Here is a 70,169-nt window from a genome sequence, read left to right as displayed (position 1 = left end):
CCTTCCCACAAAGAAACGAGACATTTCAAGGCGGGCAGTGTTAGAGCATTATTCTTCCGAATCTCACCCTCGCCATTTCCTATCCCTGCTATCTCTCGGACGGAAGGCAGCCCGGTGTACCGGACGGAACGGCAGCCTTGGAATTGGGAGGCCCGGGCCGAAGTCCTCCCCTTCTCCATCCCAGAGTCCTCCCCTTCCCCGCCCGGAGTCCTCCCCTTCCCCATCCCGGCATTCACTAGGTGGGGGGCCCTGGGCTGAGGTGCCCGTGAATCACCAGTCTTCACTGGTGGGGCGGCTTCTCTGCTTCCCAGCTGCCCCCGGGAGCTCCCTATGCCAATGAGATCACAGGGCTGGACCAAGAAACTCCCTCCCAGCCTAAGTGGTCAGAGAGTCGGAGGATTTCTCAGCTTGGCCCCTGTCCAGCCTGCTCTGCTCCCTTTGCAAACACTGCCCGCTCTGGGAGGACTGGCTAGTGCTCTGGAGCCCCCTCAGGATCTGGCAGGAGCTCAGTGCAGGCCACAGGAGGGGCCGACACGGGAGGGCGGCTCAGGGGAGGTTGGAAAAGATTGGAGGAGGAGGAGAACGAGGGCAGGAGACATATAGAGCTTGGTGGCCCTTGGATGGCATGGGAAGGCACAGCTCCAAGGCAGTGGGGGAGGTGGTGGGGACTTTTGGACCCAGGGCTGGAAGATGGGGTTCTCTGCAGAGGCAAGTGGGGAGTGGGCCACTGGGTGACAGTGCCGAGATGGAGAGAGGGGCTCGAATGAAGGAGGGATGGCACAACCTCGAGGGCCTTCCAATATCTTGGCAGCGGCCCCCTGGGAGCTTGGACCGGCCCAAGCTCTCGCCTCCTTTTGGCGGCCACTTCTCCTCAGCTCAAATCCTAGACGTCGCGTCATAGGGTTTAAAGCTGGAGGAGACCCCGGACGTCCTTATCGGACGGAGGAGGGAAGTGAGGGCCACGGTCACCGCCAGGACCCAAAGCCCGGGCCTCTGCACATTCTGCCACACTGCCTCCCTCAGAGTTAGGTGATTGAAAGGGCCCGGGGGCTGGCTGGACTTGATCTTTGGTAAGGTCCTCAGTGCTTGAATCCCTACAAGGGGGGTCAGGTTCCCTCCTAGCCGTTTTGAACGGGACCCCGTTGCTTGATCGCCCCCTTCCTCCACTAGAAGTAAGCTCTTTAAGGACCGGGCAGGGAGCGAGAATTCATTGGAATCCCTAAGACCGGAGGGAGGTAAGAGCATCGTTCCTTTGCTGACTTTGCCACTGTACTCCCGGCACCCCCGGCGCCTCCCGGGCACCTCCCGTAGCTCCCCGATGGGCGCTAGGCCAGGTCCCACGGCCCCCCCCTTTTTTCCTTGGGCCTTCCCCCCCCCGGGGGGGGGAAAAGGAATTTCCCCGGGTTTTTAAAAAACCCCCTCTTGGGCCCCTCCCTTGGGGTTTGGTTTCTTTTTAAAGGTTCCCCCCCAAAAAAATTTTTTAAAAAGGGGAACAAAAAATTGGGAAGGGGGGCCCCCTGGCCGGGCGGAACAAACCGAAAGAAACCCAAGGGGCCCCCAAAAGGAAACCGTAAACCCCCAAAAAAAAACTTTTTGGGTTTCCAAAATTTTAAAATTAATTTAACCCTTTAAAATTTTTTTTTTAAAAAAAAAATTTGGAACCCCTTTTAAAAATTTTTAAAAAAAAATTTGGAAAAAATTTCCCGGGACCTTAAAACCCCGGAAAAGGGAAAAAAGGGGAAAAAAAAAACCCCTTTTAACCCCCCCCCTTTTTTTTAAAGAAAAAAAATTTTTAAAAAAAAATTTTTAAACCCCAAAGGGGGTTTTTTCCCCAAAATCCCCAACCCCCCAAAACCCCCTGCCCAAACGCCCCCCAAAAAAACCCCCAAAACCCAAAGGGGCCCCCTCCCGGGGTTTGCCCAAAAAACCCCCGGGTTTTCCCAAACCCGGGGAACCTTTTTCCCCAAAGGGGGGGAAAAAAACCCCTTACTTTCCCCCAAAAAAAAAAGGGGGGGCCTTTCTTCCCTTTTTTCCCCCCAAAATTCCCTTTTTCTTCCGGCTGGGGAAAAAAAAAAACCCCCAAAAAGGTTTTTAACCCCCCCCCCCCCAAAACCCCCGGCCCCAAACCCCAAAATTCCCACCCTTTCCCGGGTTTCCCCTTACCCCAAAACCCCTTTCCCTTCCCCCCCTTCCCCCTTTTTTGGGGGCCCCGGGAAAACCCCCCCTTTCCCCCTTCCCCCCCCCCAAACTGCCCCTTTTCCCCCCCCCCCCCAAACCCAAAAAAAAAAAAAAAATTTTCCCCCCACCCCTTTTTTTTGGGGGGGAAAAAAAATTAAATTTTGGGGAAACAAATTAAACCCCCCCAAGCCCAAAACCCCCCCAAATTCCCCTTTCCACCCCCTTTCCCAAATTTTAAAAAAAATAAGGGCCCCCAAAAAAATTTAAAAAAACAAAAAGGGCCCCCCCCGGCCCCCCCGGAACCCCCAGGGCCCTTTAAAAATTTTTAAAACCCAAAAACCCCCAAAAGGCCCCCCCCCCAAAAAACCCCCAAAACCCCCCCCAAAAACCCCCCCCCCCCCTCCCTTTAAAACCCGGCAACCTTTTTTGGGGGGGGGGCCCCCCCCCCAAAACCCCCCTTTTCCCAAGGCCCCCCCTTAAACCGGGGGGGCCCCCCCCCCGGAAAAATTTGCCCCCAAAAAAAAAAAAAAAAAAAAAACCCCCCAAAAAAAAAAAAAAGAAAAAAAAAAAGGGGGGGGGGAAAAAAAAGAAAAAGGGGGGAAAAAAAAAAAGGGAAACCCCTTTTCCCCCCCCCCCCCCCCCCCCCCCCCCCCCAAAAAAACAAAAAAAAAAAAAAAAAAACCCCCAAAAAACCCAAAAAAAAAAAAAAAAAAAAAAAGGAAAGGGGGGAAAAAAAAAAAAAGCCTTTAAATTTTTCCGAAAAAAAAAAAAAAAGGGAAAAAAAAAACCCAAAAAAAAAAAAAAACCGGGGGTTTCCCAAAAAAAAACCCAAAAAAAACCCCCCCCCAAAAAACCCAAAATCCCGCCCAAACCCAAAACCCTTTAAAAAACCCCCCTTCCCAAAAAAAACCCCCAAAAAAAAAACCCCCCCAAAAAGAAACCCCCCAAACCCCAAAACCCAAAAACCCAAAAAAAACCCCCCAAAAACCCCAAACCCCCCCCCTAAAGGGGGGGGGAAAAAAAAAAAACCTTGGCCCCAAAAACCCCTTAAAAAACCCCAAAAAATTTCCCCCCCCCCGGGGGGCCGGCTTTTAAAAAACCAAACCCCCCACCCCAAACCCCCCCCCCCCCCCCCCCTTTTCCCCCCTTTTTAAAACCCCAAACCCCAAAAAAACCCCCCGGCCCCCAAAAACCCCCCCAAAAAAAAAAAAAAAAAGGGGGGAAAAAAAAAAAAAAAAAACAAAAAAACCCAAAAAAAAAGGGGGAAAAAAAACCCCCAAAGGGAAAAAAACCCCAAAAACCCCCAAAAAAAAAAAAAAACCCCTTTTTTTTGTTCAAAAAAAAAAAAAAAAAAAAAAAAAAAATCCGGTAAAAAAAAAAAAAAAAAAAATTTCCCCCAAAAAAAACCCTTTTTTTTTTTTCCCCTTTAAAAAACCCCAAACCCGCTCAAAAAAAAAAAAATCAAATTTTTAAAAAAAAAAAAAAAATTTTAAAAAAAAAAATTTCCAAAAAAAAAAAAAAAAAAAAAAAAAAAAAAAAAAAATTTTCAAAAAAAAAAAAAAAAAAAAAAAAAAAAAAAAAAAAAAAAAAAAAAAAACCCAAAAAAAACCCAAAAAAAAAAAAATAAAAAAAAAAAACCCCAAAAAAAACAAAAAAAAAAAAAAAAAAAAAAAAAAAAAAAATTTTAAAAAAAAAAAAGGGAAAAAAAAAAAATTTTTTTTGGGGGAAAAAACCCGGGGGGAAAAAAAAAAAAAATTAAATTTTTCCCCCAAAAAAATTTTTTAAAAGGAAAAAAAAAGGCCGGGCCAAAACCCCCAAGGCCCGGGCCCAAAAAACCCCGGTTCCCTGGGAAGGGGCCCCCCCCAAAAAAAGGGAAGGGGGCCCCCTTTTCCCCCCCCGGGCCCGGGGGGCCCCCCCAGGGGGGCCCGGGGGGGACCCCCCCCGGGGGGGGGGAAAAAAAATTCAAACCTTAAAAACCCCCAAAACCCCCCAAATCCCCCTTTAAAAAAAAACCCCCTTTTGGGTCCCCCCGGGGAAAAAAACCCCCCCTTGGCCCCCAAAAAAAGGGCCTTTTCCCCTTTGAAAAAAAGGAAAATTACCCGGGGCTTGGGAAAAAAAGGTTTTAAAAAAAAACCCGGGGGGAAAAAGGGGGAAGGGGGGGGGAAAAAGGGGGGGCCAAAAAAACCCCAGGGAAAAGGGGGGGGGTTTTTTGGGCCCCGGGGGCCCGGGGGTTTGGGGGGGGCCCGGGAGGGGCCCCCCCCCGGGGGGCCCCCCCGGGGGGGGGCCCGGGGCCCCGGGGCCCCCCGGGGCTGGAGGCCTTGCCCGGGGGGGGGGGGTTTTTGTTTCCCCCCCGGGGGGGGGGGGGGCCCCCCCGGGGGCCCCTAAAGTGGGGGGGGGTTTTGGGCCAAAGGGGGGGGGGGGCCCCCCCCGGGGCCCCCCAAAGGGGGGGGCCCCCTTTGGGGAAAGGGGAAGGGGGGGGGGGTTTGGGGGCCCTTCCAGGGAAAAATTTTTTTTGGGAAACAAAAAATTTTTGGGGGGGCTTGGTTTCCCCAAACCTTCCCCCCCGGGCCCCCAAAAACCTTTGGGAAAAAGGGGAAGGAAAAGGTTTTTAAAGGGCCCCGGGGGTTGGGTTTTTTTTAAAAAAAAAAGGGGGCCCCCCCCAGGTTTTTTTTAAAAAGGGGGGGAAAGGGCCCCCCCCAGTGGGGGGGCCCCCCCCAAAAAGGGGGAAGGGGCCCCGGGAAAATTCCCCCCCTTTCCCCCTTCTCCCCTTCCCCCTGCCTTTTTTTAAAAGGGGGGGTTTGGGGTTTTTCCCCTTTTTAAAATTTTTTGGGGGTTCGGTGGCAAAAACCCCCCCCCCCCCCCCCAAACTTTCCCCCCCAAAGGGGGGCCCCCCGGGGTTTGGGGTTTTTTTGGGGGGGGCCCCCAAATTTAAAGGGGCCCCGGGGGCCGGGCCCCCGGGGGGAAGGGGGGGGCAGGGGGGTTTTGGGGGGAAAAAAAATAAAAAGGGCCCCAAAAATTAAAGGGGGCCCAGAAAAGGGGGAGAAAGGGGCCGGACCCCAAAAAAAAAAAAACCCCCCCCAAAGGCAATTAAAATTCTTGGGGGGGCCCCTTTTAATTTTTCCCTTTCCCTTCCCCAAAGGGGTTTTTCCCCCCCCCCCCCCCGGGGGGGGGGCCGGAAATTGTTTTTTTCCCAAACCCCAAAAGGGGGGGGAGGGGAAAACTTGGTTCCTTTTGGGGAAAACCCCAAGGCCCCTTTGGGAAGGGGAAACCTTTCCCCCCCCCCCAACCTTCCCGGGGGGTTTTTTTTCCTTTTTCCTTTTTTAAACCCCCCCCGGGGGGGTTTTTTCCTTGGGGTTTCCCCCCAAATTTTTCCCCCCCCCCCCGGCCCCCCCCGGGGTTTTTTTGGGGGTTCTTTGGGGAACCCCGGGGGGGTTTTTAATTTTTCCCCCCCCCGGGTTGGGGCCTAATTTAAAACCCTTTCCCCCTTTTTTTTTTTCCCCCCTTTGGGGGGGTTTTTGGGTTTTTTTTTTTTCCCTTTTTTTTTTGGGGGGGGCCCCCCTTTTTTTCCGGAAAAAATTTTTAAAGGAAAAAGGGGGGGGGGGGGTTTTTCCCCCCTTTTTAAAATTAAAAAATTTTTTGGGTTTTTTTTAAAAGGGGGTTTTTCCCCCTCCCGGGGAAATTTTGGGCCCCGGGGGGGGGCCCCCCCCTTCCCAAAACCCCTTTTAAACCCCCTTTTCCCCTTAAGGAAAGGGGGGGGAAAAAGGGGGGGGTTTCCCCCAAATTTTAAACCAAAAAAAAAGCCCAAACCTTTGAGCCCCCCCGCCCTTTTCCCAAAACCCCCCAAAAGGGCCCCCGGCCTTTCCCCCCCTTTTTCCCCCAAACCCCCCAAACCCCCAGGTTTGGGGGCCCCCCTTTTTTCCCCCCGGGGGGGGGGGGGGGGCCCCGGGGAAGGGGCCCTTTGGGCCCGGCCCCGGGCCTTGGGCCCCGGGGGGCCCCCCCCCCCCCGGGGGGGCCCCCCCCCCCACTTTTTTGGGAATTAAAAAAAATTTTTTTTCCCCTTTTTTTTTTCCCCCCCCCCCCCTTTTTCCCAAAATTTCCCTTTTTCCCCTTCCCCCCCTTTAAAAAACTTGGCAGGGGGCCCCTTTTTTTCCCCCCTAAGGGGGCCCCCCCTGGTTGCTGTATCACACGTGGCTGATCGAGGTCCCCTCAGACCTTCACTTCTTTTTCATTAGAGCTGTTGTCTCCTCGCACCTTTCCCATGTTCCATTTGTGAAAGTGATGCTTTGGATTTAAATGTAGCCTGCTGGGGGTGGGGGGTGGGAAATGGGCTGCTAACCTCCACGATTTCTAGAAAGTAGATTGGGAAACCTCTGAATTGAGTTCCGGCTCCTTGCCCGCCCTGGGTCTCTGGGAAGCAGCTGGCCCTTGCCGTGGGCGGTCATAGGGAATGCTGCTTTGGACTGGGGGGGGGGTTATTGAGCAGGGCGGTAACCTTCCTCTACTGTACTCCATAGTAGCACTTTTGGAAATTCTGTCAGGCCAGACTGGAGAGGAAGCTGGAGGCAGGGAGGGCCAGGAGGGAAGGAGAGGGGGGAGGCTCTGGCCTTGGAGCACCTCGGAAACCAGAGACTCAGAGCCGAAAGGAACCTTAGAGATCACTGAGGCCAGGCCTCGCATTTTTCAGAGGGAGAAACAGAGGCACGGAAGAGTCCCTATAGAGCTGAAGACAGCGTCAGCTTCTCTGACTCCAAAATGGCCCTGCCTGTCTCATTTTCATCAGTCAGGATACAGGGAGGATCCCTCCCTTGTTCATTCTTCTGGGGGGCCCCCGGGGAGTGTTGGATGGCAGGGCCTGGAAGGAAACCTTGGGCCTGCAGGAACAGACCATGCCGGTCCTTGCCGGTTCCGGGGAGCCCAAGGCAGCCACCCCCTCCCCCACCCCGTTTACCAACCCAGCATTCAGGGCCACTCGACTGCCCTGTCCTAGCCTTTAGAAAAATGGCAGTGTCCTTGGAGTTGCTCTGGGCCCCTTCCCTCTCCCTGGCCCCAGGTTCAGGTACTGAGTAATCGCTCAGCAAGTTCCCTCCGGCCCTCCCCCCAATCCCCCCTCTCTTGAAAAAAAATAACTTCTCGTTCCAAGGACGGGCTCTTCTGGGGGCCCCTCCCTCTCGACATGAGGCGGTGTCAGCGTTGGCCCAGTCTCGCCAGTTCCGGGGCATGGAGGGCTTAAGCCAGAGCTTTCCCTTGGGGAGAGAGGCCCCGGCTCTGTGGAAGGGCACCGCCGCTGGTGGCCAGCAGCCGGGGAGGTTGGGGGAAGAGCGCGGGGGGGGGCCTTCTTGGAGCCTCCAGACTTTCCCGTGGGCAAGGCCGGCCCCGGCGGGGCGTCGGCATCTTAACCATGGAAAGAGATGGTCACCGAATCCCTGCCCGGCTCTTGCCGGGCACACCTGGGGCCCAGGAGCTGCCAAACATAGCACCTTGCTCGGCGGGGGGGTCCCGGTGTCCGCTGGCCCTCGGCATCTCCCTCTGCCAGGGGCCCCCGGTGCCGCCCCCGTGCCCGAACGTGCCATTATCTAGCATTAGGGGCCCCGTGACGAAAAAAGGGGAGCTGTCGGCCAGAAATCTGGAAAGCAAGTTTTATTTTTGGAAAATGACATTACACGCACCTTGCCAATGTACACGAAAATGAGAAAATGAGGAAGAACAGACATTGTGAGCAAAAGCTCGCATCCCAGCAGCCACTCTTCCGGGGGGAGCGTGACACGTCGGTGGGCCCTCACGGCCACCTTTTGGCCGCTGGAGGGGTCTGTACGCGGGGAGCTGCTCTAGACCTCCAGGTCCTCCGGTGCAACCGAGTCCCCAAAAGAGGCCGGCTCCAGTGGTCTGCTGTAGAGAGAAGGGGCGGCCCGGAGGGAGAACTGGCCCCTCCTAATGGCTATCAGGTTGCAGGACTGTTTGGGAAAGGCCCCCTCTGCACCCCCCCACCAAGGTCTTTGCTGTTGTCAGCATTCATCGGCTTTCCTAATACTGGGTGGTGAAGGACCCGGGGCCAGGCCGATCCTCTGAAGCTCCGATGGCCCCCCCCCCCTGCAGCCCGGCCGGCCCGAGAGGGACGGCATCCAGGGACGAGGCACAGTCCTCCAATCTTATCAGAAGGTGAAAGATGGCTTGGCTCGCCCAAGGTTTTAGCATCAAGGGGAACGGGGCCTTCAGTCCCAGGGTTCCCGGGAAGAGGCCAGAGGCAGCGAGGACCGGTCCGTTGCACAATGGTTTTTGGTTTTTTGCCCACGTAAATTGGTCTCAGATCTGTAATTTATGGCCAGAGACAGCCTGGGGCTAGGGAAGGGGGAGACGGGGAGAGGGACTCGAGAAAAGACGAAATCTTCCCTTTCGGAAGTCACCGACAAGGTCACCGAGGGACGGGATGTCTGGTACCATGCACTGACTCTCCAAAGCTACGTACAGTCTCTAACACTAAATTTACAGCCCCGGCGTCCCTAATGGTGCTGGGGCTCCCTACTGCCCTTAACTGCGCCCACTCCCCCCCTTTAAAATGGCCACAGAAATGGTTTCTGGATGCGCCAAGTGGGGCGAGGAGGTGACCATAAGGCTTCAGAGAACCACCCCATGTGACAGCCAGCAAGCGGCTCTGGGCCCTGCCGTATGCTGCTTCCGGGGAAGCTGGGGCAGGGGTCACTGTCTTTAAGCTGCAGTCTGTGCCGGGGCAAGAGCGTGCCATCCTAGTACCGTCTCTTGCTCTCCCGCCTCCCTTGATGAAAACGGAGGAGTCGGGGGAGGCAGGCCCCGGACTTGCCCCTGCACCGGCCCCGCTGGGTGCGGGCCTGGGGGGCACCCGGAAGTGCCAGGTCTGAGCGCCCCCCTGCGGGGTGCCCAGGCGGGCCACTCTCAGAGGGCGTGCGCCCAAACGTCCCGTGAAGAAAGAACGTCTGTTAAAATGAACGGCTTTATACAAAGTGGACTTTGTTAAATACTTTTTGCATTTCCACCGACCCCCCCCCCATCCTAGCGAATCCTAAATACAACTTAATTCTTACGCTTGGCGTGCCCCCCACCCCCCACCCCCAACGTGGCTCTGTACAGATGGCTTAAAGTATGCCAGCTAAACTTTAAACCTCCTCCCCCAACCCAACCCCTCCCTCCATTCCCTGCCCCCCCTCCTCCCCCCCTCCCAACACCAAATGACAATCAAATACATACTATGGGCTCTCAGGTATAGCGGATTGCAGCTTTGTTAACTATGAGCAAATCGAAAAAAGACCGAGGGGCTGTGAGAAGATGGCACGGGGTTGCGATCGGCTGTCCGCCCGCTTCTCGGCTCCGCAAGATGGCGGCCCGGCCCGGTCAGCCGGGCCCGGGGCTGCCGGGGGGAGCCGGGCAGGTCGGATGAGGATGAAGATGAGGAAATCGAGTTGTGGAGGTGGCCAGGGGGCAGATGGCTCTGCTCACCTGTAAGATTGTGTGTGTGTGTGTGTGTGTGTGTGTGTGTGTGCACATGCACGTGCAAGGTGGCTGAGAAGGAGACAGGGAAAATCCTTCAAGAGGTCCAAGAAGTGGGGCGTGCTGGGTGGGCATCAGAGGCCTCAAGTGGTGGAGAAGCCACAGGCCTCCAACTAGTGACTTGGGACACATCAGGGGGATGAGCTGTTTTACTTGGAGGGGGCGGGGATTCTGCTCCCACCAGCCTCTCTGGCAGCGGGCTGCCCCTTGGATGGCAAATGGCACGGGGCCATGGGGACAACGCTCTACTGTCCAGGCCCTGGGTTCTCCGAGTAGAGAGCCGGTCTCCGAAGGGCCTGGATGACGGAGGTGGGTGGCCGGGCAGCCCTGGCAGGGCCAAGCCCCAGGGGGAGGAGGGTCCCCGGTCACATTTGCCTTTTCTGGGCTCTGGCTTGGACTGTTCCCGGTTGAGCTGGGAACAGGAAGAGATAGGGGCAGTAACAGTAACAATCTTTAGATAGTTTCTTTGCAAAGGGGATACAAGTCCTGCATGGGGATCTGCCACAGGAAGCCTGGAGGGAACGCTTAGGTGAACTGTTTCTTGTCGCTCTCTCCAGCTCCGGACCCTTCCCGGCCATCCCGAAAGGCACTCCGGGGGCGAGTTGGGGGAGGCCGAGGCCTGCGGCTTTGGCTGGAGAGGTCCCGGCCGGCAGGCCGGTGTTGCGGGTCCTCAAGTAAAAGGACCAAGAGGAAGTAGCAGTGAGACAGGGCCGTACAGAACCGAACCCGTACCACGTCCCTTGGTAAGGAAGGCCAGCAGGAGGGGGCGCCTTCACTGGGACCCGAGAGAGAGCAGAAGGGCTCCTGGGTGGCCCAGAGGGAGGAGTCCAGGGCCAGCCTTCAAGGCTTCCAAAGCCCAAGAAAAGACATAGGAAGGAGAACGGGCTCCTCTCGAAGGGGAACACAGAGAGGATCATGAAAATGTGGGCAATGCAGAGAGAACGGGGCAGAGGAGATGAGAAAGGGCCACATGTGGAGCAGGGATCTGGAGAGAGTGGGCGTGTGAGCCAAAGTGGGCCATGAAGGGACGGCGGGACAGCAAGTAGTGGGGACAGAGAGTGACGGCCCAGAGAAAAAGTGGGGGCTCAGAAAGAGTGCTAGTCGCAGAGAGGCCCCCAGAGAAGCCAGAAGGTACCGAGGGCTGATGGGAAGTTCAAAAGAATCTGAAGAAAGGCACAGAGAAAATTGGGGCCACGGAGAGAAAAAGGAGCTTGCAGAAGCTACCGAGAGAGCAGGGCCATAGCAAGGAGAGTAGAGGTAGAGAAGAATCCGGGGGCCCCCAGAATGGGGGCAGTCCCAGAAAGAAGAGTGGCTGGAAGACAGTGGTACAGAGAGAACATGGAGGAAGGGAGCGGACATTGTGTACATTGCAGGTACAGGGAGAAGGCCAGAGGCACAAAGAGGAAGAGATGGGTGCAGATACAAGAGTCAACACCTGGCTACTCAAGACTCTGAGGGGGAGCAAGGGGCTCATTGTCAAAGCGTTGGGGACATTTCTAAGACTTGATGACCTTCCTGACCCCTTGGGCCCAAAGGGAGCACGGGACTGGTCGGAGAGGCCGCCTGGGTCTCTGAGCAGCGTTAAGGTCAGCCACAGGCAGATGGCCAGGGTGGGAGTTTAACTCCTTCCCCGGTGCCTTCTGGGAGCAGTCTCCGGCCACAGGGCCTGAGAGAGTCAAGCCCAAGCTAAGTGGGCGCAGGAGAAGCACCCAAAGATAGGCACCAAAGGAAGGGCTCCAGCTGATGATGGCCACACCAAATCTTGCAAAGAAAGTATTTGAAAGCTCTAAGAGGAAAGCTGCTGGGCCAGCGGGGTGCATTTGCTCAGGAGATAACGGGTAGTCTAGCAGCTGAGCACGAATGTTCCCCCAAGGGAGGGCTGGGTCTCGTGCTCCTTCGACCTCTCGTCCTACTCTAGGCCACTGGGGCTCCTTGGGCCCTTTCTTGCCTTCCTAGAGGGCCCACTCTATCCTCTTGCCCCTGTGCTTCCCCTCAAGGTTTGCATCTTACTTCCTCTGGGGTGGGGAGGTTGGACCTTGTACCCTCTGCTTGATGAGATTGGGGGGGGGGCGGGTCCAAGACATGGCTTCTCTCAGAAAGCCAGGGGAGGAAAGGCTGAGCGTACCAGAAGGGGTTCCAGTGGGAGCCAGGACCCCTTGACTTCCGGCCCTGGGCCTGTGCCATCTTGGGCAAATCCTTTCTTCTTTTTGACTCTCCCTTTTATTCTGTACCCCCCGAGTGCGGTAGAGGAGATAATTTCAACAAGCCCTCCCGGTACCCACGTTCTCTATCTCAAGGTCCCTCCCGGGCTGGCGCTGACATGTCATTCATCATATTCTCTCATGTTACGCCACGTATAGCTCAAGGTCCCTCTCAACTCTGAGCTTCTACGTGCCTAAGGGCCTTTCCAACTGTAACATTCTGTGTCCACAGGGGCCCCAAAGGTCCCAGGGTGCCAACGGCCAGCCTCGCTTTGCTTTGCTGACGCGCGTTCTCTCCGAGATGGCTCTTGCCCTTATCTTTCAGCTCGTGCCCCCCTCTTGACCTCATTTAGGAAAACGGTCTTCCCTTCTCCATCTACCCCCTACTCTACCTTGTGTGCCCTTTTCTTTTACTTAGTCTCTGTTTCTATTTCTGCAGGAAATGGGAACGAGTGACGGCCGTGCTGTTCGATACATCTATTTTATCTGTGGGGAGGTGGCTCGGAGGGCGGGGGAGGCAGCAGATGCTTGCCGGGCCACTCGAAATCCGCTGACTCTGCTGGAAAGAATCCAAGGGACCCTTGAGGGAAGGAGGCTCAGGCCGGCACTGGCCCAGCTGGGCACCAAGGGCCCCACAAAGGGGGTTCACACAGCTCAGTTTCCAAGAGGCTGTCTCCTGAAGGTTTTTGGGATCTTGTGACGGTGCTCATGAGTGTGTGTGGGGGGGGGAGGCGAGCACGGGGACAAATCGCTTCTAGCCTCGATCCGAAAAGGGAAATTCCCAAGCCGGGATCGGGACCCAAGGCTGCGGTCGGCCCCAGATGACACTGACTTGCCAGTCAACTTCCCCTCTGTGGGCCTCCTTTCCTCAACTATAAATGAAGGAGTTGGAGCAGCTGACCTCTTGTATTCCCTCCAGATAGGAAAAAAAGCCCATATATGGCTGCATTCTCCCAGCATCTCTATTCATTAGAATTGGTCTCCATTCTCAATTTCATTGTTATGGTCGCCAGATTTTAAGACAAACGCCATCTTTGCCTCAGAAAGGGAAGGATACCGTCTCGATCTGTAATTACGAACAATCTAAACAAAAGAGGGATGATTTATTCTTGGAAAGGGTGAAAGAGCTGAGCAGCTCTGACGTCTGGGCTGAGGAAAGCTCACCAACTGCTAAGGCGGCCGAATCTAGGGGCACGAGTGGGCCCCGGAAAAGCAGAGGGGACTGGGAATTCATTCATTACACCCATTAGGGGACTGATAATATTGGTTAATGAATAAGCTGGGAAAAGGCCCATGAGCAGGTCCTTTTTGGGCCTACGCTGGGTAAATACACAGGGAACTCAGCTGGGGATGCAGGGAGGGCTCCGAAATGCCATTCCCTTTCTTTTATTGCATGAATGGAGGGGCTGGCCCGCCCCTGACACGTAAGAGAGTGGGCATCCCAAGGAACGTGAGCCTGTTCTGCCCCGCAGAGGGTCCAAGGAGGCCTGTTCTTTCCTAATGGTGATGGCAGGAAGTGCCCCACAAGCAAAGCTTGTCTGCCTGGATGTCATATCACGGGCTCCGTGGAGCTAGTTAGGGAAAGGTGCTCCTTCGGAAGCTAAAGAATCGCAGGAGATGAGCCAGCGCCCATGGTTTGGGAGCCTTGGGCTTCGATCCGGTCAAAAGAGATAGCAGGACTCTGGTGGGAGCCCACCAGAGCTGAGAAGGAGATGACTAGTGGTAAATGGCTTACTATGCTCAAGCAAAAGCAAGGATCGAGACCGTGGGGGACTGGGGCTGAGGCTTTAGGCCTTTGAGGGGTGACCAGTAGAGCCCTTCTTCCTCTGTTCCCCACCAAATGGATTACACGGGTACTCGAGTGCAGCCCGCTTCTTCTTCCAATGAATTGACAATGAGCTCCCGGGAAGAAGGGAAGGGAAGTGGCCAGGGTATCCTTTCAACTTCCCAGGAAAAAAAAGAGAAGAGGAGGAGGAAGGGAAGAGACCCTTGGCCTTCATCCTGCCCTTAAGGATCAAAAGAATGAAAGTAGAAGGTCTATTCATCATGCATTGCCTTGGCTCTAGTGGCCAGTCTTGAGCTTAACTTGGGTAATCTGGGGTTCGAGTCTCGACTTTGCCGCCTACTGCCTGTGTGATATCGGACGAATGTTTTCCTCCCTCAGTTTCCTCCTCTGCAAACGAGAAGGTTGGACTAAAAGAATCTAAGGTCCCTTTGGGCTCTGCTGTTCCACGATCCCAAGATCGGAGCCACACTTCTGCCCCAGTGCCCTCCATTGCCAGCATCGTGTGACCACATCAGTGGGCAGTGGCTCAGGCTGAGGTAGCCTGCAGAGGACACTTGATGTTGACACAGTCACACACACGCTCATGCGCGCGCACACACACACACACACACACACACACAGCTCGCTCAGGGTAGGGTGGTGAAATGACCCCAGATCATTGAGTAGCCAAGCCAAGCCAAGGCAAGCCATCCTAGCCCATCCCATCCTAGCCTTCCCTGGCCTTTCTAACACACGGGGAAATGGTGGCGGCATCAGGAACTTTTCCCATCTGTTGCCGTCTCCACTGGCTGGTATGACTCCCGATCTCAGGTGAGGTCTCAGGACTTTGTGGAGGAGCTCCTGACTCAAAGGCCACGGCCAAGCCAAATCGGGCACCCAAGGAACAACAGCATCTCCAAGCTGGTGGTGACAGGAAGGGCTGAGGATGCGGAGGGAATGGCGGGACCCGCTGGCGCGTAACCGTTACAAAGCTCATCTGAAGGCTGGTCCCACCACGCGGGCCATGGCTGTTCTTGGCATCCCCAGAAGGCAGTTTGGCAGCGATGGCATTGTCGCTTAACTCGGTCATCCTCTGACAGTCTGGAAGGTCGTCGTCGGTGGTGTCGGAAGGTTTCGTTCTCTGCACGTGGTTTTTCAACAAAAGACAAAGCCCCGGCTTCGAAAAAAGGAGCGGGGAGAGTTTACTCCTGGAGCACAGACATGAGGTTTTTGTTTTTGCTTTTTTATAAAAAGGAGATTGAGTTCTTGCTATAAAACGCGACTAAAAGATGGCGGCCCTGAAAACAATTTCTCACAGTGTTTTCAGCGTGGATGATTCACAAGGCATTCGACAGAAGACGGAGAGCTAGGCCGTCACCATCGCTGCCAAGAGGGTGAATGTGGCCTTCCAGAGTGGCTGCTTCGAGTCCCTCGGGCCCAGCTGAGCGGGCTGGCTCCCGGGCTCCCACTTGGCTTGTGGAGGAGGTGAAGGAGTTGGCTGTGCTCTCCGGGGCCTACCGGACACGCGGGCCTGTCTCGGAATCCCTCTGGCGTGGTCAACTTCACTCAGGACGGTGCAGTCACCCTACCGTCACCAGTGCTGGCTTCCCTGCGCGTCCCACCCCCTTGGCATCCCAAAGCGGTGTCAGCTGTCAGGCTGGCGCTTTGTCAGGGGTGCGAGCCGAGAGACGACCAGCATCAGCTCCCACCCCCTGGCAGCCTTCTTCGGACAAGGAGATCGGGGGCACTTTTTGCCCAGTTGAGGATTCACCGAGGATTTTTTTTGCTCCAGATTCCCTTTCCCCCCACCCCTTCCCCCCCAGCCATATTCTCGGTGTGATTTGAATGAGCTACCCTCCATGGAAGGCAACCTATAGAATGAGACAAGAATGAGCCCTGTGGGGGCTCAGAAATTTCCCAGAAGGTCCGTGGAACGGCACATATCACATCCCCATCAAATGACTCAAAAGAATGGTATCGATCTAACCTGATTTGATAACTGTGGATTTGTGGCCCAGAGGAGGAATCACAGAAAAAAAAAACCCATGTTAACTCTGCGTCCTTTTTCTTTTTTTCTTTCTCTCTCTCTCTCTCTCTCTCTCTCTCTCTCTCTCTTTCTTTTTTTTTTTTTTTTTGAAACTTGAAAGCAATAATCGCCCTATTGGACACTCTAGCAGAAGTACCATACTGTACAGGAGGAAAGTGGAAAGTTGGCCTCTGGACGCTGGACACGGTCTTCTCTTCACATCGAATCTCCCAGAGAGTCGGAGTCATCCAAAGACAGAGGCAGGTACAGGTCCTGGAAGAAGAAAAGGAGCCAGTGTTAACTTGCCTTCACACCAAGTGTGGGAACCTAGGAGACTCCTAGATCCCAGTGCTGGCTCAGCCATGGAACTCACCAGGGGCCCTTGGAGCCCATTCCCTTCTCTTGACCTCAGCTCTCTCCGCTGTAAAATGGGAAAGTGGATTAGATGATGGCTAAGGCTTCTTCTAGCTCTGACACTGTGGGATCCTATGGCCCTCCCTAGCCATCCTTGAGTCTTCAGATTTCCTTTCTGTAAAGTAAGGGGGCACTCCAGTTCCTCCCAGCACTAACACTCTATGATCACATTATACCAGAATCATAGAATCTCAGAGCTGCAGGAGACCTCAGAGGCACACCTAGGGTAAACTGTGCACGAGCGAGCAGGAAGACGATGAGCTGCGTCCAGCCTCCGTGTGAAGACTTCCCTGGCGGGGGGGCGAGAGAGAGGGAGCCTGTTGCCGCCCTTGGCTTTCCACTTTGGGCCGGCTTTCTCCCACGGTTAGAAAGCGGGTCCCAATGTCAACGTTCTGTGTGACCGCTCTCCGCTGGGAAATAAACTTGCTCTTCTGGAGCCAAGCAGAGTGAGCGGGAGTTGTCTTCCACACGTCAACCTTTGCATACTGCAAGAAAGCTATTATGTACAACCCCAAACTTCGATTCCCCAAAGCAAACCATCTCGGCTTCCTCAATCAGCCACATCTTCGTGTCCTTTGCCACTCGTTTGCCCTTCTCTGAAAGCGAGAGGGGGGCCTCGAGTCATCCCAGACAAATAGAATATGTCTGGGGATGGGGAAGCCCTTCCCGTCACTGGCAGTCCTACCGTTCTTTCTGCTAGCTTTCTCTCCTTCTCCATGCTAGGATTTCTTTACCCGTGAGATAAAAACCCTCCTTACTGGATTTTTTCCTAGATTGGTCCTAGAGGACCAGGATGAAAATGGGGACTTTTGGGGTTTTGATAATGCAAGATGGGTTGGGGCACTTTGGGACAGTGGAAAGAGATCTAAAGTCCTGTGCCCTTCCTAGGCCTCAGTTTCCTCCCCTGTGAAATAAGGAGGTTGAACGAGAGGGTTACTAAGAACCCTTCTCATTCTAATAATATATGGAAAATTCATCAATAAATCCTTGTTGACTGTTAAGTGACCATTTTCCTATCTTGGTTGAATTTCAGTGTAAACAAAAAAAAAGGGGGGTTGTGGTGGTGGTAATTCTGTCAGATTTCTGGAGGGAATGTTTGATGCTTTCAAAAGAGCTTTCTTATGAAGGCCGGGGGTGGGGCTAGTAAATCACCAGCATTCTGTACCCCTGGGTCTTGGGATCCCTCAGCTGAGTGTAGAACTACCCCTCCAACCTGTGGCCCATATTCTGGGGGAAATATAAGGACGAGGCTAGAAATCACCTTCCTTTTTAGTTTCTGTAGATGGCTCGTTTCTTCTGAAATGCATTGTTTTAGGATCTACTGACTCCCAGAGTAAGCTTGTGCAGCAATCGAAGCCCGTTGCTAAAACCCATTCATCACTACTACGGGAATGGCTCGATAGAGCTCTAACGCCCATCTTTGCCAGCGTGAGCAGCTTCCGAGCCAAGCTGGCCGTTGAGCGCAAATAGATACTCCAATCTGCTCTCAAGTTCGGGAATATCTTGAAAGATGAGCAGACCTGGGGCTTGAGAGTGGCTGTTTGGGGGCATAAAGAAGGCTTCATGATATGGCAGTCTGCTTTCTGGCGGTGGTGTCTATCTAACTGGAAGCAAATCACCCGGAAGCCCTTGAACATCAGCTTTCTGCACGAGGCATTTCTGCTTACGCCGCAGAGTGGCGCCATATTTCTAGCCATGCGCTTTCAGGGATCCTTTGCAGACATCTTGTGGAATCCCCTTTTAGGGGGAACTCACACGGAACCCCTCTCCACTCCGTCCTGGGCTTCTCCTATTTCTCTGAATCCTTCATATGCACGATTCCTTATGGTAGTGCAAGACGCCATTCCATTTATCTGCCACCATTTGTTAAAAGCCATTAGCAAACTATGGTGGGCACATATTTGTTCCCAGCTTTCTCTTACCACACGCTGTGCCGCTAGAAATCTCTTAGTACATTGGGGTCTTTCAATACCCTCTTTGGGATATAGTCCCAGGAGGGGGATCTCTAGGGCAGAGTTACAAAGATGAACTTTGTCCTTACGAGATAATTCCCGATCGTTTTCCAGAAAGGTTGGGCTGATTCAACCCCTCCGACGATGAGTTTTCCTATTCTTTTCTTTGCGACTCTGACGGCCACGCGGCGACACCTCGGGAGGATTTCTGCTTGCCGTTCTCTGTCCATTCGTGCTTTTGAACACGTTTTTCCTGACGGTCGTTGACAATTCATTTCTTCACCTTTGTTTTCTACTTGCCTGAGACCACCCACCCCCGGCCAGAGCAGGTCTCTGGGCCAGGGGCCAACAGCTCCCTTCCTTTGGCTCATAATTGGAAAGCAACTGGTGGCCAGAGGCCCAAAGAACCAATCAGAGCAAGTGGGTGGCTGTGGTACCTGCTGGAGTTCCTGGACCCGGCCCAAAAGCTGTTGAGACAGATGAGGAGCTCGTGTGGTATTGGAGTCGTTGAGATGGAATGGGAACGACGTTCCCACCTGGCCGGGTAAATAAAGCAGAAGGGGGTTTAGTAAGGTATAAGAGACATAATACCTTGTGCTTCCGGAGGCTCCCGGGGCTGGTGGGGGTCGAGATTGGCGACTGCTTTGACTTGGGGGTGGACAGCTGGCTGCTAGATGTCCCGTTGGCTGGCCCGAGAGAACAGAAAAGGCAGGCCCAGGTCAGTAGCGTTTCAAGTACCCGGGATTCTCCGTGCTTGCCCCCCACCCCCACCCCTCTCCCAGGGACATCAAGTCCCGTAGCAGGTCCCAAAAGTCAATCACACACGAATCCCTCCCTTCCCCACCAGGCAGGACTGGGGCACCGCTTCACTGGGAGCTCAAGACGCTGACCGTGGAGTGACCAGGCAGGATCCCCCGAGGGGGTCAGGCAGGATCTGTGGTAATCAGAACTCCAGGCCCCCACTCTCTCCCCCTTTCCCATTATAAACGCAGGTTTAGGTCAATTGATTAAGCTCCACTTCTCCCCCATCGAAGTCACGGAAAGCAGATAGATGGTAATGGGAGACAACAGGCCCGTGCTCATGAAAAGGAGAGAACCGGAAGGAGCCACTTGGTCTTCCTTTCTCTTTTTTTCTGAGGCAGTTGGGGTTAGGTGACTCACCCAGGGTCACACAGCCAGGAAGTGTTAAGTGTTTGAGGTCACATTTGAACTCAGGTCCTCCTAACTTCAGGCCTGGTGCTCTATCTACTGCGCCACCTAGCTGCCCCATCCTTTCTTTCTCAGGAGAACAGGGCTATTACGGGGAGGGAGAGTTCCCACTGGGGGAACCCCAGAGAGGTAGCTCACTGGCCGGGGCCTGGAACACTGGGGGTTCTCAGTTGGGGAAATGCCAGCCACAAGTTCCAGGATGAGGGAGGGGATCTAAGGGAAAGCATCCCCGGCATGGTCTTCCTTCCGGTCTCGGCTTCCCCGCCGCCTCGCTGTGTGGCCGGAGACCGGACACTGACCCTCTCTAAGCCTCCCTTCCTCCCTCGCTGCCCTGCCCTGACCCATCGCTTGTGGTTGGCAGTAGAAACTGGGATAATGAATGAACAGGACCTTGTGACCACGAGGGATTTTGCAAGTAAATGTAAGAGATCATTCATAACAACACAGAGCGAACGGCCGAGGAAATTCTCAAATTACGAAAGGATCAACTAGGGAAAGAGAGGCGCTGGCAGGGGAGGGAGAAGCAGACCGAGATGAGCGAGGAGCAGGCTGCAGGCCACCACCGCCCCCCTCCTATTTGTGCCTGATGCTTGTCTCTCCCTTCTCCATGTCCCTCTTCTGGTCAAAGGGACCACCATCCTTCCGGGCTCCCGGGTTCCCAGCTGGGCCACAGGCTCGGACTCTTTCCCCTCCCTTCCCCCACATGGAGAGCCCTCCAATGCCTCTCAGCTCAGTCACTGAAATAGTCTCCCCGTTGGTCTTCCACCCTCGCCTCTCCCCCATTCCCAGCAGGCCACTTTAGGTTCCCTGCAAATCCTTGCCTGCTACACCCGCTCGCCAGCTACTCCGGAGCTACCTTGGCTCCTTTTGGCTGCTCAGCTTACTCTCTAAACCAGCCTAATGCTCTCCTGGGGTCCATAGAGTTAGAGCCGGAAAAGAACCTAGAGGCCAGCTGGTCCAATTGGCTCATTTTACAGATGAGGAAATCGAGGCCCAGCAAAGGGAAAGGACTTGCCCTTGTGGCACAGCTAGTAATCAGCAAAGCCAGGATTCAAATTCTGGAGTTTACATTCAGTTCTTTTCCATTGTCCACAACCACGGGCATTGTAGGCTGCCACAGAGGCTCTGAGTTTGAATTCTGCTGCCGCTTCATGTGATTTAGAACAAGCCACTTAAGCTCTCCGGACTCTCTGAGCTTCGGTCCCCTCCTCTGCAGAAGGAAGGCCTTGGACTTGATGGGTCAGAGCTTCCTTCCAGGGCTCAGCCTATGAGCCTGTGAGCTTGAAGCAAGCAAAAAGAGATCCCCCAAAAGCAGGAAAGAAAGTAGGGAGGGAAAGGGAAGAAAGGAGAGGAGAGGAGAGGGAGAAGAAGTGAGAAAAAGAAAGAAAGAAGAGGAGAGAAAAGGAGAGAAGAAGAGAAGAGGAGAGAAGAGGAAAGGAAAAGAGAAGGGAAGGAAGAGAGAAGAAAATAGAAAAGAGAAGAAGAGAAGAGTAGAATATGGAGGGGAAGAGAAGAAGAGAAATGAGAAGAAGAAAAAAGAAATGAAGAGAAGAGAGAAAAGGGAAGCAGAAGTAAGAAGGGGAGAGGAGAGAAGAGATGCTAGAGGGAAAGAAAGAAGATGAGTGAGAAGGGGAAGAAGAAAGAAGTGAAGAGAAGAGAAAAGAAGAGAAGAAAAGTGAAGGAAGAGAGAAGAGGGGAAAAGAGAAAAGAAGAGGGAAGGGGAGAGGAAAGGAGAGGAGAGGAGAAAAGAGGAAGAGAAGGGAGGAAAAGAGAAAAGAAGAGGGAAAAGGAAAGGAAAGAAGAGGAGAGAAGGAGAGAAGAGAGAGAAAAAGATAATAATAGAGAAGTGAAGAAAAGAAGAGAAGAGAAGAGGAAGGAAGATGAGGAGAAGAAAAGAGAAGGGAAGGGAGAAAGAAAGAAGAGGGGGGAAGAGAAAAGAACAGGGAAGACGAGAGGAGAGGAGCCAAGAGGAGAGGCTCATTCTCTAGCTTGGCTGTTGGGACCACTCCGTCCCCTCTAGCGCCACTGTTGCCCGGCAGGCCCACTCTTCTCCACAATCATTGCCCGTGGGGTCGGGCCAGATGATTTGTTCCAATCTTGCAGAATTCCTCTGCTTGACCTGCTTGGTGAGCATGGCAGAAAGGGGAAGGAGCTCGGCTTGGCAGGAACTGCTCTTCCCAAAGCCAGGCAAGCTCTTGGGGCTCTCTGCTCCCTTTTCTGGGAGTCCACCGAGCATCCCTTTAGTGAGAGGGTATGGGACTTGACAGGGGTCTGAGCTCGCCGGCCTGGAGCGTACAGACTCGGCTCTCTTGTGTATTTGGAAAATCCGGCAATTTCGCTAGTTCCTGCCCTGACTCTCCCCAGTATTTGAATACTTCAATTCACTTTGAGTCAATCCAGTAAATGCCTATCGTGTGCCCGTGCCGTGCCAGGAGCTGTGCCAGGCGCTTGGGACACAAAGACCAAAATTTGCCTTGTTTACTAGCAGCTTTTTGTTAGGACGCTGGGGCGGGATGTGGAACCGGGAACTCCTCAGAGGGATCCGGACGGGCCAGCGTGGCCCCCTGGAGAGTGCCCTGGACCCGAGTCGGGAAGACCTGATTGTGCACCAGCTGCCCTGGATGTGTACTAGCTGTGGGACTCCAGGCGAGCCTGGATGCCTCACTTTCCTCCTCTATAAGAAGGGGGCTAGATGAGAGAACCTCAAAGGTCTTTTCTAGCTCAAAATATATCATCCTAGGATCACAGTGAGAAGTGAAGAGAAGAGGAAAGAAGAAGAGGAAAAGAAAGGAAAAGTGGATGAAGAGAGAAGAGGGGAGGAGAGAAGAGGGGAGTCTGGAAAGACTTGAAGAAACAGAAAGGGGGGAGCAGATACCGCTACACTTGGGCACCCCGGGGTGAAGGTTGGATTGAGTTCAAGGGCTCGGCTATTCGCCTATTTTGTGCAGAACAGAGACGTCGTGAGGGAAAGTCAAACGGAGTAAGTCCGGAAAGGGAGGACTATAGTTAGCTCAAATGGCCTGGTAAAGGAACTCAGGTTTTACCCGCTAGGCGGTAGGGAGCCACTGAAGGTTGTTTTTAGTATGAGACTGACATACTCAGAACTATACTTTAGGAAAGGGTATTCTGACAACCTTGTAAATGATGGATTGAAAAGGCAAGAGCCTAGAGGCTAGGATGCAACTTGGGAGGCTGCTACAGGGGTTCAGATGAGAGGGGATGGACAAAACCCTTCCCAGCTACTATCGAGTATAAGAGTATAAGAGAATAAGAGTCCACCATGGGAGTAGGAAGCAGAAAAGGGAGCGGATACAAGAATCAATAAGATTGGCTATGTGTGGGGAGGTGGGCTAAGGGATGTGGAGGAAGAAAGAGGGACCTTTCCCACACCTCCTGGGAAGATCAGACTTTGTGGTGCTGGGAACACAGCTCAGAAGTCTGGGGGATTGGGCACAGTACCCCAGCAGGAAACTGAGGGAGGGGACAATGGGAGGGGAAAAGACTGGAAAATGACTCCGGGAGAAAGGCCCCACTTAGGTCTTCCCCAGTCGGGAAGAGCCGCACAGGTGTTGCTCTCCGTGGCTCGGCCTTCTCGAGCCCCGGCTCGGCCGAGGAGCCGGGCTGTGGGAGGCGGCGGCGCTGGGGCGGCCAGCGTGCGCCTTTCTGGGTCTGCTTGGCTGATTGCCCGCTGCCTGGAAAGGCTTTTGTCTCTTTCTCTCTCCAACCCTTCCATTAGGGGAGTGGGAGATGGCGGGCCGGAAGCGATCCCTTCCAGAACTGATCATAGGGTTCCGGGCCAGACTCCGCCGTGGGCTGCCAGATGCTGCCATTGTTGAAGGTCTTCTTTTCATCTGAAATGGATTCTGTCGAATGGGCGGACGACGGTAAGTAGTTATTAATCCTTCGACTAAGGGAGGGAAGTGATGGATCTGTCACTGCCACATTTCCCTTTGGAGGAGGGTGAATTTCCCCAAGGAAATGGTGGCTCTCAGAGGCGGGGGGTGCAGAGATCTTGTGACTCCTTGTCCTCTCCTGTGTGTGACTGGCATTCTGGAAGCACCCTTCCCCTCCTGCTGCTTTGGACCCCCAGCGAAGCTCTCCTGGGAAGAGCTGCATGGGGGTGGGGCAAGAGACGCCCCACCCCCATGGTGGTACCAAAAAGCCGAGGTAGTGCATTCCCTTTTGCTTTTGAGGCAAGGCTGCACGACCCCTTCTTGGGGTTATTGTAGACGGGCCAGCCCTCATTCAGGTTTGAGCCAGGCCAGTGGCCGCCATCAGCCCTTCCGGTTCAGAGAATCAATGCCACCCGTTAGAGCTTGAAAGTTGCTTAGGAAGCATCTCGAGATCTGTTTTTTCCAGATGAGGAAACTGAGACCCAGAGAAGCGGACTGGCTTGTACAAGGTCACGTAGCTGGTCCGTTACACAGCTGGACCCATTTTTTCATTGATTCTATTGCTGGGGTTTATAAATCTTATCTAAGTGGCTCAGAGTCAGCTGTGACGCACAAGACAGAGTTGAGAAGAACCCCGATATCCCAAACTTTCCACTGACCTGGATTAACTCATATATGAAACACTATTGACAGAATTTGCATGGGTTAGTCTGATGGTCTTCACAGTCGGGTAAAGTTAGTTAAGTACATCTACTCCTTCATTCAGCATTCACTGAATGCCTACTGAATACCCAGCCCTGCCCTCAGCAACTTTAGGTGCTTAATGGCTAGACCGTTGCGTGGATGGCAATTCTGATGACCAGGAAAGGGCTGGCTTTCTAGAGGGGGCACGTGAAAGCACCCACTCTAATGGTGTGGCTCGGGGCCACGTCCTCCCGTCTTGGGAACATTATATATCTTAATGCATTCTGTCCCTATATCGGGCACCACGGAGACATATGTGGTGTCCGGTGGCAATGCCCCCTTAGGCATGCAGAAGTCAGCATGCACAGCCAAGGAAAAGTCACTTACCATCTTGGTCGTTACCTGAGTCAGCCGGAGACTTGCTTCTACGCACGGGGCCGGGACTCTTTGCTGAGTTCTTTTGAGTCTTGGGAGATGACTTGGTGCCAGTGGTGGCAGCTGGGGCACCTTTCATGACTCGGCACTCTGGGGGGAAGGCGTCCAAGTCAGTGGGATGCAACGTGGAAGAGGTCAAGGTTGGGACCCCCAATCCTCACACCCTTGTGAGCCCCTCGTCCAAGCCTACATGTGATAAGGGACGTCCCCACCCCTACGACTGGAAAGTGGCGGAACTGGGTGGGGAACCCATGTTCTCTGACCCCAAAGCCAGCATTCTTTCTGCTGTCCCACAAGGCACCACTAAGGGCAGCCTTAGAAATTCAAGAGCTCAAAAAAGGCAGCATAGGGAAGTTGCTCTGCAGACCTTAAAGGGTTTCCAAAACGCCTGTATTTTTATCGGGTATTGTTGAGTATGATTATGATGACTTCCAATTCTACACATGGGACAGAGACCCCAGGAGAGGGGCTTGATAGGAACCGAGCATTTCATTCATGGTATTCCAGAAATGGTTTGTTATCATGGAATAAACCCAAAGATCTGGAGTCGGAAAGGACGATAGAGAGCCTGAAGTCTAGCCCCCTCATTGTGTGGCTTTTGAACTCAAAATCGAAAAGAGGGACATTAAGGGCATACAGCTGGGAAGGACTTTGGTAAGATCTGGGCTTGGTGGAGAGGAATGACCACAACCAAGGCCAGAGCCTGCTCCAGGCTCCAAGAAGCCTGGGCTACAGATGAGGAAAGCCAAGTGGAGCCAGTTGGCTGGCTTGCCAGTCAGGGATGAGGCAGGGAGCGGGAAGGGGAGCTGGGCCTGAGAGCAGTGCCAACCCAGCTTTCCCATTGTTATTCTGGCTCAAGCTTTCTGTCTTCCCTGTGCTTCCCCAAAGTGCTTATTTGGAATCCAATAGCTTAATTTTGAGTCTCTGCTCTGCCACTTCCTAACTGGGTGAACTTGACCAAGTCATTTCTCTCTGGGCCTGAGGATCTCCTCTGTAAAATGAGGGCATTGGGCCAGATAGCCTTTGAGATCTAGTCCAGTTCTACATTTGTGTTCTACTGCTCCCTTTCAGGTTTCCTTCCTTCCAGCTCCCTAGGAAGTCCCAAGCCCCTTTTCTTGGTTGAAGTTAGGAAAGGGGAGACTGGTCCATAAGCATCCTGGGAGAACTGGGCACGGACTAGTCCTGTGGTTAGGTATAGAGTGAGGGGAATGGCTCATGGATCTGAACACCTCAGGTTTGCACTGCTTACAGGAGTAAGTGGGAGCAGTGGGGAGAAGAAACCAGTCCCAAGGACAGTAAGATGAGTCTTGCCACAGCTTCACGCCCCTTCTGTCCCCCACCCAGCACCCTTCCAAAGCCACCCGAGTGAGCTCACGGAAATCTCAAGTGGTAAAATCACTACAAGGACTACAAGCTGTAGGGGCCATCCACACTCACCATTCTCATCCAGGGAAAAGTCATCCTGGGCATAGCGGAATTTTTCAGGACCACAGGCAATAAACACATCATCGTCACCGAAGAAATCATGGAGACAGGTGACCTGTAGAGAAAACACACATTTGTGGGCGCTTCTGTTGATGGGACACCTGGGATACTCATGGCCTGCCAGGGACAACTGGAAGGACCCCAATCTTCCCTGAGCTCTTTAGCTCATAGACAATATGGAGTCACAAAATTTTCAAATTGGAAGGGGCCTTAGAGCCACCAAGTCCGATGGACCTGAAAGCGGTCATCCGGCCTGTGTTTGAGGATCTCCAGTGAGGGGGAGCCCACTACTTCCCAAGTCCCCTTGTTCCACAAACTAAATCTGCTTCTCTGCTCTCCTTCCACCGTTCCTGGGTCTGTCCCCTGTCCCCTGTGGCCTCAAAGAAAAATTGAATCCCTTCTCTTCCACAAGGTAGTCCTCCAAATCCTTGAAGGATTGCCCATTCCTTCATCTTCTCCTCATATGGAAAGGACCTGAGGTCCCTCCCCATGCTGGTGACCCTCCTCTCTTTGTCTGTCACATTTTCAGTCAACAAGCATTTATTAAGCACCTGCCAAGTGCCTGGCACTGCGCTAATGCCGGAGAAACGAAGGCAAAGAAGAAAACAGTCTCTGCCCCAAGGAGCCACTTTCTGTTGGCAGAAGCATAGAATGAAATACAAGGAAATTTGAGTGACGTTTCTAAGATGTCAGACCCCTTCTGAGCCTCAGTTTCCTTACCTACATCTAATGGAACTAATGGTTCTCATACATCCCAGGGGCTACAAGATCACTGAGTATACTCCCCTTCATTTACTGAGGTCCAGAAAGAACGAGTAATTTGGGTATAAATCCCTGCTCCGCCACCTATTACAGTTCTGCTGACTCCATACCCAGAAGGCTTTCCATTGTATGAGGCTGCCTCTACCCTGGTTTTGGAGGTTTCATACAGACCACACAGGTGACTTCGGGTGCAGGAGGGTAGGTGGGAGAAGATCACACTTAAAGCCAACAGCATGTCCCCCCAGTTCCCAGCATTCTCAAACTAATGTCAAGTTTTCCAGTTGATCTTCCCCCTACCACCTGTCATCCTCAAGAATCTCCCTCTTCCCAGGAACCCTTGACCCTTGCATAGATAATACTTGATAGTTGACAAAACATTTCATAGTCTCTGGAGCATATTCACATCCATTCCCCTCTTTTCCTTTTCCAAATAGACCCAAATTGAGAGAGGCAGGAGTGGACTAGCTTATATTACTAAAGAAGAAGCTGAACCCAAGAGAGTGGAAGAAATAGGCCTAAATAAGCAAAGGAACCAAAACTCACAGGGTCACAACTCACCATCCAATGTCTTTTGCTCTATATTTTAACATCAAGAACAGCATACACCACAGCCACATGTTTGGTTAATCTAATGTGGGGCTTGCTGTGCTCCCTGGCACTAGATCAAAATGAGTCAACAAATGATGCAATATGGCGGCCAGAAAAAGAGCCAATCGAGTCTTCGGTTGCATTAAGAAATTGTATTGCTGCCAGCTGCCCTAATCGGTGCATATCTGGACAGTGTTGTAGTTAGTTCTGGGGGCCAGTTCCGAAGGACAGTGAGCAGCACCCAGAGGAAAGTCATCAAGATGATGGCCAACAATTCCATTGAAGGACTGTTGCGGGACTTGGGAATGGAGATGTCAGAGGAGGGAAAATTTGAGGAGGGGACATTTCCTGGCTATAGGTCACTCATTGAAAGGCTTAAAGGGAATAAGCTTATTATGCTTGGGTCCCAAGGCATTGCTTGCAGCAGCAGCAGCAGTGTGTGTGTGTGTGTGTGTGTGTGTATTGTTCTCCAATACATGAAGGACAGTCACAGAGGAGAGGGACTCCGGTTTTGCTTGCTTCCTTTCCCTTCTCTCTCAGGCCCAAGGGTCAAAGGCGATGGGAATGGCTTTTTTCAGAAGTAGATCTGAGTTCCAGATGGGAACTTCTCAACAATCAGAGCCATGCTAAATAGAACCGGCTGCCTCAGGAGAAAGTGAATTCCCATCTCCGGCTGTCTTCGAGGAAGTTGGACACGTCCCAGCCCTGTCCAGGATGTTAAAGAGGGGATCCCTGTTGGGGTCCACATTGACCTCCATGTGATCTAGCTTGGGCCACAGGGAGTTTATTTTCTGCTCTCACATCTGCTACCATAAGACTCTGGCACAAATGGGACGTGATATTTCTTTGACCACAAGTCAACTGAATTTCCAAAGGGACCTTCCTCTAGCCCCCTGGCTTAGCTGTTTCTCACAGCAAAGCCCCTCTTTGAGATGAAAAAAACAGCTATTGTAGCTTCTTGCTGACTAATTAGTGGCACCCCCCCCCAGTCTCTGCCATGGGCACTGGATTGGGCCATTTCTGACTCATTTGTCCTCTGGGCGATTAATCCCTAGGATTTGAGGATTTAGGGGTGGAAGGGACCCTGGAGGAATCTAGTCTAATCTCTTAATTTTACAGAGTGGGAAAAGGGGAGCCAGGGAGAGGAAAGTCCCACAGCTAGTGAGTGTCAAAGCCTAGGGATTAGAACTCGTGGCCTTGCCTCCCAATCCAGCAGCTTGTTCTCCCCGAGTCTTCTCTTCTTCAGGCTATGGAGTCATCATTCCTTCAATTGATTCTCATGTGTCCTGAGCTCAAGGCCTTTTACCATCCTGGCTGTCCCCTCTAAACATTCTTCAGTTTTTCAATAGCCTTCTTAAAACATGGCCCCCAGATCCAAGCCTACTACTCCAGATGGGGGCCCAATGGGGCAAAGGACAGGGAGATTGTCACCTCCCCAGCCCTGGAAACTTTGTCCCTTACTTGGGCCTGGTATTTAGGATCCTCTGTGTCTAGATCCAAGCAGTCTTTCCAGTCTTATCTTCCACTACTTCCCTTTCCCAGAATCTGTGCTCCAACTAAAGGGAATGATGGGCACGACTGGCTGTTGTTGCCTGTTGGCTGCTCTTTCAATCACCGGGACCATAGATACCCCAGCCTTTATCCTGCCTGCCTAGTTGCAGACCCCTGCTCTGCATTGACTTGTGGGTAATAATGGGGTTTCTAACCCTTAACCCAACTGGCTCCAACCTCAAGACCCTCTTGCTTCTCAGTTCCAGGCATTGCCCGGCCAGGCGTGCTCAGCGGGACCTAGCATGCTCGCGTCACTGTCTGCCAGGCTCCTGATCCTGCTTCCAGTGAGCTCTCTGGTCAGTTGGAAAAGTTCGCCCTCAGAGAGTGCCCTTACGGGGATCAGTGGCAGCCGGAAAAGTAGGAAGGGCATTAGATCACTGCATTTGAGGGCAGAGCACCAGTAGCCGATTCCCAACTTTTCTCCTCCCTACCTGCAGGACCTCGGACAGATCATTTTCCCTCTCTGTACCTCAGTTTTCTTCCCTATAAAATGAGGGGGCTTGACCAGTCAATTATTAAGTGTCTACCATGTGCCAGGCACAGGGCTGAGAGTTGGAGATACAAAGAAAGCCGTGTCTTCCTTCTCCCCCGCACGGGTCCACATCCAGGCCGGCCCAGTACCAGGCCTTTTATACAGGGGTGTATGGGGAGCGTTGTGGAATTGACCCGAACAATACTCTTGCAATGGGATGCAAGATGCCCAAAGCCCTCCACCCACCCACCCCCACCCCCGACCGCAGCCTTCTGCAGTCCCCGCCACTGCGTTCCTATTGTCCTTGGCCAGAATTTGGGGGGCCGGGGGGACCAATCATTTCCCTCCTTCTTTATCCTCCCAGGAAAGGCCGGCCAATCCAGGCCCACACTTGCCATGGTGATGTTCCCCTCCACGCAGGCAGCATCCTGCATCAGCCAGGCCCAGCCCCTCCCTCCTCCCCCGCTCTGCGGCTGAACCACTGCAGTCTCTCAGACAAAGGCTCCGATGGCAACTATCTCAGTGACCTCATCGGCGGGCGGCGGGAGTGCTAGAGGTGGCAGTAGCAGCACCCGCTCAGAGCAGCCTGATTAGCATCTCAACAGAGCTCCAGTCCTGTTCAGGGCCTGGGCCTCTAACTCCATTCAGTCTCCCTCCTCCTTAGCCCCAGCCCCATTGAAAGAGGTCAATCTGCCCATCCCAGCATGCTGAGCCCCTGGGAGCCCTTGGGTCATTGTTAGTCTTCCCCAGGGCAGGCCAGGACCGACCTGCCTTACTTGGGTTGGGCTTGGGTGGGCAGGGGCCTGACAGCCAGCTGGCCTTTCCCACACTGGGTTGTGGTGCCAGCCGGCCAGAGGGGGAGAGCTGCCCTCAGCGGGGCAGCAGGCTGGCCCCACACGGGCCAGTCCCCCATCAGATGGAGCAGTTGTTGTTGCTCAGTCATTTCAGTCATATCTGACTCTTTGTGACCCTCTTTGGGCTTTTCCTTGGCAAAGATACTGGACTGGTCTGCCGCCTCCTTCTCCAGCTCATTTTAGAGATGAGGAAACTGAGGCAGTTGGGGTTAAGTGACTTCCCCAGGGTCACACAGCTAGGAAGTGTTAAGTATCTGAGGCTAGATTTGAACTCAGTCCTCTGACTCCAGGGATGGCACTCTATCCAATGCAGGCCTACGTGGTTGTCCCAGAGGGAATAAAACCCCACAGAACAGCTTGGCCATGGTCATTGTGTGAAGGGCCTCTTAAATGCTGGAAGAACTACTTCCAAGCCAAGACTCTGTACCCTGAAGAGCTTGGCAAACGTAGTCAGGTCAGGGGGACCTGAGCGCAGATGCCTCAGGATCCTCCCCGGGGATCTTGGTCCCAGGAAACGCTACCAGGGCCCCTTAAACTTCCTGGCAACTTATCTCAGGGGGGCACCTGTGCCAATGAGGAGATCTGTGTCCTGCTGGTCACCGGGCCAGGGATTCTTGTCCTTGGCTGCCCTGGTCTACTGTTATGGGCCCATGTTAGTGAGTGCTGACCTTAGGGTGCGTACAGTGCAGCGTGCTCTGGGTTGAATTTCCATTGACCCCCAAAAGAACTGGTGAGTGGGTAATCCCTGCATGGTCCTACAGAAAATAGTCAGCCATGTTCTCTCATCTTACACATAGGGAAACTGAGCCTCAAAGGCATTTAATACCATAGATTTCTCAAGCTGACATCTGGGCCCTAGAGACCCTTGAGTGCAATGCCCTCATTTTGTAGATGAGCAGCTGAGTCCCAGAAAGGAGACGTGATGAGTTCAGAATCATCAAGGTACTGTGTCAGAGAGTGTGGATTTGAACCCAAGCCCCCGATTCCCAGACCAGTATCTCGTCCTCTCTTTCTTGTCTATTGCACACAGTCTCTCAAGAAGCCCCCAGATAGGCTTCACACTCCATAGGACATATTTGTTCTTTATTGTGTCCCTCTCTACGCTCAGGGCCATTGATAACTGCCATGTGTACCTGGTGCTCCCATTGCCCCATTTAACCAATGGCCCCCATCTTCATTGGAGACCACTAGCATATCAAACATCAAACCAACGTGAACTGAGCCTGGGCTAATATTGACTTGTGCTTGGGTGAGCTCTGACTCCCTGGGACAATTCATATCGCTTTCTAACTCGTGGTAATGTTTGATCTGTCCCTGGGGGGGCATTTGGTGGAGGATAGAAGTGTCAGAAAGCAACTGGGAGGGTAGCTCGAGGCTAGATAGAAGCAGTCCCAGCAGTTAGACTTCCTGGATGCTAGAAGTCCAAACCCAAAAGAAAACAAATGGTTCCGTTTTAGGAATCCTCTCCTAACCCCCCCCCCCCAATCATGTTCTCTACTGAACTCGGAACCAGTCATAGCCTCCTAGGCTCCCGGAGCCCGTCCTGCAGACAGCTGCATGGGGGACCTAGATCCATGGCATTGACACCCCCAGGACTACAGAGCAGAACCTAGGACTCGTCTCATGTTTCTGGTTAGCTAAAACGAGAGGCTCGGACTTGGTGGTCCAACTCCAGCTTCCTCCCTTTGCTGCTCCTTTCTGTCACACTCTTGCCTCTTCCCAGGTTTTCAGAGTTCCAGGTCAATGGTCTTTCCATACCAACCTACCACTTCAACTTTAACCCCACCAAAAAAAAAACTATCGGCTCAGAGCTGCACGAGGGCATCGGGTACAGAAGGATGTGGACTCGCCTTCCCTTTTGGGGACATTGCACAGACTTGAACTCTTGTGAACCAGTGTGGACACCACAAACACTTGCTTGTCTTTTTTTTCAGCTCAGAGTCGTACGATGTGAGCCTGAAAAGTAATTCAGGAAGGCCCTGGGCCATAGTCAACCTCACTGCATTATTATTTTGAATAATTCGATCATTTGGTCATCAGATTCATTTGTTTTCTTACCTGACTCTTCCCACCTCCTGTCCCCTCCCTAGCCTGCTCAATAACACCATAGACGCTTTCTTGGCCACAGGAACTGAATTTCTCCATCCCCTCGCTTTCCCTGACGCTACCTTGATAGGCTGGCCGTGCTCAGCACCATGGACAGTGCCTCTGGGCAGCAAACTAGTCTCTGGAATAGGCGGCCAGCCAGTGGAAGCTGAGGACCACTCCCTGTCAGGACAAAGCATCCACTGTTTCTAAAGTTCTGGCTGTAGGCAGACCCAGTGGGACTAGGGGTGGGGGGGAGTTGGGGGGAATCCCCCACCTTTTGGAAACTCCAGAAATTTCAGGGAGGGGGCAGACTTTTAATGCAGCCGTGAGAAGGCAGATGCTCCACTGGATGGGAGAGGCAGTCTGAACCCCAGATTGGAATCCCAGCTCTGTCACTGCATGATCCCTTTCCTCTCTGGACCTCCTTTTTCTCCTCTATTAAACGAGGGGGCTGAAATAGAGAGACTGTCTTGAAGCCCCTTCCAGCTTTAAATCCAATGACTCTGTGAGGGCCACACTCAGCCCCCTGGCCAGTGAAGGCCAGACTCTGTGGGAGGGCAACAAGTAGTAGTGGGTATTGAGCAGCCTGGGAAACCAGGAAGGCCTCCACAAAATCCTCACCAGCGGGACCCTAAAGGCCTTCATTGGCTGCTGGCCACGGCTGCTAGAGCCAGGCCAAATGACTCAGTTTGGTTTGTTCGACTTTGGCTTAACTCGGCTTTGGCGGAGGGGCTGCAAGCCAGAATCTTCCCGTACCCAGTGAGGAGAAGGGAATGGAGGGCCAGTGAAACCGGCACAGAAAAGTCTGTCGAGAAGAGAAGGAAGATGCAAATCCAAACCAGCGAGTTCTTGGGCACAAGGTAGAAATGGTGAGCTCTGGGGGCCTTCCAAATGGCCAGCCAACCCCAAGTGCCCCCATGCCATGACCAGAGCATCAAAGAGCTGACTCAGATGCTCCTCACAGACCATCAGTCTCAATCCCCTCATTTGCCAGAGGAGGAAGGAAATAAGGTTAAGCTGTGTGTGTGTGTGTGTGTGTGTGTGTGTGTGTGTGTGTCTCACACAGACGCTAGCAGTAAGGTTGTCCAAGCTCACACAGTAAGATGGGGGCACTTAGGCTTAGAACTCGTGTTTCCTTACTTCACTGCTCCTTTCTGTCACATTCTTGCCTCTTCCCAGGTTTTCAGAGTCCCAGGTCAATGGTCTTTTCACACCAACCTACCACTTCAACTTTAACCGCCCCCCCCCCCAAATCTATTGCCTCAGAGCTGCACGAGGGCATTGGCCATAGAAGGATGTGGGCTCACCTTCCCTTTGGGGGACATTGCACAGACTTGAACTTTTGTGAACCAGTGCGGACACCAGTGTGGATCTCACTAATTAGCAATTCTCTCCAGTGATGGAGATACTGCCCCACCATCTCTGCCCCTTCTGTGGAACCTTTGGCCATGTCCTCTCACAGGGTCACTACGGGGGATCTACCCGCCGTGGAAGAGATTCTCCTTGTTATTTTCCCACTCTCATGACAACACCACCAGCGCATTCTGCTGATCCATCCGCCCCGCTTTGTCCCTTGACGTGCCATTGACTTGTGTTTTCAGACCACCATTTTCATGACCCACTACGCTATGCAACAACGGCAGGATCTCGGTATTAAAAAGATGGGCCTTTGTTTCCATGGTGAGCTTGGGGACCATTGCAAGAGCCCTGCAATTTCCCAAAGGCAATCTAGCTTGCCTTTGTCCTCCTTCCCAAGTGGGGGTCAGATTCATCATCCAACCGTACCATCTCCCACAGAGCTACAGAGTGATGGACAAAGTTTATGGATTGTCCATCCAAACACACGTCACAGTCTCAGCAATCTACCTTCTTTACACCTCGCTACACTCACACCACTAAGTCTACACACGTTCCCACCTTCACTACACCCTCCACACTTCTTCCAGGAGGTTCCACAATATTCCGAGGCTAAAAGGCAGCTAGATAGCACAGTGGATAGAGCACGGGTCCTGAAGTCAAATGTGGCCTCAGACATTTAACATTAGCTGGGCAAGTCACTCAATCCCAACTGCCTTGCCCCCCCACCAAATATTCTAAGGCTTGACCCAATCGGCACAATGTCATCCACAGACAGAAACATAAGGAGAACCCTAACCCTAACCCACAGAGAATCTCTCCAACTTGGACCCTGCCTTCGATCCCCTCCTTCACATTGATGAATCTATTTGAGGAGCATGTCTATTTTTAGATATCTCTCGATTTTATACCTTCTCTGATGATTTGATCAAAGAGTCATTTGTGGATCCCATCTGGGGCCCCTCCCCTAAGTGGAATTCACACTCATGGTTGGAGTTCTAAAAAGGTACCCATTATTTCTAATACTAAAGCTCCTAGGGATAAGTTGGGGGGCTGGGTTTCTGACACTCCTCTTCCATTAGTATGCTTCCCATCAACAAACGGTCAACCGGCTAATTAGTTCTTAGAAAAAGCATTTTACCAAGAAGGTAACAGTAAGAATGGTTCCTATCTCCCCAACCCCCCAAAAGCCCTGAGCGTACTCTCCTTCGAATATGGCTCCATGGGAAGAGGAGACTCAACCCCAGAGTACAATAGCAATGAGGCCCTGATGTGAGCTACACACGTGAGCCAAAGCAATATGAACTCCCAGAAGTCCTTTCTTAAGTCTCCATTTGGTATTCTGTGGTATAAGGGCTCATGGAGCGCCCCGAAAGTACCTGTGGTTCTGCGTATAATCATCCACACTTGTGTCACTCTGCTCCTGGCTGGATGCACTGCCTCCTACTGGTCCAGTCTCTCTGATGACATTGTTAATGGGGAGGGGGCAGGTGAAGAGGGAGGAGAGAGAAAAACTCTCCTTCTCTTGAGGATGACTCCCTCTCAGGAGCCTGGATCCTCCTTTGCAGTCCTCAGCTCTTCCACCACTCGCCTGATTCACTGTGACTTGACGGACTAGCGTCTTTATATCTAGGTTCAGAGGGGTGTGTGGTTCTGTCAATCCGGCACAAAATGTTGCCTGTGTGGTTTCGTGTTTGCTTTTGTCTAAAGGCCCGGAAAATTCTCAAATCAAGGGCTTATTCACATATTTGTTGATTTCCTTCACTAATTGGTACTCTGTTGGCTGATGAATTCAAGTGAACTTTTGTGATTGTAGTAATTAGCATGGGGTTCCCTGACCAAATGGGGTTCTTTTAGTTGATATATATATATATATATATATATATATATATATATAATTCAGTAAAATTCAGTGATGTATACAGGAGCCACCTTATGTCAAAGGGCTCTCGAGACTCAAAAGCTCTTCCATGTTCTATAATGTGGCAGCTAGGTGGTGCAGTGGATAGAGCAGGAAGATAGGTTCAAATCCAGCCTCAGAAAATACCAGCTCTGTGACCCTGGTTAAGTCACCTCATCCTGTTTGCCTCAGTTCCCTCACCTGTAAAATGAACCGCAAAAGGAAATGGCAAACCATTCCCGTATCTTTGCCAAGAAAACCCTAAAGGGGGCCACAAAGAGCTGGATACTACTCAACAACAGCCAACTGTCCTTTCAGGCAGTAAATTCAGGAAGGAGATCACCCCGGGGACCTTGTAAGCGGGAGCGCCTTGGAAGGCTGGGATGGGCGGCTCATTGTTTTCAATGCCCCGCTCTAGAGGGAAGCACTCCAGAGGGGGCCGGCCCTCTGCCTCTGTCTACTCAGCCTCCGCCAAGTCTCGAACCCCATAACCTGGTCCCGGAACTGCCCCAGATGGAAGTCAAGGTTTTGAGATTTCAGTTAGGGGGCAGTGGCTGGCTGTGATTGTTCCTCCCGGTCAGTCCCCCTCTCTTAAAGAAGTTTGACTTGGATTTGGCGCCCTGTGATTACCCAAGACAAGAGCAAGACAAAGACAGCATCCGCCCAGCTGTTCTACACCGACAGGCCTGACCTTCCCAGCTGAGGGAGGTCCCTTTGTGCTAGGAAACTGGTTGCCTAGCAACCAGGCCCCGCAGCTGCCAGCCTCTACATGCTGAAAGCATGACTTATGGAAAGAAATTGTGCCGGAGAGAAGGCTGGGGGTGGGGGCCTGGCCATTCAGCTTTCTCTTGGGACCAAAAGATCCCCCAGAATGCCCAGAGCTTAGCCCAATCCCTCGCCCTTCCCGCGGGGAGCCTGGTGCTACAACGCGTTGTGTGTCTGTACCGCTCCCTTCACCCCCCACCCCTGCCATTCTCCAGAGTCTCATTAGAGCGGCTGTTCTACGACCAACCGGGGAGGTGGAAATTCGTTGAGTGGGTTGGGGGAAGGGGGTCCTGGACCCCGCCAAGGAACAGAACAGCGCGTGCATTCACTCACGGGAGCTCCTTAGGCTTCCGGAGGGGAACACTAGCTTTCTAAGGAAACCCAGGTACAGAACCACTGAGTCTCAAAGTTGGCACCTGGACGAGAATCCCCACTCCAACACGCATGACAATGGGCCTTTTGATTTTAACTTAGAGGTCCAGGGACCAGGAACCCAGGATGTCTTGTAGAGGTCCGTCCCATGCTTGGAAAGCTCTGTCAAGAAGGTTTTCCTTCTATCAAGCCAAAATTGAGCTTTCTGCAACTTCAGTTCAAGGCCCACCAGGTAATATGGTGGACAGAGCATCAGGCCTGGAGTAAGGAACACCCGAGTTCAAATCTAGCCGCAGCCATTTACTAACTGTGTGACCCTGGGTGAGTCATTTCACTCGGTGTGCCTCAGTTTCCTCATCTGTAAAATGAGCTGGAGAAGGGAACGGCAAAACACGCCAACATTTTTGGACAAAAAACCCCCAAGAGAGTCCCAAAGAGTTGGGCACAACTGAAAAATGACAACAACAACTTTCATCAGGCAAATCTGTATCGGGCACCTTTCCTGCGCAAGGCCCTCCATTCTCATCCAAAATCCAAATCATTTTTGCCCTCAGGAAGCTAGCTCCCATTCCTCTGGCTTTGCCTTCTGGGGCCAGCTCGCTTTCATCTGAGAGCCCCCCTAAAGACCAATCACATCCCCCAGCCTTCCCAAGTTCCTCTTCAGGCTCTAGCCCTCTCTTCCCATCCAGCACAACACTCACACGGGCAGAGATTCCAGAGTGGGGGCCGCCTCCATTCCTGCTTCAAAGAAGCCCAGAATGTCAAAGCTACAGGAAACTCCCAGAAATCCCTTCCAAAGCCTTCCCCACAAGGGGCAGTCAGCACTCTGCCCTCCAAGAGGGAGGCACCTCCTACCTCCCAGCCTGCCATGGAATTGCTGCCTCCGAGGCTTAGGGTTTCCTGGCTGTACCAGTCTCCAAATTCCACCCATCACTTCTGCTTCCTCGGGGCATAAAGGACAACTGAAATCCCTCTCCCCCAGGGATGGTGGCGAACTTGATTCTAATTGTTTCTTACATACTATGGGCATCGTTGCTGTTAGCGCTTTCTAAATCTGGGAGCACAGAATCAAAGCCCTGGTCCTCTTACCCTAGTTACAGCTCTAGGAACTGTGATTTAATTAGTACAGAGAGAACTCGAGGGCAGACAATTCCTTCTACCAATGCAGCTTGACATCTATTTTTCTTTCTTTCTTCCTTTCTTCCTTCCTTCCTTCCCTTCTTTTCTTTCTTTCTTTCTCTTCCTTCCTTCCCTTCTTTTCTTTCTTTCTTCTTCCTTCCTTCTCTTCTTTTCTTTCTTTCTTTCTTTCTTCTTTCTTTCTTTCTTTCTTTCTTTCTTTCTTTCTTTCTTTCTTTCTTTCTTTCTTTCTTTCTTCCTTCCTTCCTTCCTTCCTTCCTTCCTTCCTTCCTTCCTTCCTTCCTTCCTTCCTTCCTTCCTTCTTTCCTTCCTTCCTTCCTTTTCCTTTCTTTCCTAGGGCAATTAGGGTTAAGTGACTTGCCAGGGTCCACACAACAAAGTTTAATTATAAACCATCAGGTCCTCCTGACTTCAGGGTTGGTGTTCTATCCACTGCACCAACTAGCTGTCCCACAGGTTGACATCTTCCCTGCAACTAATGGAGAGAGAGAGAGAGAGAGAGAGAGAGAGAGTGAGATAAGAATAGAAAAGGAGACAGAGGGAGCAAGAGAGGAGAGAGAGGAGAACATGAAAACAAGAGAGACGGGAGAGACAGAGAGAGAGAGACAAAGACAGAGAGGAGAGAAACAGACAAAAAGAGAGATGAGAATAGAAAAGGAGAGAGACATAGGGAGCAAAAGAGAGAGAGATATGAAGGGGCTGGTTCAGAATGTCAGAGAAGGGACTCGAGGCCTCGGAAGTCCGCTCCCCATCTTCCTTGCCTTAGTCTCTCTCAAAATCCCAATGACAAGTACAGCACCTTGAATCTCCCCGAGTGGCAGCCCATGGCGGGCCATGGTTTCTGTCGACTCCTCGGCCTGTGCTTCCATCGAGGTGGATGACCTTTTCCTCCAGCAGAAGGGATGGCCATTCTTATGTGTGTTCAGGACTCGGAGCCCTCTTCCCACCCCCAGCCCCAGCCTCTTCCAACCCACCCTCGGGAGTCTGGCAGGGTTCCTGTAGCTAAGGGAGACAATGTCTGCCTTGTGATAGGCGGGTCTGGCTTAATTAGCCCCCAAAATAGCTGCAGATGCAAACTTAACTTTGGCTGAGCTCTAGGACTCGTCAGCTCAAGGCTAATCCAACCTTTCCTTTCCCCGTTCTTTCCTTTATCCCTTGTCCCCCTCCCCGATCCCCACTCGTGCCCACTTCTTCCAGATCTCGGCAGGAAGAGAGTGTTCCCAGCTCTTCCCAGGAATGAGCCACATTTTCGCCATCATTTGGAGGAAATGTCCCAAATCTCCCACCGAGGCCCAGTCCCTTGGCCAGTCGCAGTCCCGTAAGCCCTTTGCCCCTTCCACCTCACGGTCTGGCGCCATTTCTACAAGCCTGAGGCCTCCAGGGGAGGCTGCCGCTTTTCCAGCTCTCCAGAGGCTGGCGTGGGGCTGGGAGTATTGATGGCGTTCCCCTGGCAAATCCCAGAGAGCCTTTGCTTCCAGTCTTTGCACAAGGACCTCAATGGAGGGAAATGCTTTCTAACAATAAAAGCTGTTCATCAGGGCCATCGCCTTCCTTAAAAGCTACTGAGTTTCTCATCTCTGGAGGTAATCAAGCCGAGGCTCAACGAGTACTCCTAGGAGTACTCCCTTCAGGGCCCATCATAGGATCAAGAGTTAAAGGACCTTGAAATGGTTTAACCCCTCATTGGAAAGAGGAGGAAACTGAGGCAGAAAGAAGTGGAGTGAGTAAGTATCGGAGGCGGGATTGGAATTCAGATCTTCCTGTTGCCAAGTGCAGCATTCTCTCCCCTGGGCTGCCTGCCTACCTGCCTGGTGTTCTCCAGGAAGCCGTCTCTCCAAGGAAACTGCCCTCACCCCTCACAGATTTCCCACAACCCCTTAGTGCAGCTCTTCTGTGCTCTTCTCTCATTATTCCCCACAGCAGAGTTATTTTTACAGATTTTCTCCCCATAGATTACCAACTTAAGAGTGAGGAGCCCACGTCTTTGTAATCCGAGTGTGAGTATGGTACCCTGTAAACAGTTGGCACTTAATGGTGGTATAGTGACTGAATGAAGGCTGTCCCCATGACCCTGGTGCCCCTGCCAGCTTGGGATTCGGATGCTTGAGCCCTGAAGGAGGAGGACTTACTCTCAGTCAGACTTGTTCCAAACAGTGAAAAGACGCCTTTGCTCTCAATATTCCCTAGCTTTCCTCTGGCCTCTGTCAATGGCCACTTAGAGTTGCTCTGCCTATCTTCAGAGAGACAGAGACAGAGAGGAGAGAAACAGAGACAGAAAGGAGAGACGAGAATAGAAAAGGAGAGAGACAGTGAGTGAGAGAGAGGAGAGAGTGAAAACAAGAGAGAGACATAGAGAGAGAGACAGAGAGGACAGAAACAGAGACAGAAAGGAGAGATGAGAATAGAAAAGGAGAGAGTGATCAAGAGAGACAGGAGAGAATGAAAACAAGAGAGAGGGGAGAGACAGAGAGACAGAGACACAGAGAGACATACAGAGACAGAGAAAGAGGAGAAATGAAAAAAGAAAAGGAGAAAGACAGTGAGCAAGAAAGAGAAGAGAGGAGAGAGAAAATGAAAGAGACAGACATACACACAGAGAGACAGAGAGACACACAGAGAGATAGAGAGAGACAGAGACAGAAAGAGATTGCTGACTAGATACTACATTAACAAAACTGTCAACTCTGAGCCAGATGTTCCCATCTGACTCTCCTGACAGGTAGATCCCCAGTGCCGACATCTAAGTGGTGATGCTGACTTGGGCAGAAGAGGCAGTCAGTCTTTGGAAGGAGCAGGGGCTCTGGGAGGGTGCAGGGCTCTGCTCTCAGCCCTTCTACAGGATGGAGAATATCCATCTGTGGGCAGTGCTCTACACTGAGGGTTCTGCCTCAGCAGCGCCCACTGGCAAGATGCTCCCATGTCACAGCAGGTCCAAATGGCCATGTGACAGCAGGACTGCCTCGGGCCTCCTCGCACCTGCCTCTCAGGTGAATACATTAGGAGCCAGGTCGAAGGAGCCTTGGTCCACTCGAGTTCCAGTCATAGCTTCTGAGCCCATTGACCTCAATCCGACCTCTCTGCACCATATAACCCAGGATTCATCTGGTTTACCAACACTCGGGGTAAGACAAGCTGCTACAGGCCTGAGTTCGCAAGCTGGCCTGTGATCTACCCCCACCGTATCATAAGGCAAAATCGGATCCACCTCGGCCGTGACCCAGCGAGTCCGATCATCCTTCTCTAGTCACTTCAGACAATGTAGAAGTTGATCCCGGTACCGCTTCCGGCCCACTCACCCCTACTGGGATGACTTTTTTTTTTTTTTTTTTTTTTTTTTTTTTTACTGTGTACTTCTTATGAGGGTATCAGGCATCCACTGGTCTCACTGATGCCTTTTTTTCCGACTGCGCTCAGGATGACTAACTGAACCATCTCTCCCCTAGGGTGACCTCCGGTTGAGGGATCAACTGCTCCCTGCCAAGGGTGACCTTCCTCAGCAGATTCTCTTCTGATTAATTTGGCCTGGCCAAACACCTGGCTGATTTGGACAAGTTCTCGGCCTCCCTCGGCTGGCCTCCTCCAGTTTCATGTTGTTTCAGTTCACTCCTCCTGGCCCCCAGCCATTAACCTCTTTCTCTACTATTTTTCTGAACTCATCAGCCCTGTTTAATGTTCCTCACTGAATTATTGCACTCAAACCCCATTTCCAAGTGATGAGAACAGGGTCTTTTTTCTTTTTGCTGAGGCAATTAGATTTAAGTGACTTGTCCAGGGTCAGACAGCTATGAAGTGTTAAGTGTCTGAGACCAGATTTGAATTCAGGTCCTCCTGACTTCAGGGCTGCTGCTCTATCTACTGTACCACCCAGCTGCTCTAGGGTTCTTTTTGTCTCTAGCAGAAAAGACCCACTTCAAAGCGACATAAAATTGGAAAGATAGAGCAATCTGTGCACCCTTTGGTCCTGAATCCGACTCAGTTAAATTTTACCAACACATATCAAGCACCCGCTATGTGACTGGCACTGTGCTGGGTGCCAGGGATACAAAGATAAGAATGACACGGACCCTGTCCTTAAAGAGCTTATGTTCCACTGGGGTAGTTCACTTCAAGCCCTGAAAGAGATAAAAGGTTATGAGTTCCCCAACAAACTTAGGGAAATTAGGAAGGTTCAAAAGAGAAAAAAATGGACCTGGGTCAAAAAATGCTATCTGACCACTTTCTGATCAATGAGCAAGAACCATGAGTTTGAGAAGTCTGACTGCGAGGGGGCCTGGCTTTAATTATCACAGAGCCCTGACGCAATGGATCAGACTCGATTTCTTTCCAGCCTTGGCAAGCTGTCAACAGGGTTTCACTCTAGCAGCCCAGGCACCAAATTTGGTCTGGAAGGACTGTGACATCCCTGACACTGGAGGAGCTCATTCTCATTACAGGTCTCTGTTCTCAAGGGAGGGGAACTGAATCACCTGCTGGAAGTGACCTGGGGGAAAGTTGAGGAACATCAGCCTAGGGAGCCCCTACTTCTTAGAACAACAGATGGCAACAACATTCTCCTGGGCATTTCAGCTCCCTAAAACTTTGCCCATTGAAGGCAAGGGATATTGAAAAAGAAAAATTAATTTGAGAAGTCAATAGCTGGCTAAAAAGGTAGTTATCTTATGATCGGCTTTCTACTTCTAAAGCACGGCTTACAGTAGTAAAGGGTTGACAGGTGCCTGACCAGAGATGAAGCACACCTTTTGGAGAATCTATTTTTCAGAGGTTTTGCAAGGCTAATCAAAGAGGCTTTAAATTAAAAAGGAGGAAAGAGAATCCTGCCTAGATATAATCCCCCAAATTGGGTACTATAGAGAGTAGTCACAAAGAAGGAAGACTAATGATTCAGGCAACCACAGATTCATAGGAGTTAAAACAGAAGAACCGATGCCCAAAATTTATTTGCCAAACAAAAGGAACTAGAAGGGAAGCTATTTTACCTCCTAGGGATCCTCTGAGATGTGGTTGGATGAAACTTATGCTTAGACTATGACTCCATATGTGTGTGCCTTCTTCCAAAGAAACAGTGGAGAAAAAAGGGGTTGGAGCGGTACTCTAAATTAAAAAGGTACACTCATGTACGGAAATCCAAGAATCTGAGGGGAGAGTATTTAGGAAAATGTCAAAGCAAGGAGAAATGGAAGTGATTGTGGCTTTGGAGTATACTACAGACCACCAGAGCGGACAGAGGAAATTGATGAAGGAAACAGATCATGAGGCTGGCACAGACATATGGTGTAGTAGTGAGTAGTGAAGGGGGGCTTAAATTATTCAGACATCTGCTAGAGCTCGCTTTCTCTGCCAAAAGCAGAGTAGCTCGTTATTTTTTTTTTTACTTTCCATAAGGATAATTTTGTCCTCCAAAAAGCAGGGGAAGCAACAAAGGGAAATTCTATTCTGGATCTGCTCCTCACAAATGGGGAAGAACTGGGGACAGGGGTAGAAATGACAAAAACCCTGGGCAGGAATAAACACTTAATCTTAGAATTCGTGACAGAAGGGGGAAAATCTGTACGTGATCTGACAGATCCCTTCTTTTTTGAAAGCAAATTTCAAAGAGTTCAGGGGGAAAACGGGCGGAGTCCCATGGATTCAGGGGAAATCAGCCACAAGGGATTGGAGGGCCAAGAGTGGAATGCTGAAAAACAAAGGGATTCATTTTAAAAGCCCAATGTGGATGCACAAGAAACTCACCAACAAACTCCAATTTTAAAAGAGATGTACAGAGAGGGGAAATCGAGCCAGGTAACAGAAGATAAATATCAAAATACGGCACAATTTTGTGAAAATAATGTCCAAAATGCTAAAGCACAGAATAAATTGGGGCTGGTGTGGGCAGCAGAGTGAAACAAAAAGAGGTTTAAATAAAATTATAATGGGAAAGAAAGGAGGAAGAAGAAGGGAGGCTTGGGATGGAGGAGATGATAATTGCCAAGCTGTTCCATTCTTCTTTTCAAAAGAGTACTGCCTCTTTACCCTGGAGAGAACAGAGCAAAACTGAGAACTGATCTCCAAGACAAGTAAGGAAAGGGTATCAAGTCACCGGGCCCACCCTCAATAACTCCCCACCCCCTTCCTTAAGTACTGAAAGAACTGGCAGCTGTTGCTGCTGAGCCACGGTCAATGTATGTGAAAGATCCTGGAGAATAGTAGGATCTTGGGAAAAGAACAGAGGGCAAAAGGAAAGGGAACAGAGTCTGCAAACCACAGGCCAACGATTCTTGGAAAATTCTCAAAAACATCATTAGAGAAATGGTTAGTGAACATTTAGAAAGGGCTTGCGAAGAGCCAGCTGGGCTTCGTCAAGAACAGGCCATGTCGGATTGACCTCTGGGGCTCTCCGGACAAGGTTACTGAACTAGTAAACGAGGGGATGCTGTCCTAAGAGTGTACCTACATTTGAGCAAAGCTTTGGATGGAAGACTCCGGCAGAATCCTTGTGAAACAGAGGCAAAGAGAAGCTCGCTTAGACAATGACGATGGATTTGCCACTGGTTTAGAAACGTTGTGTCGTGTGGGGAGGTCTCCAGTGGAGCGCCCCGGGGAGCTGGGCTTAGCTTTAGGCCGGTTGACATTTTGGGTGAATGACTTGGACAAAGGTATTGCTGATAGAGTCACAGACTCAAAGGTGGGTAGGAGCGGTAACCAATTGGACGGCCCAGTCAGGATCCATGGGGCACTTGCCAAGTCAGAACATGTGACTGAATCTTAATAAAATCCAAGTCACCAGTTTAAATGTCAAGTCTTGTCCCTGGGCTGAGAAGGATTGACCTCCCAGGTAGAAGAATGGTGGGGTCCTTCTACTTGTTTTTTTTTAAATTGGGGGTTTTAGCAAACTACAGACTTCATAGAAGTCAGCAATGTGTGATGTGATGGCCAGGAAATTTAATAAAAGCTTGAGGTGGTATGCTGAGTGCTGGATCTAGAATCGGGAAGACTTGGGTTCAAATCCTGTCTCAGGCACTTCTTAGCTGGGTGGCCCTGACCAAGTCACTGTATGTCTGCCTGCCTCAGTTTGCTTACCTGTAAAAAGAGGATAACCTCATAGGGTTGTGGTGAGGCTCAAATGAGATCACATTTCCCACAGTGGAGGGGACGGCCTCTAAAAGTATGTAGTGGGCTCTCCCTTCTTGGAAGTCTTCGAACAGAGCCTGGTTGACTACTTATGGGACGTGCTAGATTGGAGATCCCTTTCACGTGTGGATGGACTAGCTGACTGTTGAGATCCCTTTTGATTCTCAAGTACTATGGTTCAGGGAGAGGTGAAGTGGGCTGTCCTATGTCTCAAAGGTAATATTTGAGTCCAATTCCCTGCTTTCCCCAAAGCGACCCAATGGCCAAGGACATTAGTGCAGAACCTAGAGTGTAGGGGACCCAAACAATGACAGCCCTGCAGGGTTCTAGACTCTCTGAGCCCCATTTCTTCTTCCGTATGTTAGATGATACCAGTACCTGCCAAACATGGAGCTTCAAAAGACACATTGTGTTGAAAGCACTTCCCAAAGGCCTAACACGGATGGTGACTCTCATTATCAACAGCAAGGACAAAGTAGGGTCTATCCTGCCATTGTGGACGACCCAAACGCTCTATGGGGGGATGAGATGACCTTTGAGGACCTTTGCAGATTTAAATCTAGGACCAGACTGAGGAAAATGGGGCCATGGGAACTTGCCGCCAGGACCCAGACTGGAGCTCCCAGACCTCTGAGCTTGGCCAGCCAACCTCTCCCTTCCACGGCCTGTATAGCTCATGGTCTTGGGGTGCGTGAGAGACGGTGCTGGAGTTTCCTTAGGGGCCGTGACGAGATGGGGGGAAGGGGGCTTCTGAGCCCGGGCACCTACCTGCTTCCCATCCAGAGTGTACAGCTTTTTGACCACCCCCGTCTCCAGCTTGATGGCTTCGGTGATGTCGGTGAGCACCTGCTCGAAGGAGTGGGCCGTCTTCTTGTTCAGGAGCACCCGCACGGCTTTGCGAGGCTTCACCCCGCTGCGGATGATGGTCACCAGCTTGGGCCGAACAAAGTCCTTGTTCTCCCTGGCCTGGGCGCTGTGGCTGCTGGCCAGGGACTGGGGGGCTTTCAGATTGGCCGAGGTCTTCACGTTGACCGACCAGTTGGGGTTGGCGTTCTTGGCGTACTCCACCTTCTTGAAGAAATTGTCTGAGGAGCACACGTAGCTTTCACCTGGAGGGAAAAGCGGGAGGTCAGAGCGAGCCATGGCTGCGATCACGCAGTCCGACCTTTCAGGGCCCTGGCTAACTGGCCCCAAAGGGGAATCTTAAGGCAGTCCGCCCCTCAAGACTCATCTTTTGCTAGAGATGTTGGCCGAATGCTGGGCAAAGGTCACCGGCTAAACGCGGTTTGAGTGTGGCCAAAAACCGTGGCCCAGGAGGGATGGGAAAGAGGAGGGAGGATGGATGGAGGGAGTAAGGGAAGAAGGAATGAAAAGGAGGAAGGAAAGAGAGGGCTGGAAGGAGGGAGATAAAGGAGCAGGGATGGAGGGAAGGCTAAAGGGAAGGAGATGAAGAAGCAGGGATAGATGGGAGAAGCGAGAGCAAAGAGATTAGGAGGGAAGAAAGGGATGGGGAGAAAGAGGGAGGAAGGACTTGGGGGAAAGATGGAGAGAAGGAAAGAGGGAGGGAGGAAGACATCTCCCTTACTACCACTGGAATTAGAGGCAACTAAGGGTGTAGTCTATGGAGCTCTGAATTGGAAATCAGGAAGCTCTCAGTTCAGTGCCTTTGAATGTCTGCCAGTTACACATCCCTGGGGACTCCTCAATTACCTCAATTTCCTCAACTGTAAAAATGGGGATAATAATAAAAGCACCACCTTGCAGGGTTTGGTGAGAATCCATGAGTACTTAGCCTAGGACCTGGCACAAAGTGGGCACTGTAGGAATGGTTTATTCCCTTTCACCCACAGAAGTTGTGCTTGGATGGAATAAGACATAGGTGAGTGCCATCCTCTGTTCTCTTATTGCCCCTCAGTTCTGCTCCTTCTGTGGCCTCTATGACAGAGACTGACTGCACGTTGGGGAGTCTGCCTGCTACGCAGTGAGGTGGAGATTTAACTGGTGCTCAAGTCTGCTTGGGAAGGGCACTTGCTTTGCTGCTTTGGGCCTGGGGCCCTTGGTGGGTGACCTGGACATAGGGAGAGAGCCCTCCGGCTCTCAGCACCCTAAAGCTACTCCCAGGACCTACAGGGGTAGCAGTGGCTGCTGCAGCAAATGGTGCCGACTACTTTTAGCGGAACTGGGCAAAGTCGGGCCAAGCTTGTCTTGGGCACTTGCCCCCGGTTGGGCTGCCCTCCTTCCCCTCTTGGCCCGGCCCTTGGAAAGAACGTAACTCCCTTCCCTGGGAGAGTCTTTAGGAGGTGTTCTGCCAGAGGGGGCTGCCGCAGGAAGGGGGAAGAGCCACCCACCTGAAGAGGCCTCCCTTGGTCTTGGCTCAGGCCGGGGAAGCGGCCATCGGATGGGGACCAAAGAGGGCCTCCCAGCTTGAGCTCTCTGTGAAGGCATGGCTCGAAGAAGCCAGCTACACCTTTCCACAGCTGTTTCCCATCTGGCCACAGCTGGCAGGAAATGGGCCCCTGGGGAGGAGGTTGTTAAGCAGAGTCCCAGAGTTCACCAGGAGAGAGGAAGCCCGGTCAGAAGATGGCAGTAGGAAAGGTAAGAAGGGGAAGGGCTGGCTGGGGGCCATTTTTGATCCAAACTCTGGGATGTCCCAGTTCAGTTAGGAGGCTGACAAGATGGGGTGTCCAAAGGAGGTGACCAGGGGATGAAGACGCATGAGGGTTGGTTGTAGGCACCAGGGATGCTGTTCCCGGACAAAAGATTGTGTGTGTGTGTGTGTGTGTGTGTGTGTGTGTGTCCATGGACTCTGGAGGGCGTGATCTCTTGGCAGGGAATCCCTGCTCGTGTTGGACCCGCTTGCTTCCAAAGCCGCCTCCCATCTCTGAGGTTTTCCAGTCCCCTTGTCCGCAGCACATAGGAACACATACAGAGACACACGTATCTTGCCTTTTATTAAATAATCATCTCCATTACCCACATGTGCGTCTCAGATATCTGTGGGTATGGCCTGTCTCAGCAGATGGAAGCTGCCCAAGAGTGTAATGGGCCTCAACTGGGTGGAAAAAAGAGGCCTGCCGGGGGATATGACTCAGTGCCTTTAGGAGCAGTGGGGGCAGTCAGTGCCATCCTGTCTGGACAGGTCTGTAAATATGGCCCAGAGGGGCAAATGCACACACACACACACACACACACACACAGTCTTTGGTCCAGACCAAGCATCCCCAGTGCCTCCAACTCATCCTCGTGTGTCCTAACCCCCTGGTCACCCTCCTTTGGACACTCCATTCCCATGAACCTCTAGAACCTGCCTACCTGACGGGTCTCGTTTTAGCCCCTCTCCCCAGTGCTGGAGAGGTCTCTTCTCAGCCATCATTACCCACCAACACCCAGCGGCGGCTCCACGGCCAGGTCCTGCTCTTAGTGATCCACTGACAACAGCATCACCAGGAAGGCCAAATGGTTTTCCCATCAGTTACCTTCTGATCTCACTTGGGAGGCCCAGAGCAGCCAAATGGCCCATCAGGGATCCCGTAACTGGTTAGCGATACCCCGGTTCTTTGGGTCCGAGGATCGCTTCGGCAGGGAGACGAGAGAAGGGACCGCTGGCCAAATGGCTGTGAAGCTTTCAAGTTAGCTGAATTGAATGGTGAGTATTTATTAAGCACCTTTGATGTATAGGGTTCTTTGCTAAGTAGTGGGGCCTCGAAGATGGAAAACTTTCCAGTCTTTGCCTACAAAGAGATCACGGTCTAATAGGGTGGGGGTATGAGTCTATAAGTAAGTACCATACAGAATAGGGTGTGATGAAGGTAAACATGGGATCCGGAAAGCGTACTTGGTAAAAATTTCCTGAGGGAGAGAGATCCCTTTCGGCTGGAGGAGGGGACAGTCCCAGAAACCCTCATGGAGGAGGTGGCTCCCAAGCGGAGCCAGGGAGGCAGAGAGGGAGTCCAACGGGGAGCAATCACGGGCTTGTGCAGCTGAGATGGTGTGAGGCAGGAGAGCAAATGAAGGGGGCAGTGAGTCATCCGGTTTGGTGGCAATACAGAGTGTGTGAAAGGAAATAATGTCCAATGAGGTGGGGTAGAGTCAGGATATAAAGGAAGGCCTGGAACGTTAAGCTAAGGAGTCTGGCTTTTTGTGGGAAACCAGGGGGATCACTGACATTTAATGATGTGGGGACAGGGCACGGGCAGATTTGGGTGTGAGGGATGGACCGGACCAGAGTGAGAGAGACGAGAAGCAGGGAGACCAATCAGGAGACGACTGTGACAGGAAAGGTGTGAGGTGACCAGAGCCTGCTTCTGGGTGGGGGCTGGGAGTGGGCAGGAGGAGCCGGATTTGAGAGATGTTCTGCACAGGTCGAATCATCTGGACCGGCAGCTGATTGGATGTAGGGGAGAAGGAAAAGGAGAGTCATCGATGACTGTGGTTTGCTTCTGGCTTAATGTGGGGATAGTGACGGTGACAGAAACAGGGAAGTCTGCAGGAGGGCCTGGTATCGGGGAGATGAGTTTATCTGGAACTGCTGAGCCCGGGGTATCTGGGATATCTGGATGGAGGTGCTGGGCAGGCAGTTCGAATTGGGAATAACTTGGACTGGGGGTCAGGGAGGGGAGTTTTAATCAGTAGAATGGGAGGGCCTGTTTGTGTGTTCTTCCAACCTCCCAGTGTGTGGCTCATAGCAGGCACTAAGTGCTTACTGGAGAGATTGCTCCCTGAAGACTGTGCCTCATTGAACAAGGTACAACCTGTTCCAGCTCGGAAGTTTAGGACGGCCAGTGTTTGGATACCAGAGAAAGAGATTTTTTTATTTGCTGAGGCAATTGGAATTAAGTGATTTGCCTAAGGCGTGAAGTCAGATTTGAACTCAGGTCTCCTGACTTTGGGGCTGGTGCTCTATCCACTGTGCCATAGTACAAGACTTTTTTTTCCTGAGATCATTGGGGTTAAGTGACTTGCTCAGGGTCACACAACTAGGAAGTGTTAAGTGTCTGAGACCAGATTTGAACTCGGGCCCTTTGACTTCAGGGCTGGTGCTCTATCCACTGAACCACCCAGCTGCCCCACAATAGATTTTTAAAAAGAAGGAATCTAGTTATCATGGAATCAGGAATGAATATCCAAAGTCCAACTTCCCAAATGTATTCTATTCCCCACATCAAAGCTCTGAGAAGCCTACAGACATTCAAAAGTCCCATTTGTACCAGGCTGCAAGTATTCCTGCCTTCCAGCCTATGCTTACTGGCCCTCCCCGCTAGCATTCGCGGTCCCTACACAAGGTGGCGTGGCGGGGAGCTCCTTGGGGTACAGTAACTACAGCATGGACCCTGTTATGTGAGTCTTCACATGACCACACAATCACATCAGTGATCTCCACGAACCCAATGAAATGGCAGAGAAAGAGCACTGCTCATTCTCTCTAACTGAAGTAGCCTAGTGGGCTCTGTTAGCTTTTCCCGTGACTACAGAAGCCTTAGGGATTAGGATACCCTTGACCTCTAGACATCTCATGTTTTAGCAGCAGAATGAGCCAGCCGTGGGCCCAACAATGGCTCGTGGGTATTGGGAAACCATTGAACAGATCCCATTCAAACTCAAGGAGATTCGCTTGAGAGGAAGGGACTCTTCAGGAGGCTCTATAGCAACTGGGAATAAGGGAGCAGAGAAAGGAGCCAATCCACCCGGTGCCAAGGGACCACGTTGTGACCTTTTCCCACTGGCATTCAGCCGCAGTTCTTCACCCTGAATAACGAGCGCTCCGCCCTCCCTCGCCGCCACTCCGTTGGGTCCAGAGCGGGGCGTTTGACAAAAGAGATGCTTCTGCCAGTTAATGAAACCATACAACGTTCCCGCCATTGCAGGCCCGAGGAAGTGCTGGCTAAAGTCCCGCTACTGATGGTAACCTTCCTTTGGGGCCGCCCTTCCCAGCAAAGGAGCCTTCCGGAGGCCTCAGCCGGCACATAAAGGAGTGGAGTGGCTTTGAGTATCCCAAGTATGGAACGGATTTCAAGGCACGGAGACTGAGTCACAAGGTGCGGCTCGTTACCCCGTTGGGCAGTTGGGAGCTACCTCAGCAAGTGAGTGGCTCTCGATGGCCAGGCCCCGGGTTCCTGCTCGACCCTTCCCGAGAGTGACCCCTATCCTTCGATGACCAGGACGGCCACTCCCTCCACACGATCACTGAACTCAGACATTTGCTGCCAGTCACCTAGCAGGTCAGGACTTCAGCTTTAAGACCAATGACAAGGAGGTTCCAGGGGGGTATTGGGCTAGGCCCTGGTGGCTTCTTGGAAATCCCACTGCTCAGTAGGTTCCCCTTGAAGCCCACGTAGGATAAAGGGCAATCCTGGTTTAAAAGCAAGGCTCCCAACTGGTTCCTAAGGACCTACTGCTGAAGCTGGACTAGCTCCTCTCCTTCCTACCACCGCCCCACTCCCGCCAAGTCTTGGAAACTTCCAGCTCTGATCACATTAGCCCCGGACTCAAAAAACTTGCAGTGCTTCTCACCTGCCTAGTGAGTAAAGTCTGTGCTTCTTGGTCCAGCATTCAAGGCCTTCTATAATTGACCTTTCCAGCCTCCTCTTCAACTATTCCCTAGCATTTAGTTTACATTTGTGCCAAGCTGGACTGCACTTGGTTCCCTAATCTTGTCCTGTCTATCAGCCACACTGCTCTACATACTTAGAATACTCTTCCTTGCACCACCACCCCCCCCCCCTTCTGCTTGTTGAAGATCAAGGTTCAGGAGCCACTTCCTCCCTGATATCTCCCTCCTCAAATTTACACCTGCTACTTTGCACCATGCTTTCTATTTCTCTCATCCTCCCTTGTATTTATTTATCTAGGTCTATATCTTTTTTACCCTGAGGCAATTGGGGTTAAGTGACTTGCCCAGGGTGACACAACTAGGAAGTGTTAAGTGTCTCTTTCCAGTGGGCTATAAGTTTCTCGAGGGCAACAGCTGCCATTTTCTACCTCGGTATCCCCTGGGAAAGGATACAATACCCTGTACCTAGTAGGTACTTAAATCCCCTCCTCTTGAACCTCCCGCCCTCTTGTCCTGTTTCCCTTCTTTTCTTGCCAAATCTCAGTCCTCTCGCCAGCGGCCTTGTCTGCCGCTACTTAAATTACCGAGGGGAGCCGGAGGGAGTCCCACCGCCATGCTGACCGTGTCCAGTACCAAATCTAGCTTCAGGATGCTGTCCAGCTTCACGTGGGCCTTGACTGCAGCAAGGCGGTCCTTTTATTTCTCACTAGTTGATCCCCCCTCTCCCGGCCCACAGAAGCTATTTGAAGCCTTCTTTTCTTTCTTCAAGCCCCTCTCCTACCTCCTCCTCTCTTTCTTAGCTGACACTTTATCCCCCAAAATGAAGTCATTTGTCTTGACTTTTTTCTTCTCCCATTCCCTTTGTCTCTGAATCCTTTAGCTCTGTCTCCCCGTCTTTCTTCCTTGCCCCCCTCTAACAAAGAGCTCACCCTTCTCTTTTCCAAATCCCATATATTTCTTAAATCCCCGTACCCTCCCCTCTGTTCTAGCAGATCTCTTCCTCAATCATCCCTTCTTCCCCAAATCTTCAACCTCCCCCTAAGAACTGTTTTCTTCCCCGGGGCTCTCAAATACGCCCCACTCTCTCCCATCTTAAAAATCTATATTCACTCTACTGACATCCCTTAAGCCATCATGCTATGTCACTCCTCCATCCCCCAATTAATCTGCTTGGGAAAAAAAAGTATTTACACTTTACTTTTTCTCCTCTCACTGACTCTTCAACCCTCAGAAATCTGGTTTTTACTCGCCTGCAACTGCTCTTTCCAAAGTTGCCAATGATTTCTTAAATGGCAAACCTGGGCATCTTTTCTCAGTCCCTATTTCTGGCCTCTCAGCCTCCTAATCTGAAGCTCCTTGTCATTCTCCTTTGCCGGCTCACCATCCCCATCTCGCTCCCTAAATGTGGGTGTTACCACGGTTTCTATGGTGTCCCCTCTTCTCCCTCTACGTTTTCTCTCTCGGTAACCCCCTCGGCTGCCATGAGTTTAGCTATCATCTTGCTGCAGATGCCTCCCCATGTCCCTATATACCTCATCCCCATCTCTCCCTTGAACTTCAGTCCCACATCGCCAAACGCCCATCGGGCGTTCCCAACCAGATGCCCCAGAGACCTCTTAAACTCAACGTGGGTCTTCCTCCCCTCCCACTCTCCCCTCTTCTAAACTCTCCCATTTTTGTCAAAGGCACGAGCATCTTTCCTCATAATCTCAGCATTATCCTGGGATCCTTCTGTCTCCCACCTCCCCTACCTCATCATCTTCCTGATCTTTCCCTTTCTACCTTGGCAATGTCTCTCAATCCAACCCCTTCTCTGCATTCATAGAGCTACCATCACTTCTCCCCTAAATTACTGCAACGGCCTCCTAAGTATCCCCCTGTTCCACTCCACCCTCCTCACTACGACCGAGATGATTTTCCTTAAGAACAAATCTGAAGACGAGCCTCTCCTACTCAACTCCAGTGGCTTCCTTTTGCTTCTAGGATAAAATAGCAATTCCTCCATTCGGCTTTGAAAGTCCTACACAAGCTGGCCGCACAGCATCCCTTTCTTTCTTTAAGACAAAGCTCAAGTATCGTCCTCGGAATGAAGCTCTCCACCTCCCCCTTCACTTTTCCTCTCAAACTGCCTTCTATTTCACTACTTTGAATATGTTTTCCATTTATTCCCTTTATGTCGCCGTGCTACATAGCTTTCTACATGCGCTCGTTGTCTTTCCCATCGGGCTACAAGATCCTTGGGAGTCTAGCTTATTTCCTTCTTTGTCTGGCAGATCCAGCGCCCGGGACGCTGTCCGGCATATGGTAGATGATTAATGGATACTCACTGATTGATCGTTGAATTGAATCGTCTCCTCAGATGGTCACAAAGGAAACTTTGGAACCGAGGGAGTCTCATTCGAAGGTAAACCCGGCATTTCCCATTTTGGGGCGGGCGGGTGGGGCCGCCTGCCTGTCTTGGCCAGTTGGAAACGCAAGCTGTCCAGAGCCATCAAAATGTGCTCTCGGGCAAAGCCCCGAATTCCAAGGAGCGTTCAGCTGGCGGGGGTCAGGTGCATGAGGGCCCGTCTTAGTGGGAGCAGGCTCAGTGAAATGCCGGGCATAGCCAGGGCTTTGGCTGGCATTTCTAAAGGCTGGATATAGCACATCGGCTTCGGGGACACGCCCTGAGGGGGCTTTTTATAAGCTATAAGTGAGCAGAGAGCCAGCCCGCAGCCGGGAAGTGGACTGCGCCTGCACATATGCAGACAGCTAAGTCCAGAGGTAGAGGAAGAGGGAGATCGGTTACAAGCGGGGCATTAAATAACACTTTCAACGAGCCCGAGCTTTGTCCTAAAACCAGAAAATCTTTTTTAGTACCAACATTCTTTCCAAGATGCCATATGGTGGCTGCTCCAAACCCCAGAACGCTCCCAGGCTCACTAAAGACTCAGAATTATGGGTCACTCAAAAGGCATAGAGAGCCATGATGGGGGAGAGTGAGTTAATAGCCTGCAACTTACAACCAGGAACGGACGCCCTCCGAAAAGTCACACAAAGGGAGCTAGGGCCGGAAAGGGAGGTGGGTAGCTCGTGTGGCCGGAGGGAGAAATAACTGACAGACACACTGAGAATGGCACCGGTGCCCACAGGATGCTAAGAGGTCCACAGCAAGGGTTCTCACATACTGGATGAGGATTCTGAACAAGAGTCCCACGGGACAAGAAGGGGCTTAGGTGAGAGCTGGACCACTGGAGGCTGAGAAGTGACCCCTCATTTGAGAGCATGACCCTCTGATAACCCATCCCAAGATCTGCTTCCATTGAGCTATAATTGAGCCTAAGATGGCACCCATGGGAGTTAAAGGGGACCTGGGCACACTAACACTTTGGTGCTTTGCATGTCTCATCCCTGCCACCCGCTCTTCCCAGACCCTTGGAACTCCAGAGCTGAAAAGGAGTTTAGATGTCATTTAGACCAGTCAAAAGATGACTGCCCGAAGTGGTCACCTTTATAACATCCTCTATAAATGGTCATCTCACTTCTGCTTAAAGGCCATCTTTCTGGCTCCTGAGGCAGTCCGTCCCATAATGAGACACCTCTGACACTTAAGAGCCCCAGCCTAGGTTGTGGGTACGAAGAGAATACCACGGATGCCCACGGCATCGATCCATGGACAGACCTCCCATTGGATCACCCGGATTTCTCCAAGGCCTTCTGAAGAAATAGAACCTCAACCCCAAGGATCATTTCCCACTAAATACCGTGACCCAAGCGTCACGGCCTACTGGAAAGAAGACTGGAGTCCCGGGAACTCAGTTCCAAACTTGTCTCTGTTACTTAGTGGCTATGTGACCTTAAGCGGGTCCCTTCCTTTCTTTGGGCCTCAGTTTCCCTCTCTGCAAAATGGGGGAGCTGGCCTAGATGACCACCGAGTTCCCTTTCAGCTCTAGATCTAGGATCATTTGACCTTTTGCCCTGATCCCCGGGACAGCCGCGTTACCTTCCTCCAGCTCGTCCATGCTCCCGATCTTGCGTCCTCCATCGATAGTGTAGATGTAGCGCACTCCCTGGGGGAGGTTGATGTTGTCGGAGAGGGAGCGGGTCAGGTCGGCCAGCAAGGCGTCGAAGCTGCGGAAGCGGTCGGTGGACACGGCGTACACGATACCCTTGAAGTAGCGGTCACCGTTCCGGTAGAAGCGGACCTTCTTGGCCTTCTTCTCGTTGCTCAGAGCCTGCAAGGTCCGGGTCCGGTAGAAGCTGCAGTGGGCGCTGTGGGTAGGGCTGGGAAGCCCATTCAGCCGGGACCCTCGCATGTTCCTGGATGCTTTGTCTCTTTCGTCAAAGTGTCCAAAATCCAGTTCCATATTGTGGTGGACCTCCGAGACCTGAGGCGGACAGAGTGGGTGGGGGGAGGAAGAAAGGGGAAGGGAAAACCAAGCAAGAGGAGAGAGGGAAAGGTGTGAGTGTTAGTCAGGCCCAGGACCCAACTCCAGGAAGAGATCTTTGCCCGGGGCCCCTGGCTTGCTCTTCTTCCTGGCTCTTTCAAGAGCTCTCTGGGCAGGGAGGAAGGTCGGGTACCCCCTTGGACAGCGTTTCAAGGAGAGAGAAGCTGCTCAAAGCCCCGATCTTCCTGGCAAGTGGCTCATATCAAGTTGAAATTCCGGGCAGATGTTCAGGGCCCCACCCCCACTAACAGCTGTAAAGTAATCCACACCCCCAGCTCAGTTTCCTCGAACAGAAGGGTCCCTTGTCTCCAGTGGAGGAAGCGCTCTCTCAGAGGACGCCCTCCTTTCTCCCCCCCCCAATGCTATTCATGGCGTGCTCCCCCAGGATGTGAGCAGATCTGCCTGGAAAAGGGACAGTCCTTGGAGAACAGGCCGGGCCTTTGTGCTGGTGGGCTGGGCACACCCTCTCCCCCTGGTCTGCCTGTCAATTCTACATCCCACTGACATTTCCAGTTGACGGCCGGGGACGGGGCTGGGGGCAGGTTGGGAGCCCCACTGTCAACAGCTACCCCCTGGCAAAAGCTACCCCCTGGCAAAAGCTACCCCCTGGCAAAAGCTACCCCCTGGCTGCTGTGCGGCTTGGGCTGAAGGGATTTCTGTGGGAAGCGTCGCTGCCCCGAGCGCGGAGCCCCGGGAAGCAAGGAGTGCACACCTTTCATTGTTCTGGGCGCCAAGTAGTAAGCGGGGCTGAGCGATGGAGATCTGCCTTCGGATCCCTCCCTCCCCCCTCCCTCTTTGGGCAAAGCCAGGGTCTACACCCCCCCCCCAAACCTCCCCAGAACCCCTCCTCCCCCCCAGGCCCTAGCAAAGGCTGGCCTCTTCACACCTTCTTGGAGGCCAGGAGAAAGGGGAGGGGGGGTAGGGGCCGGAGCTGGGCTGCTCACGGAGCCCTGGGGACTGGGGAGGGGGTCGGGGGTCGGCATGTGGGGTCCCGGTTGCACCCAATCCCAATAACCCGGCGAGAAGGGAGGGGGCGCTTAGCATTGTCTCCCCACACCCCTCCGGCCCGTCACAAGGCGAGAGACCCCCCCATCCTCCCTACTCCTCGGGGACCTCGCCCCCCACATCTGCTGCCCCCCACTTCCCCTTCCCCCCTTTTACTCATCCACTTAAACTCGCGTCCCACCTCCGCGCGCGCTACAAACAAAGGACAAGGCAACTCACTTTTTCCACCAGAAAATCCCAGGTAGAAACTGGGGGGGCCTGAGCCCGACAGAATGGAAGGGGAAGGGGGGAGCCCCCCGGGGGGGACGGAGGGACGGGGGGACCCGAGGGGACGGGCGGGCGGGACGGCGCGGCCCCAGAGCCCCGGAGCCTTTCGCCTCGTGTTTCCCCCCTCGGACATCGGCTCGGCACCCGCCGCACGCCGAACGCCGGAGCCGCACTCACCAGGGCTGGGCTGCTGGGTGGAGATGCTGAGAGAAAGAAACCCTCTGCCTTTGTTGTCTGAGCTCCGAGCAAGGAATTCCTGCCAGGGTGGAGAGATGCCTTCTAGGTCCTAGTGCCTTGCCCGACTGCTCCCCAGGAACTAACTGGGGCCCACCGAGCCTCCCCTCCCCCACCCCTTAATCACATCCTGCCTTCTTTTTCCCCAGGGGCGGCTGGCCAGAGAGAGACCCACTCCCACTCAAGTTGGAGCACTTAATAGCCACGAGAGCTTGGCTTTTTCAAGCCTTGGTCAATGCGAGGGGTTCACAGTTCTGACCCCGAGGCTGGGGGGAGGAAGGTCGAGGAGAGTCCTAGAGAGGGGGTGGCCCGGGCCGGACAAACGTCCCCGGCTTAATCCGCCTCGGGTGGGAGGCTGCCGCCCCTCACCCCAAATTCGGCCAAGCAGAGCTGCCCCAAAGCTCTGCTCGGGATCTTGGGGGTCCCAGTTAGAGAGTGGAGACCGGACCGCCCCTGCGGCTGGCCGGTGGGCTGTATGACAGGGGAGCAGAGAAAGGGGAGTAGGAAAGAGACCAGAGCATGGAGTGACTGTCCCACTGGGCAGGGTGGGAAAGAGACTGGGAAAGGAGCTGGCGGCTGGGGGTAGGGATGGGGTACATGGCATCCATGACCTTTTCCCACAAATCCCCTCGCTGGCCAACACATCGGTGGAGGGGGTTCCCCGGGTAGTCACAGCCCAGACAAGAAAGTATGGCAGAAAGCGTCCCGAGCCCGGGCCGGGAGACCGGGGTTGGAGCTTGGAAGACAAAGAGCTCCCGGCTTTGTCTCTCCTAGCTGCATGAATGGGAGCCATGGGCAGGCTCGAATTCCAGGTCCCCGGGACGTCAGCCTGTTCCAGTGGCAAGAAAAAATCCTGCCAGGACACACTCCATCCCTTGCTCCTCTGGGGGCCAAGACTCTCCTGAAGAGTGGAGAGTGGAAGTGGGCAGGAGAGCCCAAGGGAAGCTGATCTTGAGGCCCTGAGCTCTGCGGATAAAAGGGCCCCAATCCAGTCTTCCTGAAAGTGGGAGGAAGGGCTTTTCTTTGTGAGAGGCCACGGGAGCCCTGGGTGCAAAAAACAGCCGAGGAGAGACTTTAGGAAACGCTTGGCATTCTAGATTTCTGAAGACTATTTCGTCTACCTCTTTCACATTTCAGGGAAGGAGGCAGAGGTCCCCACACAGGCCCACAGGTAAAAGCAGGACTGCCTTAAGTCACCTGAGACAGCTGAGGTGGAATTGGATGGGTAAGTGAGACGTCGTCTCCATTTCACAGACCAGAGAACTAGTTTACAAAACTAGACACGTCGTTGCCTTTTAGAGAAATCAAGTGACTGGCCCAGAGCTACTGTCAAAGGTGGGCTTTGAAGCCAAATCTGCCTAATATCAAGTCTAGCTCTCCAAGGAGACTGTATATGTCATCCATTCCCTCTCAGAAATCTCGCCAGAGCGTCTACTGAAAGTGCTGGGGCTTTCCTCTGGGTCTGATGATGGGCCCTGGGCACTCGGGCAGCACTGGAGCTGTCCATCTCTTTCTCCTTGCTCCTTATTCCGTGAAGGCTCTTCTCCTTTTGCACTCTGCATTATTCCATTCACGCCACTTCTTGTGACTTGGGAACACGAACGATTTGGTTCGATTCCCTGGTGGCTTCCTCCGTTGCCCCTTGGACCAACTGTAGTTGGGATTCTTTGGAGCCGTTGATGTTCCAAGACTGGTGGCCATAGAGAGACATCAGAGATTCCTAGCTGTCAAAGCTTTGACAAAGAAGAGATTATTGGTGCCTAGAGAGAGCCTTTTGAACTGAACGGTGAGGTAGATTTTGGTGCCCAGACGCAGCTTGGTATTATGGTAAGATGTGCACAGTTTCCCAACTGCAACTGAATCTGCTGCCTTTTCCCCGGGCACGATTCTGGCCCAAACTCATCGTATATCTGCAGCGCATGTCCGGTCAGGCAGTCGGCAAGCAATCATTAAGCACTGTCTGAACGGCCCTGTGCTAAGTGCTGAAGACACAAGGATCAGAAAGAGACAATCCCTGCCTTCACAGGCTAAGGGAGGAGACTAGATGCAAACAGCTATGTCCAAACAAGATATAGACAGGAAACAGTGGAGATAACCTTGGAGGGAAGATGATAACATTAAGCAGGATTGGGTAAGACTTTAGCTGAGACTTGAAGGAAGCCGGAGGCCAAGATGAGAAGGGAGAAATCTAGTAATGGAACCCAGTTGGTGAAAATGCTCAGAGCCAACAGATGGAGGGTCTTGTGAAGGGAACAGTCAGGCCAGTATCACCAGGCAAGAGTAGGGAAAAATAGAAAGGGGCCATGTTAATGAAAAGTGAAAGAGATGAGCCACTGGACTTCATTGAGTGAGAATGTGTGTGTGTGTGTGTGTGTGTGTGTGTGTGTGTGTGTGTGTGATGTAATTGGATCCCCCTTTAGGAAAATCACTTTGCTGAGTAAAGCTTGAACTGGAATGAAAAGGAACTTGTGGCCATTGTCATAATCCAGGTGTGAGGGAATAATCCTTAGGTTGTGAACCTGGGTAATAGGAGGATAACGATGCCTTCATGGTTACTGGAACAAATTGTCCTGATCGACCCATTCCACTGAGGTCAAGTCTTCATATGCTTGTTGTGGCCGATGTGCCCCTAATTCACCGACGGAGTATGAGCCCTGTTGGTTACCATCACCTCGGGTTGTCTGTCTGTCAACATGGTTTTTACTCGGGTGTGGCTGCTGTCTATGCTACAGCTTCTGGAAGCCACATGGGAGTTCTGGGTGACCAGATAGACACCAAAGGAGGATGAGTTAGAGTGGTCGGTTAGAGAAATAGAAGAGAGCAATGGCACAAAAACAGAGCGGAGAAATGTGAAGAAGAGCATTAAAGGCAGCACAGAGGCCAAGAGAAAGATTGAGAAAAGGTAGCTTTGACAAAGAAGAGATCATTGGTGTCTAGAGAGAGCCTTTTGAACTGGACGATGAGGTAGGAAGCCAGGCCACAGGCAGTTTAGAAGAAGATGAGAAGAGAAGCAATGGAGGAGAGCTCTCTTCAGGAGTTTGCTCATGAACGAGGAGAGATACGGGACAAGAGCTAGTGGAGATGCTTGGATCAAAGGAGGGAAACATAAGAATATTTGTAGTAAGGAAGGATCAAATATATAGGGAAAGGTAGATTAGTGGTAGAAGGGGCAGAAAATAGGATGTATTGCTATTTGAATTCAATAGATTGCCTCTCCGGCTGTCTGTCATATTCTGAATAATAGGCAGTCGTCATCCACCTGGTTTTCCCCATATGGTTTGTCAGGTTCATCTCTTCTGAGTGATCACGAATTTCCTTGAAGAAGTCCTGGAGTCTTTGGGGCTTACTGCAATAGTATAATGTCATATAGTAACAGAAGCACCAGGCCACTTACCTCTCCCATTTGGACTTTGCATAGGCAGAGGGAAGAATCCCTTTGGGGAGCACACAGCTTCCTTCTTAATGTGTTGCCTGATACTGATAGACAATTGTAGGCCAATGCCAATTCTGTTCTCGTTTTCTCTCTCTCTCTCTCTCTCTCTCTCTGTTTCTCTCTCTCTCTCTCTCTCTCTCTCTCTCTCTCTCTCTCTCTCTCTCTCTCTCTCTCTCTCTCTCTCTCTCTCTCTCTCTCTCTCCCCCTTCTCTCTCTGTCTTTCTGTATCTGTCTCCCTCCACCTCTCTGTCTTTGTCTCTGTCTCTCTGTTTCTCTCTGTGTCTCTTTCTCTTTCCAACAAGGAATCTGGCCTGGTTTAATTAATGTTTAAGAGCCACTTTGTTGGAGCAGAACCTTTATGGGAGCGTTTGGGTCTGTCAAACTAAGTGATTTACAAATAATCGGTAAACAACAAATGGACTTCTGTGCCCTCTATGCCTTCCTTGAAGTCAGTCGTGGGACTGGAAAGATGTGGCCTGTTGTAGAAAATCATTTGTGAAAACCAGATCCCTTCTCCTGTGATCAGCAAGGATGTCCTTAGTGCATGTGTAAAGCATTCTCTTAAAGTGCACAGATAATGAGAGTAGAGCCATATGGGTCAGTGGTTAGTCGTGACCTCTCAGTAACCTTTTCTTCTTTTGGGCAGTGATGCCATCTGTGGGGTTTTTTCCCATCATTCGGCACCTCCTTTTTCAAATCTCATAAATGGATCCCTCAACACTTTCCAAATCGTGTTGCCTCCAGCACAGATCCCTTCTGTGTGTATGTACTTTGGTCCACCTGGTCTTTCCTGACTTCATTTTCTTAGGCCTCTTTTCCATTTCATTAGCACATCAGGAACTGAGATGTTAGAGTTCAAATGTAGTGGATGAAAATAGATCGCTATTAAGATGCTGGCAAGTTTGGTTCATTTTTCACCTGTCTGTTACTTACTCACTTCCCTGTTTCATCTCGAAATGCTCTCGGGCTTCACTGGGGCTCACGCCAGTCCTTCTGCCGAAGGTTTTTTCTCCATCGCTTTTTTCCTATTTTATGAGGTGACAGTACTTGTAATCTTCCACCATCCTCTTCCGTACCATTTTGTAATTGAGTTTATGTTCTAAACCAGTGTTGCCCTTGGCCGCCGTGGTTCTCCACTTGGCGAGGAGATCAAGTGTTTGTTGGATGAGGTGCTTTCTGGGCTCTTTTGCCCCCCTCATTGTGCCAAGTGCTTTATTTCAGTTAAACGTCCATAGGAAAGAGTGAAAGTCTTCGCTGGCTTCTCTTCCTTTTTTTTTTTAATACCAATAGTTTGAATAAATCAGTTTACAACTTTTACAGTTTCTTTCAAGTGCCATCTTCTCATCTTCATTCTTTCTCCTAGTTTGGGACTGACTTTCTTCCTTCCTCTGTACATAGACAGCTGATTTCCATTTTAGTGACCATTTGTTTCTTGTCTGTAAAAGATATAGTCGATTTATTATTTTTTTTTTTTGGTGGGGTGGATGTGATGTTATATTAACACTCTATCTCCAGTGAATTGTGACTCTGTTCTGGATGAAAGTTTCCATGTTATATAGGTAGGAAAATTTGGAGTTGTTTTCAAGCCTTTAGCCTATTTTGATTTTTGATTCTGAGCTCTGTTTTTCAATATATTTTACCATCCTTTCCTATACATATTATCACACTCAAGCCACCAAGTCTCAGTGTATATGTTGAATTGCCTTGAGGGATTTCACCAGATGCCTCATAAGATTTCTTTCTCTTCATTCTCTACCACCGATGCTATTGACTAGATTACACATATCTTCATGGAGGTCATTTTGTTCATGCTCATTAAAAGCCCAGGAAAGTCAGATCACAAATGTTTCACGTTGCCTTTAAATACCTGATAAAGTCAACTCTACCCATTTCTTTACCCGCCATCCCAAGAAAAAGCAGCAAAAAAGCCTTCTTTTTGTCTTCTGGGATCCCTCGTAGAATGGCAGCTCCTTGCAGAGAGGGGCCATTTTACCATGTTATTTGTATTCCCAGCGCTTTGTTCAGTGCTTTGCCCATAGTAGATACTTAAGAAGTGCTTGCTAATTGGTTTTCTTTTTGGAGAGAATGTCGTTATTGAAACGGTCAGTTCTGGAAGCATCGCAAAGAAGGCATCGGGCGATAGTCGATCTATCCCCAGGTATTTGTCAGTCGTGATGTTCCAGGTACCGAGCTAGATAGACGTTGCAGACACAGAAATAGAGGAGCCGGTCCTGCCCTCGGGGGACTTACATTCTGCATATGAAATACAGACACAAGAAATGCAAAAGAAAAAAGAGGGGAGCACCAGCAGCTGGGGAAATCGGGAAAGTTTTCATATAGAAGGTGATGTTTGTGGAAAAATTTAAAAGCAAGGAGTTCTCAGAGGAAGAAGTGAGGGATGAGACATGGCCAGTGCAAAGGCACAGAAATGGGATATGAAAATGTCATATGGGAGGAGCTCTGAGACTGGACCATAGTGAGCAAGATATCACATAATAAGATTGGAAAGGTTGATTGGAGCCAGGATGGAAAGGACTTTAAAAGAGAACCAGAGCATCTTATATTTGATCTTAAAGACAATAGGGAGCCCTAGGAACTTATTAAGTAGGGGAGCGGCGAGGCCCTAAGCTAGGAAAATCACTTTGGTGGTTGTGTGGACGACAGATTAGAGAGTGGAGAGAACAGATGCAAGGTAACCAACTGGAAGGCTATTTTGATATTCTACGTAAGTACTGATGAAAGCCTGAATTAGGACGGTGGCAAAATGAGTCGAGAAAATGGGATGGAGGTGATAGATAGGGTGGAAGAAGAAATGAGATTTGTCAACTGTCTAACTGAGCATGAAGATGAAAAGGCTGGTCTAGCCTTGATAGAAGTGGGAAAATTTGGAAGGGAAGTAAGTAGGTCCAGGAGAAAAGATAATGAGTTTAGTTTTGGATGTGTTGAGTCTGAGATGTTGATGGCTCGTCGGCTTTTCTACGTCTAGCAGTTGGAAACGGGCATCGAGATCTCAGTAAGGAGGCGAGACTTAATACTGTAAATAGAACATAATTAATTAAACCTGGGCTAGAAATGAAGTCACCAAGTGAGTGTAAAGGAAAAGAAAAAAGAGCTCAGGATAGAGACTTGAGGAACACCCAGAGTTGGGGGAGGGTGTGGAAACTAAGAAGCAGGTAGGAAGAAAACCAGGTGAACAAAGGGTCACAAAACCCCTGAGAATAAAAACCCAGGAGGTGGTTAACAGTGTCACATACTGTAGAGATAGTGGGAAGGGTGAGAGCTGAAAAGGGGGGCATGGGATCTGGCAGTTGATAAACCCTTAGAAGTTTGAGAGAGGCCAGTTTGAATCGAGTGAGATCAGAAGTCAAATGGTAATGGACTAAGAAGTGAGTGAAAAGAGAGAAAGTGGAGACGAGGGGTATAGACAAGTCTTTCTAGGAGTTTGGCCGCGAAAGGGTGGAGAGACAAAAGATGCTATTTAGAGGAAATGGCTGGGCCAAGTGAGGGTTCTTTTTCAGGACTGGGAAGAACAGGAAAGGAATGAATATATAAGGAGAGACTGAAGAATGGAGAGAGCCAGGATGATTGTAGGGCAACTTCATTTCATCCTGTTTCCCGGAGCAGATTATCCTGCCCCCATCATCTTCACTTTTGTGAATTTAGGATCAAATCAAACTCTTCTGCCTCTTCCCGTCCACCGGTCGTTTTCCTGCGGCCCACGGCTACCTTCTCTTGAGCTTTCCATCCTCACTATCCTCCAGGATCTCTTCTGCTCTTTGTGGCCAGACTCCTGGGAAGGGCATCTACAATCTGGGTCTTCACATCTTCGCCTCTCACTCTCTTCTTGCCTTGCTGTAGCAACTGCTCTCCCCAGATACCGAGGATTTCTTCATTGCTGAACCCAGTGGTCTTTGCTCGATCCTCATCCTTGTGGACCACCTGGCTGTAACCTCCGGACCCTTAAACCCGACCTTCTGTCTTCAGCTCCAAGGAACGATGTGCCCCTTCCGGGAGAAGCTCATCACTTCCCATCTAGTCCCCTTGTTACTAACTCTCCCCTCCGTCAGCCTCCTCTCCCCTCTGATTGGAGGGCTTTCCTTTAGGACTTTCCAATTCACCCCACTCTCCTTCTGCAGCTCGGCCTGCTGGACACGGCCCCCATTCTCTTTGCCTTTTCTAGCTTCCATTTGTATTTTGTCTTCTATTAGCTGATAAACTCCTCGAGGGCGACGACTGTCTGTCTTTTCCTTCTTTGGATCTCCAGTGCTCAGCACCGTGCCTGGCACCGAGCAGGTGCTTAAGAAATAAATCCATTGCATTGATAATTAAATTTCATTAATAATTGCATTGATAATATATTAATAAATTAAATAAATTCATTAATTGCATTGAGTTGACCTTGCTGTAGCCTTCGACACTAATCACTGTCTTCTTGATACTTTCTTCTCGCTAAGCTTCTGGGATACTGCTCTCTCCTGGTTTTCCTCCTACCTGTCTGGCCATTCCTTCTCAATCTTCACTGGATCTTCATCCAAGTTACACCCATTAACTGTGGGTGTTCCACAGGGCTCTTTCCTGGGCCCACTTCTCTTCTCCATATATCCTATCTTTATAGGTAATTAAATCATGTCCTTAATTATGATCTCCATACTGATGATTCCTGCATCTATTTATTCAGTCCTAACCTCTCTGCTTATATACAGACTTGCATCTGGATGTCCAGTCGACATCTTAATTTCTTTTCTTTTTCTTTCTTTCTTTTGGCCAAGGCAGTTGGGGTTAAGTGACTTGCCCAGGGTCACACAGCTAGGAAGTGTTAAGTATCTGAGGCCAGATTGAACACAGGTCCTCCTGACTTCAGAGCTGGTGCTCTAGCCACTGCAGCACTTAGCTGCCCTAGACATCTTAATTTCAGTATCTCCAAAACAGAACTCCCACATAATAAATTGATCATGTCACCACAAATATTAAAGATTCACAACCCTCTTCAAATTTTGTGATCCCCATTCTTACAGTTTTATCGTGGGGTGATTCCCTGGCCTTCCAAAGTTCTAGTACAATTCAGCAATTCCATGGAGAGCCTGACATATTTTTGTTATTCTCCCGAGGAAGTAACACACACACACACACACACACACACACACTTCTGCTTAGCTCAAGGAAGAGTTTTTCTTCTCAGTTTGTAAACCTAATTCTCTAACCTATAGAACAGAAAATACAGCCTCAGAGGCTCTGGATTCTCCTGGAATGTCTGTGATCCCTTTCGGAACTTATATATAAATTTTTTGGAAAAATGGTGAATGGATCCCCAGATTATCCAGTCTCTGGGCGGGTCTCCTGTTACAATGTCTTTGGGAATTAAAATGGCACAAATCTTCACGGGGGATAATTTGCTTACTCTAAATGATTATCAGGAATTTTTGCCAAGGCTTCGAGTCTACCACCATGAAGACTTTTTCTACAACACTTGAACGTGTGAGAGAAGTGAGGAAATAACGATGAGGATGACAACAATCCCATCAGCAATTCCTCAAGTATCTTTCTCCCAAATGCCTTTAGTCTCTATTATGGGCTGTTTTTCCTGTCTTGAGTTCAAAGCTTTGCCTTTAATCCAAAGAGTAGTGTTTGCATTTTGCTTCAGTCGCTAGATTATTAATTTATTATATTGACAATCAGTCTCTGCTATTTCAATAAGACAGGGGAGTTTGGGGGAGCCAAGTTACTGTAAGATTCAAGACCTGAAATGGATTCTTACCTCCTGGATCTCTACAGAAAAATGTAACATTTTATTTGTAAACTTAAAAAACTTATATGTGGAAATTTATAAGACAGTGCTGGAAAAGCCATTTATCACGGGAAGAACTGCCAGGGAGGAGAGAGGATGTTAATTTTTTAGTTGATCAGTAGGAAAAAATTAGAGAACTAGACAAAATACCGTAAATTTTCTTTAAAATATAAGAAACTTTGTCCAAGTACAAATTTTATGAATACAAACCCAATGTGAAATACAAAATAAATATCGAGTTCATAAACTCCAACTGGATATCTTCACGGGTCCAGCATTTTTATTGACATTCAAAAATATATTCACCCATAAAACAATTCTTAATCATTTCCAACGTCTAAACTGGGATACAAGAGCAGATTTATTTGTGCTGATAACCCTGCTCCACCCCCAATAGCACCATAGAATCTAGAAAAAAGTAAAGATGAAAAACAAGGCAGGGGCTATCAACTGTCAACCTAGTTACAGGAGGATATGATTTTTTAAAAAAGAAAAGAAAACGTTTACCCTTTTATCCACCTAGATCAAGATTCTCACATTTTGAGTGGAAACAGTTAAAGTCCTGCTCCTTGATGCTACAAAACCAATAAGGATTAGAGCTCTCCTGCCCACTACCGCCATTGTTGAGGTGGAAAGGGACTGCAGGGTGCTAGAAAGAATTACCCAGGATTATAAAGTCTTCAGTAAGAAAGCAAAGGCCTTAGGGGGGGCACAGATGGCATTACATCATGACTATTGATTGAAAGAGAGAGAGGCAGATTGGGAATGCGAACAGCTGCTTGGGGAGATGGCGTCTGAGAATGGCATGTAAGTATTTTTGGATCATAGCTCAAAATATAGGAATGATGGTCTCTGGGATAGAAATGGGATACATCGAACAAGGGCTGGTCCAAATGGAGATGCCTGGGATCTTGCAAATCTAATCAAAAAAAAACTTTAAACTGAAATGGGAGGAGGAAGAAAGCCGCCACGCTAGATACAATAAGAAAGAGAATAACAGTAAAAGAGAGCAGAAATTCACAGAGGACCAAATTCATAAAAGGAACCACACAATAAAACCCAAGTCCTCAGATGTCTATACACAAATGCTTTAAATGGGACTGATATAGCTATATGCGCGCACACACATACATACACCTATATACATATTTACATATTTGTAGTGGTGGTTGGTGTTATAAGGGTGGTATAGTGGGTAGAGTCAGCCAGCCTCAGAGGCAGAAGACCTGAGTTCCAGTTCCACCTTTGATACATATTGGCTAGGGGTAAATCATTAAATTTCTCAGTGACTGGCAGAAAAGGTGCCGCAATGGTAAATAGAATTTCCTGGGAGTTTTCTGCACCGCTGGAATCATAAGTTAAGTCCCTAACCCTAGCAAAGGGAAGTTTTCATCTCAGTGAAAGGAGGCAAATCTTACCTCAGAGGTATCATGAAGACTTGGTGGGACGAGACTCTTGGCTAGAATATGGCTCTGTATGGCTATTATACAAAGTGAATGGGCTAGGAAAAGGGGGAGGAGAATATCATTGTATATTGAGAAGATCTATAACGAGGAAATCAGAGTGGAGAAACATGGTGGAGAGTACTTGGACAAAGATCAAAAAAAGCAAAAACAGATGTTTTATTGTCACTGAAGTATACTCTAATTTACCTGGAAGGAAAGAGGATGTAAATGAGGACTTTGGAAAACCACTCAAATCAGGTAAAGCTTTAGGGGGAACTTCTAACTGGGTGTCTGCTAGAGATCTCTTTCTGGCAAAAACAGAGCCGTTAATTAACTCTTTGTTTTAATGATGATTTCTGCCTCCAAAAGCTGAAGGAGTGAATGAGAATTTGATTCTCATCAAAAGGGAAAAAAACCCATGTTTCTGGAGGGTAAACTGCAGGAACCTCAGAGAAAAGTGACTGCTTCATCCTAGAATTTGTGCTGAGGAGAGAAAAGTTACAATCTGAAACGTGATCTAAATGTCAAGCAAACAGATCCCAAAGGGTTCAGATAAAAAGCACAGGTAAGACTTTATTCATGAAAATTCTACAGGGGAAGGTTAGCCCAGGAGGGATGGGAAGTTCTCAAGAATAAAAATCTGGCAAGTAGGAAAAGGGGAAGGTATTTGAAGAGGGAAAGTGCTGGAAACTCGCTGGCCAACTTCAAATTTTAGAAAGCTCTGTATGGAAGGTCGTGCGATGCTGAATTTAAGAGCCGATAAGACTTGGCTTCAAATCCTACCTCAGACACTTATGTTTCACCAGAAACTATTTTTAAAGAAGTGCCTTTCTTCTGTATTTTTGTTCCATTTCACCAGTTGTATTTTTAAAGGAGTTGCTTTTTTTTAGACAATTTCTGTTTCCTTTCCCAAAGCTCTCATTTCTTTTCCCCATTTTTCTTTGAACTCTCTTTTAAGATCCTTTTTGAATTTTTCCAAGAAAGCCTTTTGAGGTAGAGACCAGGTCATATCAGCCTCTGAGGCTTCGTCTGGTGGCTTTTTGCCTTTAGTGTCCTCTGGGTTTGAGATCTATTCTTCCCTGTCTCCATAACATGGTCTAGAGCTCTTTTTCTTTTTTTTTGCTCATTTTTAAAGGTTGAGGTCTGCTCCTATGGCATGATTGTCCCCAGCTTCCTCTGCAGGATGACAGACAGTGCTTCACACTGCTCTGGAGCACTGCTGGGGGTGGGGTGGGACTGTCATGGTGGGGTTCAAGGGCTCACTGTGTGCCTTCTGTAGTTATGTGGGAAGGCTCACAGCTAATCTGCTGATCCACTGGCTTCTGAAGGAGCACAGAATAGGCACTGCTGCTGTGTTTTGGCTAAGAATCTCCCACTAGATTCCCTGTGCGCCTGGAGGCATCTCTGCCCCGCACCTGCGTCATCCCCTGCCCAATTGAGACAGATCTTTCCTTAAGTCTTTCCAAAACATCTTCTGCTGGAAATTTGTCATACTCCAGATATTTGTGGGTTTTGTCCCTCCAAATTCTGTTTGGAAGCTTGATGTGGTGTTGATTCTGAGGCAGGCCAGGAAGACCAGGGAATGTCCTGGCTACTGTCTGCCATCTTAATTCCTCCCTCTTACTCTGACACTTATTAGATGGATGACCCTTCCTCTCTCTGAGCCTCGGTTTCCTTATTTGTAGAATAAAGGAGCTGGCACGAGGGTCTCTCGGGCTCTTTTTTGGCTCTGATATACTCTGGTCCTACAAGACCAGTTGGACTGTCTGTGCTCCATTGATATCCACATGATAACAAGGGATTGAAGGCTCCCAGCACATTGGGTGAGTGTCCTGTGGAGGAAATGGACCAAATTTGATTGTGTGTGTGTGAATGTGATGATGATGATGATGATCTGTTACAGAAAGACATGGGCAAGAGTAGAACAAATGTAGATGGATTGCATCTGCACAACTAGAAAGAATAGTTAGGTCTATGAGGCCACAGATTCATCAGTATATCTGAGTTTATAGAGAAGCTGAAAAACAAGGGCAAGTGTGTACCAATCTTAGAAGAATTGTGTCAGGAGTATCAAAGCTCACAAGCTGCTGAGAAAACTAAAGTCAACCTCATTTGAGAGCTATACAGTATCCCTTCCACCCCGAGGGGCTTAATGGCATGGCACCCCTGTAATGTGGAAAATCTGTGTAAAATTGTGTATTGTCTGCTGGCTTTTGATTTCTTTTCACAAACTTTAACTTTTTATGTATTTTAACTTAAAAAAACTGTGTATGTTTAAGTTAATATTACGCAACATATTTTCTACATT

The 70,169-nt window shown here is 50.8% G+C and overlaps 1 protein-coding gene across 1 annotated transcript; it reads right to left on the bottom strand.

The window, feature by feature from the left end:
- Positions 1-15,897: 15,897 nt before the first annotated feature.
- DCX (doublecortin) lies at positions 15,898-57,195 on the bottom strand. The gene is made up of 7 exons (XM_031944452.1): positions 57,142-57,195; positions 55,248-55,632; positions 45,484-45,824; positions 25,713-25,815; positions 24,228-24,365; positions 18,646-18,740; positions 15,898-15,961 (listed from the first exon to the last, which is right to left on the bottom strand). The coding sequence occupies exons 2-7, from the start codon at positions 55,609-55,611 to the stop codon at positions 15,905-15,907; spliced, it is 1,098 nt and encodes a 365-aa protein (XP_031800312.1). The 5' UTR covers positions 55,612-55,632; positions 57,142-57,195; the 3' UTR covers positions 15,898-15,904.
- Between the last annotated feature and the right edge of the window lie 12,974 nt (positions 57,196-70,169).

The sequence above is a fragment of the Sarcophilus harrisii genome, chromosome X (assembly GCF_902635505.1).
Source record: "Sarcophilus harrisii chromosome X, mSarHar1.11, whole genome shotgun sequence".
Taxonomy (NCBI): Eukaryota; Metazoa; Chordata; class Mammalia; order Dasyuromorphia; family Dasyuridae; genus Sarcophilus; species Sarcophilus harrisii.
This window is presented reverse-complemented; position numbering and strand designations above follow the sequence as displayed.

Excerpts from the sequence above, each read along its gene's own strand:
- DCX (XM_031944452.1), bottom strand. The coding sequence starts at position 55,611 with ATGGAACTGGATTTTGGACACTTTGACGAAAGAGACAAAGCATCCAGG. Across the intron at positions 25,816-45,483 it reads ACACTCTGGATGGGAAGCAG|GTCACCTGTCTCCATGATTT; the intron begins GTAGGTGCCCGG and ends TTTTCTCTACAG. Across the intron at positions 18,741-24,227 it reads CTCAGGTAACGACCAAGATG|CCAACGGGACATCTAGCAGC; the intron begins GTAAGTGACTTT and ends CTCTCGGGCCAG.